Source organism: Chroicocephalus ridibundus, chromosome 3, assembly GCF_963924245.1.
Source record: "Chroicocephalus ridibundus chromosome 3, bChrRid1.1, whole genome shotgun sequence".
Lineage (NCBI taxonomy): Eukaryota > Metazoa > Chordata > Aves > Charadriiformes > Laridae > Chroicocephalus > Chroicocephalus ridibundus.
The window spans coordinates 119,122,891-119,194,979 of NC_086286.1; the positions used below are offsets into that span (position 1 = coordinate 119,122,891).

The 72,089-nt window shown below is 38.6% G+C and overlaps 1 protein-coding gene across 1 annotated transcript; it reads right to left on the minus strand.

Annotated features, from left to right (window-relative positions):
• Positions 1-18,516: 18,516 nt before the first annotated feature.
• Positions 18,517-56,590, minus strand: APOB (apolipoprotein B). Its single transcript, XM_063330555.1, has 29 exons — positions 56,455-56,590; positions 54,768-54,806; positions 51,985-52,100; positions 50,964-51,109; positions 49,790-49,943; positions 49,449-49,604; positions 48,315-48,439; positions 48,042-48,127; positions 47,045-47,264; positions 45,792-46,019; positions 45,485-45,602; positions 45,216-45,362; positions 43,931-44,142; positions 43,342-43,579; positions 42,618-42,794; positions 42,129-42,320; positions 41,191-41,358; positions 39,783-39,994; positions 39,057-39,239; positions 38,711-38,832; positions 37,887-38,097; positions 36,432-36,607; positions 36,110-36,297; positions 35,699-35,844; positions 32,950-33,326; positions 24,429-32,009; positions 23,509-23,623; positions 22,497-22,680; positions 18,517-21,385 (listed from the first exon to the last, which is right to left on the minus strand). Exons 1-29 carry the CDS (start codon positions 56,510-56,512, stop codon positions 19,559-19,561), a joined length of 13,902 nt encoding a protein of 4,633 aa, XP_063186625.1. The 5' UTR covers positions 56,513-56,590; the 3' UTR covers positions 18,517-19,558.
• Between the last annotated feature and the right edge of the window lie 15,499 nt (positions 56,591-72,089).

Here is a 72,089-nt window from a genome sequence, read left to right on the forward strand (position 1 = left end):
GAATATGTTAACGAGGAGGTTTAAAGATCTTGCTTGTAAAACCAACATATTTCTCCTCTATATAAACTCTGAGGAAGGGAGTCACTAGTAAATAGAGCTGCAAATCCCTCTCACTGTTTTTGAATTAAAATTTTAGTTCTACTAATGTAGCAACTTCTCTAGCTTATCTCTTCAAAAAATATGGCAGTACTACAAAAAATAAGATGATTTTTCTTTATTAAAAAAAATCCATTGATTTTTTTCACATATTTGGTTTACCTTTTAAAAAAAAAAGATTATGAATAATACTCTCAGAACTTTCTTGTTTTCAATTTTTCAATGGAAAATGTGTTTTCATGCAAAAATGTTGGCCAACTATAATAACGCAATTTTTGAAAAGTACCTTTTTTAAAAAGGCAATGCCAGCGGAGGTGATAAAACAGTCTCTGATATTCCAGGCTGCTCCTTGGTTTGCAGTGAGTGGCACAGGAAAGTGAACTATTAAAATTCAGCTGGTATTCTAGAACAACTCCTGTGTCTAATCCCTAAGGGCTATAGAAAAGGAGAGCTTTGTTACTGCTAAGAGACATTTAGCTTGAATTGCATCAAGCTAGGTAACTTCAGGAATTAAAAAATAAATCTCTTAGGCTCTGCTGAAATGTTTTTTTTTCCTCCAATTTCCTCCACAAAAGACAGGACAAAATAGAGTGGAGTGGGGAATTTTAGCCATGCACAAGTTCAGTGAAAAGATACTTTTTAGCTATAAAAACCAGCTTGTTGCCAATTTCCGTCAAAATAATTCCCCAGGTTAAATCCTGGTCCTATTGAAGTCATTGTCCAAATGCTCATTGGCTGCGAGGGGAGATCAGGATTTGTCCCGTTCAATTCATTAGCGATGGTATGAACCCCAAGTAGTATTACGCTTCCTTTAAAGAAAGAGAAGCTCCTACTTACTGTTTATATACTAACGTTATTTCTCACACGTTTATTGTGTTACTCTCCTTAATTTGGTGCCATGCTGGGTCCCTGTGGGATGCCACTCAAACATTATGTCAATGATCTCAAAATTGAACTCCAGTGCTTTATTTTACAAATGGCTTCTAGCAGATGTGTGGCACACTTTATTAACTTAAGTACCCATTAGTTGAAAATTTCATTAGTTTGGGGGAAAGGGATCAGTTTCGTCAATAGATCTGGTATGGGTGGACCCTTTGTGTCAACCTGACCCATATCAAAATGGATTATTGTTGTAAGTGAGACAAGTGACCTAATGTTCTGCCTATTATGCACACATGATCTATAACCTTTTAAAATACTAGTGTGGGAAAGGAGCACACTTCACTGCATCCCCAAACCACGGATTCTTAACAGGTGGCAGTCCCTCTCTTAGCAACGTTTGCCATGGGCTGTCTGTGCGAGCGTATGAATTATCAGGGGGTACAGTTTCCAACCAGGTAACCAGGGGAAAACCGGGATGGAGAATGAAACCAGAATAATGAACGGCCGAGCAGACGGTTTAATGAGCGCAGAAGGCAGCCGGTGGAGCCGGGTCTGTAGTGCCATCGTCTGACTGACCAGCGCATTTCGGCCAAGGCGTTTCGCGTGCTGCCTGGATCTTCTGGGCTAATAAAGCCGCAGAGGTAAAGCTGGATGTGGTTACAGCAGTAACATATGGTACATTTTACTCCACAGTTTTAATGTTTTGATGCTGTTTGCTCCTTGAATGATGGCAGCAGTAGTTTCCAATGCGTTCACTTGACCTTGTTTTGGAAACCATGTTAGGGCCAACTTGAAGGCCCCATGCAAAAGTATTTGGTGGGACCACCCACTAAAAGGTGCACTATGTAACCTTTTGGCTGTTTTGTGCAGCAGCTCTCACACCTGCCCTAAACTTCTTGACCTTCTGAAGAAGGAAAAGTAAATCCGTCTGGAAGTGATGAATCATTTTACACAGCAAAGGACAGTCCTTATTATTAAGTTATTACTTCACGTTTCTCCTCGCCTTGTATTCCACGCTGGAACACTGGGATATAAGCAATAATATTACAGTAGCATAGCAACTTGTTTCTGGAGAGCAACCACTAACCATGATGCATCCTGCAGCCTACTGAGGGCTCTGCCAATACACAGGCAGAAGTTCTCTGCTCACTGCGGGCTGCATAAACTGTGGCCAGCAGGTTGAGGGAGATGATTCTGCCCCTCTACTCTGCTCTCATGAGACCCCACCTGGAGTACTGTGTCCAGCTCTGGAGTTCCCAACATAAGAAGGACATGGACCTGTTGGAGCGGGTTCAGGGGAGCGCCACAAAGATGATCCGAGGGCTGGAACACCTCTGCTATGACAGGCTGAGAGAGTTGGGGTTGTTCGGCCTGGAGAAGAGAAGGCTCCAGGGAGACCTTATAGCAGCCTGCCAGTACCTAAAAGGGGCCTACAGGGGAGATGGGGAGGGACTGTTTGCAAGGGCATGTAGTGATAGGACAAGGGGCAATGGTTTTGAACTAGAGCAGGGTAGGTTTAGATTAGACATTAGGAAGAAGTTCTTTACAATGAGGGTGGTGAGACACTGGAACAGGTTGCCCAGGGAGGTGGTGGAGGCCCCATCCCTGGAGACATCCAAGGCCAGGCTTCACAAGGTTCTGAGAAATCTTATCTAGTTGAAGATGTCCCTGCTTACTGCAGGGGGGTTGGACTAGATGGGCTTTAGAGGTCCCTTCCAACCCAACACATTCTATGATTCTGTGAGGATGAGCACATGAAAGAAATCTCAGATAGTCCAATAAGCAGAATGGTAGCAAATGCTGTTGAAAGAACAAGAGGGAAAAGGACAACCCTCCAGACACTGCAGAAGAGCTTCAATGCTGCAGGGCACTGGTGCCCAAGCATCTGGTTCTGGTGGCTGAGTGACTTCTCTGGAGGTGCTTGGACACAATCTATTTCCATTCCTCCATCATCATGCAGTGGGCATGTCTGCGGTAACGCTGATCTGAGTTTGTGCCCTTAACCCAGCCTAAAGGGGACATATCATTCTTCATGCATAGGAACTGTAAAGCACATGCGCCTTCCTGCTGTAGAAACCTCCGGCAGTGCCTGGGAAATCCCTGAGAGCAGGATGCTGTTGCAGGGAAGATCGTACAGCTCACCTCTCCTGAGCTCTGCAGGCTGTGGGGTGGGAAGCGGGGTTAGGTTGGGAGAACTGCTCCGTCTGGGGCAGCCCACTTCAGCTGCCATCCTCGGGGGACTTCTCAGCCCTTTCCCTGCCATATATTGGACACCAGCACATTGGTGATGTGATACGAGGTGTGAGATAGCCAGGAAGATACCAGCTGGGATGAACCGATCCTGCCAGACCTGATTGGCAGCCAATTCTGTGCAGCAGCGTCGGGGCAGCCCACAGACAGGACGGGCCAGATGGGACTGACAGAGAAAAAAGGCTAGTTTTCAATGCTGTGAGTTTGGGAGGCAAAGGGAGGGTGTGTTGTGCTTAGTGTTTGTGGAGAGAGAATCAGTTGTGGAGGAACCTGTTCCTCTTCAGTAACAGACAGATGTTTTCCTGGAACAAGACACTTCTCTATGCTGTTAAATTTAATAAAGTAAAAGCAAAGGCAAAACACAGAATCAGGAAACTCCAAAATCGACCAAATCAAGATGGGCAAACTAGATTTCCTAGTTTAGTGAAGGGTTTCCTTCCTCCTCCTGCCAGCTTTGACTGATTCACAGAGGTAAGTTTGTTTTTTCGGTAGAGTCAACTGAGCAGAGACAGGTTGTCTAGGTTCCTTCAGGACCACTGATTCCTCTAAGAGATACAGAAAAAAATGGCTCAGGAAATAAAAAGGATATAGTATGTGCCTTGGCCCACACAGTCCCAGTTGGATTTCTGGGCTTCTAAGTAGTTGTAGGACACTCAGTTCACTTTTAGTTTCTTGTGCCTGTTTCCTTTCTCTAAAATTAAAGTCTGTCTGACTCCTGCAGAAAGTGTTTTCAGGTAAACTGAAGAAAACTTTGTGAGATAATAAAGTATGTCGATTCTTGTTATACAGTGTCACATCGTCATAAATCGTCGTGTGAAGCAACACCACATTCATGTTATTACACTTAATCTTCTCTCTAGCGCTGAACAAAAAACTTAGGGAGATTTAATTCTAGTCATTGCTTCTGCCGACAAGCTGAGGACCTCCCTCTCTCAGGTCAGTAGGGAAACATGCACTCCAGTTTCTTCTTCAGCTCAGGTTCATTGCAGTAATTTCAGTATATTTTGCTGGAAAGTGCTTTCTCACAGCCAGGTCTCCCATGATACCAATATGGAGTGTACACTATATTCTTTCCCTGTTTCCTCCAGAGCCAAATATATCCTTTGCAGCACCTTCAGCTTGAAATGAAGTGTATGACCTAAAGTCTATAGAATAACATGAATCACCAGACAATAATTTATAGGGGCACCTCATAATTACTATTGAGTATAACATGACCCTGTTTATTGGAACATATACAGGAGAAAGGATATTTTTGAATTTTTTCCTGTTTATTCAAGCCAACTTTGCTCCAAATCTGAATGGATTTATTGACACCACGTTAAAAATAATCATTGTCAAAACAACCGGGAAAAAACTTTTAAAAATGGTAGAATCTTCCTGCTCCTGAAACTTCCTTGCACGGAGGTGGGGAGTGGTCTGCAGCTCATGGCTTTTCTGCAAAAGGTGATTTTTTTCGTGTAAAAAGACTGAGACCTGCTTAGGGATCTGTAGTAAGAATGAACTAACTAAACAATAACAAAGCATCTTGCGTGTTAATGTTCCAAAAAACCATGTTGTATTTGGAAGGAAAGCAGGTTAAAGCAAAGAAGAAGCCAACAACTTAAAGGGGGAAAGTTATGTTTTGGGCTTGTTTTGCAGATTCTCAGGTTTCTGCACTTACTGCCCCTAAGTTTTAACCCCCCATGCTCTTCTCTATGGGAAAGGTAGAAGCAGTGAGGGGTAGAGCAGGCGTAGAGGGTAGAGCAGTGGGGGTAGAGCAGCTCAAACCAGTGGTGGTTTTGGTATGAAACACAAACATCTTTGGGCAAAACAATTCTGTGTTATTTTGATTATCTGGAAAACTTTGAGAGCCTGAGGATGAATTTTCTTTTTCCGTGATCTTTTATGATTTTCAGGGCCACAAAGAGCCCCCTTGAGTCCTGAAAAGGCTTAATCCTGATGGTATACCCTCCCTTGGTACTTCTGGTGTTGAGGTGAGGAAGGAAGAATTTTGATAATCACGACTTTATCTGTGTTCAGGACCCTCCCCACCCTACGAGCCAAACTCTCCCCGCTCTCCAGGCTGAGACAGGGAACATGAGAAACATTCTGGGGGTGGAGAGGATGTGGAAACCCGTTGCCTTTTTTTGCTTGGACAACAGCTGCAGTTACAGGAGGGACGGTGGTGTGCATATATATACATATATATATGACTTTGTGTGCTTCTAAAGAGCTGTGGTAGGAGGCTGAAATATCTGATTGGTGTCTGAGTAGGTCTGCGCATATGCAACCTGCTTGGCCGTACATTTTCAGAGATTTCTAAGAATGGTTTTACATTTTGGGTGGTTGAAGGAAAGACCTGGCTTATCTAGGAGAGCTCTTGTACAAGAAATCTACCTTTGGCATATGCTTGTGGAACAAGAACCAGAGACCTTACTGAATTCTACCAAGATTTGATGGGTTAAAAGCACCAAGACACTTCACACCAGACCAGTGACCGTAGAGGCCTGACAACCAGAGAAAGTCAAAGCCTGTGCAAGAAATATAGTAAATGCAGTGCTCCAGAAGCCCAATATGTTGCTCTTCTGGCATTCAGGATCCCTTAACACCATTGCACATTCCAGATGTGCATTCCAGACTGCTCCAGTTCTGAAAGTATGCTTGGCTTGACCAAACACGGGGGGTTTTATTCCAAGTAGAGATGTATTCATTTGCAGTCATCAAAAAATGTATATTTATGGAGGAAAGCTTGGGTGCAGCACGCCAACACACCGATTATGAGTGTGTAGAGTAAAGAGGTACTGTCAGGCTGCATATGTGTTAAATATCTAAATTCAGAGACCAAAATACGTAGGGACAGCAGATGGATTAGTGACACATTTGGAAAACTATGGGTACACGTATTCTGGTAAACTAAACAGTGTCAAGGCATGGATACAGGCACTGGAACTTACTCATCCATGCTATTCAATTGTTAGAACAGTCCTTGGCGTGGTTTTGGCTCAGATCAACTAACAATTTCCCAAACAATTCCTAGGTATGGTTTGTGAGTTAGTACAGGCCAGGGACCATTGCCAGTAGGCAACACGCAGGCGGCTGTCCTGTTCTAGAAGTTAAGAGAGTTTAATATTATGGATGCGATCAGATTGTTCCAGATGGCTTGATGGTCCTGACACTGTTTAGTTTACTAATATAGATGTAACCTTTAGGTTTTTATACTCATCCACTTGGACCTGTGACTCACATATGCCAAACGTGCAGCTGTGGTGATTTAAGATGTTATTGCACCTGAGCACTTTGTTACTGGCTCTTGCAGGAGGTTGCTGACCCTGTTGTAGAGCTGCCAAAAGTAATGTACTTCAAGTGTTTTAGACCAGTGAAGGTCAAGCCACGATGTGAGGTCTGTGCATGTACTGAATACAGGGAAAAGTCCGGTCTAAGAAAAATTCTTCCTCCTCCCATTACATCCATGTGTTTATAAGGTGTTAGCTAAGGCCAGAGCTCTCACTGGAGCTGTTGTTGTCTCATTCTTTAGCACAGGATGCCCTTAATCACGAGTGACCTTTCGGATAATACCCCTTTCTTGAAGCTACTATTTGGCTTCCATGGGCTGCATTGCTTTTCGTGATTCTGTGCTTTTCTGACTGGTATTGCACAAGAGATTTGCACCCTAAAATCTATATAGCGATGACATTTTCTGCAATTGGAATCACGCTTACTTTTAGAGAGAAATTAACCTTTAAGGTTAATTAACAGCTTAAAAACAGCTTAATGTCTGTTCAGTTGTGCCAGGCAGATTTATTGTGAATAGAGCTTCTAGCTGCTGGTTGGCCTATGGTGAGGTACAGAGATGGTAGGTGGTGCGATGTTCCCTTTTTCCATGGCTGTGAGAAACCTCCAGCTGTTGGTAGGACTATGATGTGGTACTAACTGGGAGTCTCTCTGTTTCCTTATATCTTAGATCATTGCCCTTTTAGAAAGTTGCAACACTCTTCAGCTGAGTGGCAAAGGCTGTGGTCTGGTTCCCGTATCCAGAGCTGTGGCTGTCAAAGGACAGGAGAATCAGCAACCTGAGCAGCCACCCTGCATCTCTATGGAGAGCCCTTGCCTCTCTTCCTGGTGTTCTCCCAGCCTTATGCCAAGGCTGTCCATCCCACATTCCCCTGATGGCCAGGAGATACCTCTCCTAGGCCACCCATGCCACTCACACCACTGTGACATGGGCCACCCTCAGTGTTGTGACAAGGCCATTTCATCACCAGGGATGGTGCCAGGAGATCATGTGGGGCCCAGCCGGCTTTTGGCTATCCAGGATAAAAGGGTGGCAAGCTCCCTCTGCCGATGGCTCTGGAGAGCTTCTAGCTCCCTGCAAGACTGTGATGGGGTACTTCTCTGTCCTTCAGTTGGACACTGGAACAAAATACCTAAGTTAGGTCTTATCTCCTTGGTCCACTGCAAAAGTGTTGCATCCTCTTTAACTGACAGGACCAGAGGCAATGGGCACAACTGAAACACTCTCTGAACATCAGGAAACACTCTTTTATTGTGGGAGGTGACTGACCATTGGAACAGGTTGCCCAGGGAGACTGTGGAAACTCCATCCTTGGAGATGTTCAAAAGCCATCTGGATACGGTACTGGGCAACTGGCTCTCAGTGGCCCTGCTTGAGCAGGGCGGTTGGACAAGATGACCTCCACGGGTCCCTTTCAACTTCAACCGTTCTGTGATTCTGACTCTGTGAAAGTATTTAAGAACAGGGGCATGGTCTGACAATCGCTCACTGCGCCTTTTGCAACCAGAACAGTGGCTTAAACAGAGGGTAGAACATGGAGAAATCCCCCATGGCTTTCTAACAGACGCTTCTAGGGAAATACCTGAAGGGATATAAAAAAGACATAAACAACTTTTAATACAAGGGATTGGAGCAATTACAGCCCTCTGAAGAAGGTTCCCGAACTCTGGTGTGCAGATTGCAGTTGGTGTACATATTGCAATGCTACAGACACTCCTAGAAAGATGTGCGTGAATGGTCTTTTTTGTGTGATTTTTTTTTTTTTTTCCAGAGGACACTATCCCAAACAAACTATGCGTCACAACCTGGTCTTAGAAGACAACCTCAGAGATAAAATTAATTGGGCATAGGCTGCTTGTCTTGCTCAGGGTCTTCTTGTTTTCTCACAGTGCATCTTCGGTTGGAGAAACACAGAGCAGTAAATGTAATTTAAAAGGCATCCTCAACATTTCTGACATCCTTAGTATCATAGCACATGCCATTCTTGTCCTCCAAAATATGTGGGGAAAGTGTGATCATCTCACACAGTGCAAAAGGACAGCTGCTGGTTAATGGTTCCTCTAATCACAACTGCATTCTAATAACAAACAAACTCTACTAATTCTTATTTTAAGCCAAGTTTATGTGCTTATTTTAAGAACAAAGGCCCAATTGCATAAAGTACCAGTGTTGCTCTAGCCAAAAAAATTGTAGACATCCCACCCTTCCCTTCCCCAAAAGAAAAAAAGAAGCCTTATCTGGTTGACTGCAAGAGCAACATTCTTAGGTTAATCTCAAAAAGGCATCTAATGAGTAAGAGGAATGTGTTACGTCAAAACAAAAGATCATATTTATTGGCCTATCTTTTCCCGAAAACAGTTTCTACATGTGTTGAAGATAAACAACAGCAGCACAGCAGGGAGTCTATGACCATAAAATGTCATCAAAAGCAATTTTCTGTGGCTTCCAATGTGAGTGGGAAATGTGAACTTCCTCCACTTACATTATACTAAATAGTTTTGGGAGCACCAGAAGAGCTGAAATCAGGTTTAATACATGCTTGTGTTGCATGGTTGATCATGAGTTTCACTGGAATATTTTCCCGTGGCCGGGACGTTCATAAATAAGCTTTGCTTTGAGGAATCTCTGCCATTAAATTGGTGTGAACTCACAGCCTTTCACTTTTTTTGGGGTGCTTACAGGTTTTAGGTCTTGCCATTAAATCAAATCATTCAGGGTAGAAGGTACCTCTGGAGATCTTCTGATCCAACACCCGACACAAATAGGGCTAACTTTGAAGTTATATTGAACTTTGAAGTCAGATGAAGTTTCTCAGGACTGTGCCCATCTGAGTTCTGCACAACTCCAGAGAAGAGATTCCACAACCTCTCTGGGACCCTGTGCTGGTGTTTGACCACTCACAGGGTGACTTTTTTTTTCTCTTCATATGACTTTTTCTATTGTTTTTTCCCTTTCCACTCTGAGAAGAGCCTGACTCTGTGTTCTCTATAACCATGCAACAGGACACGGAAGACAGCAATAATTTCTTCCCTTAGTCTTTTCCTCTGAAGAGAAAACAAACCCATCTCCCTCTCGTTCACATGCTGTGTGCTCCATTCCCCTGACCAGGTTGCTGGCCACCGCTGGACTCTCTCTGGTACGTCCATGGCTCTCTTTCACTGGGGATCCCCAAACCAGACGCAGTAATCCAGATGTGGTCTCACAAATGCCAAATAAAGAAGGCTCTCTTCCCTGACCTGCTAGCTACAACTGTTCAGTGTGCCATTGGCCTTCTCAGGCTAAAGACCGTACTGCTGTCTCCCGTTCAACTTCTTGTTTGCAAGGAAAACACAGATGGGTAGATATAACATGTAAATATATGTATTATACATTGCATGTTACATATTACATCTATATATATCCTAAACTTTATCCTCCCCAATGGAAACAAGTGTGCTTAAAAAAGTTCTGTTGCAACCTTATCCACAGCGGAACAAATGGGCTATCTGCTAACTGCATTACGGTGGATATCAGTAATCACTAAGGGAGTACTCGACTTCAGAAACAGAGACTGGCTGCACACCAGATACAGAGCAGGAGTGGAGACGGGGTGAAGAAGCAGCTGAGCTTAGCATCAGACTTTCCAGTATGTGCTGACTTTTCGGTATCAATCTTTGCAGGCTATGCTTTTCTACTTTAAACACTTTTTTTTTTTTTTTGTTGCGATTATTTGGTTTTTTAATGGAAAAAAAAGTAATGTAATTTTATTAAATAAATCATCTTCTCCCTGTAATATCGACTAGTTTGCATGCCTTGCTAAACATTAAACCAGATGAAATGGGGCTTGGTTACATATGCTTAAGTGGCATGCTTTTTGTGAACGGTAAATGAGATAACTATTTGTTATTTTTAAACAAATGTTCACCCGTATAAAGAAACATCTCTATTAGACAGAAAAGTGACTTCACAAAGGTGCATTATGTGGCAGCCAAAAATTGAAACGGGTGGCAGATTATTTCCAAAGTTAAAAGTTTATGGTGAAACCACGATATAAATTAACTGCTAGCAGCCGTTGAGTCCATTCCTCGGATCATTTATCTGTATGAGAGTGTTATATGTTTGATGCCTGGTATGTGTGATGGTTTTGGGGTGGATTAGAGTGTTTCTGAGTGATTTAGCACATGAAATCAACTCCAAGTTTCTAAAACAATAAACATGGTGATGGGAGAGAAAAGTCAATACATGTATCTTGATTTCTTGTTCCCATTACAGCGTGTCTATCTACTTCATGGTCTTCTAACTAATAGAGTTATTAGACTATCTCCAAGTCATGAATTAGTTCTGACAACTCCATTGAAAAGTAGAGAAGTATAATTCCCATTTTACTGCTGGGGAATGAATATATGAGAAAACAAGGTGACCGAATCATGCAGTGGATCCAAAACCGGCCCCCAGGAACTGAAGCCCAGTCCAGAACATGAGCAATTAAAACTAGATCCTGTCTCTGTAATGGGTAATAAGTTGTAAGTGTAATCAGACATGGGGTATATATTAAGAAGGTTTGTAAAGAACAGAAAGATAGTGACACTGAGTGGAAATCTTAAGAGGGAAGAAATGGCAGTCCAGATGACACACACATACACATGGCCACAAAGAAGTCACTGGCTTGTCACAGGGCTAGCAAAATATCAACAAACTTTTTTAAAACAAAAGTGTGTTTCTAAAAGGACTGGGAAATTTCAGTTCAAATCTTTTGAAGGAAGAACTGGCCAATGTTGAATAAGATCAACCGTATCACTTCACAAAATTGTACATAAAATTCATCAGTGTGTTTCAGCTAGAAGGAGAACAAAATGAAGCCAAAATGCCTGGCTGCAACATTTGAAAAATATGACTTTCTGATTTTGTGTTTAAACAAAAATTCAACCTTTAGATGATGAACTTGGTGGAACACCGTTGGTGAAGCTGCTGAATTAATGGGACTGGAGTGGGAAGAGTTACGTTAGCTCATTGCTGACAGGCATGTTGGGAGGACTTGGCTGGCTCGATGTGCTGAAATGAAGGGGATGACCTAGGGATTAAGGATTAGCTTTAGGCTTTTAACTCGGCAGTAACATACATTGTATGTGTGGTGTGTGTGCATGGATGTGCGTACACATAGGCAGATGTGCCTGAGGGAGACGAGGTGGGGTTCGTCCTGCTGTAATGTGTTTGACTTCACAGCTTTGCGTATATGGACTATGTGTGAGGGATGTGTGTTCCTTCAAATTTGGCTGCTTTTCTGTTCTGCAGCTTTAAAATGAAATGCTTTTGCATAACTTTCCGTATTGTTTGTAAGTAGATGTAAGCCAGTCATTACCATAGAGAAAAACAAAAGCTTATTAAAGAAACAAATATAATTACAACTGAGAAAGAATGTCAGGGAGAGACAAACAGCCTGCTAACAATGTGGAATATCTGTCTGAAGTGTCCCACAAGACAAAGGTAGTAGGTGTTTGTGAGACCTTTTTTTATTAATGTCAGTTTGACATTAATAAGTTTATTAATGTTTCATTTAGATGACTAAGGGGAGATCTTATCAACACTTAAAGGGTGGGTGTCAGGAGGATGGGGCCAGGGTCTTTTCAGTGGTGCCCAGCAACAGGACAAGGGGTAACGGGCACAGACTTGAGCATAGGAAGTTACACCTAAACATGAGGAGGAACTTCTTTCCTGTGAGGGTGGCAGAGCCCTGGCACAGGCTGCCCAGAGAGGTGGTGGAGTCTCCGTCTCTGGAGACATTCCAAACCCGCCTGGACGCGTTCCTGTGCCACCTGCTCTGGGTGACCCTGCTCTGGCAGGGGGTTGGACTAGATGATCTCCAGAGGTCCCTTCCGACCCTATCATTCTGTGATTCTGTGATTCTGTGATTCAAAGGTAGTAATCTTGAAATAAATTAACAGCTGTGATGAACTTCAGAGAGAGTGATACCACCTCTCCACTTTTCTTCCTTTTTTTGCAGCATAATGTGATGCAGACTCAGCGGGAGCGTGAAGTGTGAGGGAGTGAGAAATGGGAAATGGGGATTTTCTGGCTAAATGCAGAAGCTTGAAGGCAATAGAGCCTTAACATGGGGGTCTAACTGCGTCTTGTTACTGGCTTTGAATCTTAACTGCCTGTCAGGCTGGCCACTCATTAAAAACCAAGAATACTAAAGGCTTTAGAAGGAAAAGGAGAAATGACATTTCAGAGTCACTGGTAGGTGCCATGTGAGGATGTCTAATAGATTGGTGACAGAACAGTAAATGGAGTGATTTCTGGGGATTCTATCACAAAAACCTTCCATACATGGAACCTACCAATAGAGCTATAATTACCAATGCTTTCAGAGCAGTGGTAGAGTTGAATACAAAGGCATCCATAAAACACTTTCTACAGAAAGCAGTTCTGAATAAAAACACTATCAAGTTTTTAGAAATAAAGTCCTGTAACCATAGTAAATATCAGAAAAGTTACTACTGCAAAATAATGAGTGGGTGTATGTTCACTTTTTTCCTCTACTTGGCAACGATATTGGAATACATCTCAACTGTGGCAGAGGTAGTGCTAGCAGGGGAAATGTGTGGGGAAAGAAAAGTATGTTGTGGAGGCTAACTGTTTGCTTTCCATCCTTAGCCAAAGCTGTGCACAAACCAGAGCAGAATATTACCTCTGTAAGAACAACCAGGTTGCCCAGAAATCCGGGAGTCCCCAGCCTCTTTCAGTATAACTTCCGCAGAGTAATTCTAGAAGTGGCAGGCAGCACTCAAAGAGTTGCAGGTCTGTTACTTTTCCCCATGCATCTCCTTGATTAAGGCCATCTTTACTCACCCCGGTGGCTTCCTCTAAGTATCTAACCATGCCATTTGTAGGGTGGATGTAGTGAGCATTTTAGTTCTGTACATTCTCTCTGCTGTCCCTATGGCTCACTCCTTGCTTCAGACTAAGTCTCAGGTCCCCCAGACATCTATACTGCATATGGCTTTTGGCTCCAGTCAGAAACAGCCAAAATTTCCCTCTTTAAGGAAAATTGGACTCTGAATAGAGAGTTGTTCCAAGTCCCGTTTCCTACAGGCTATATAACTTTTGAGCTAGTTCATATCACTTGTTCAGAGACCAGAACTTGCTCCTTGAGTCCCAAAGGCAGTATATATTTATCTATAAATCCAAGACTGTTTCTAGCGTGTCTTCTTGAAATAATTTGCTGGGAAATCAAAACATGGTTATAACTTGTGGTGGGTCTCTACTTACAGCAAACACCTGTCAAATTCTTCACAACAGAAGCGTGGTGTAAGCATCTCGCATGACTTAGTTCCGTAAGTGGGTGGTGGTACTGCTGCTCAGTGTGCTCCATCCTCTCACTCTGCCAATGCCCAGACTAGCAGATGACCCTTCTCCAGCCATTCTGAGAAGATCTAATGTTGCTGTTTATTCTCCTAAAAGCTACCAAAATTAATATAAATTATAAGAATCATAACATGCTTTTGTGGTCTGTTCCTGCATGCTGGGAAAGCGTTCGTGGTTTGGTAAGGCAGAGGGGTATTTCTGTCTAAATTGACATGAATAACACAGAAGAGGAAAGACACAAAACTGGCTGAGAAGATTTCAATTGCTGGAATGCTTCAGGGGAATTTAGGATGCTTGCAAAGCAAGTATGGACCAGATAAAGAGTACAAGATATGGTTGTGGGCAGCGACAGCATTAGCCATGAAGAATTTGTCCTACACTGTTAACTGTTATACCCACTTGATTTTGCAACCTTGTACTCATGGATGTACGTACCCAGTACAATAGGACTGACTGGCTGGTTGTGAACACAATTACATATCCAAATGCACGGCATGATCACAGAGAAAAAGTGCTTTAAGGAAGGTAAAGGCAAGGGCAGGCCTTGACACATCCCAGCTGCAGGGACATACTCATCAGTAAGAAAAAGAGTGAGGTGTGTGCTTAGGGACATGGTTTGGTGGTGGTTTTGGCACTGTTGGGTTGCTGGTTGGACTTGATGATCTGAAAGGTCCCTTCCAACCTAGATGATTCTATGATTCTAAGAGTAGCTGAAAGGTTTCCAACACCATAGGTTAAAACAGGTTTGAAATCCCCTGGACTCACAAATTCTGGTGGGCCTGGAACCCTGAAATATTAAAGAGAAATTAAGGAAGATTTCTGCAGAAGATTGTCCAGGTTGATACAAGCGAATATCACAGGCATTGTGGGTCAAAGGAAATTATGTATTATACCAAAGAATAATATCAGACAGCTGGCAGGTAATACCCTGGGAACCGTGCATTTTGCTAGGGGGTTTTGCATGTTTTATGTATGATTCAGGATGAAGCTATTTCCTGGAGAGAAGACAGCTGGAATAGAAACATGGTGGAAGAGCTGTTGTAATATCTTTCTGTCAATCTAAAGGCAGAAGTTCAAGCCTCCTAGCAAACTTGCTATGACACCTGCTTCCCCTTAGTTCATCCAAGACTGGTTATCAGGTTGCTTGAACGGGAGATAAAAGATGGATGGACGTGATCTAGTTTCCCTTGATCACAATAATTAAATTCCCTATTGAAACGTGCCTTCATCATGCCACTTCAATAGCAGTCAGACCTTCTGGCAGTCCTCTAACTGGACTGCTTAATGGTGGATATATAGGTTTTGTCAGAAATATACTGGTATGTACCTGTGTGGTGTTTGATGCTGCCACAGCAGTGGTAGGCTAGTGACAGAAACTATTCAAATTGGTGGTTGCATCTGAGTTCGGTTTTGGGGCCTATGGCCCATGGTGGCAATCAGAACGCAGGCGTACCATAAAACTTCTCTGTCTTTGCATAATCGTAGAATGATAGAATGTTTAGAGTTGGAACAGACCTTGAAGATCATCTAGTTCCAACCCTCCTGCTCTTGGCAGGGACATCTTAACTAGACCAGGTTGCTCAAAGCCTCGTCCAACCTAGCACTGAACACTTCCAGGGATAGGAATGATATATTAGAATGATGATGAAGCCAATTGCTCATAAACCACTTACGAAAGGGTAAGTACGGTGTTAAGGATGGTAACCTAAAGCTATATCAGTTTAGTCACGGAGAATCAGAGTAACTCAGGCTGTAAGGGACCTTGGGAGGTCGGTGTCTAGTGCAACCTCCTGCTCAGAGCTGGGGCAACCTTCAACTCAGACTGTGTTGCTCAAGACTTTGCCCAGTCGGGTCTTGCAAACCTCCAACATACGTTTTTGTTCTGCGAGGTCCCAGTTTCCCTTAATGCCTTGAAATGAGGAAAAGGGTGATGAGAGGTATATGGATATTTCCATGTTTAAGGCACAGGACCAGAATCCAGGATTCTTGGCCCTGGCAGACTTTCTCTGTGATACTAGGTAAAACTGGGTAAAAATATAAAAAGAGGCTCTGGTTAGTGTTGCATAGGCAACCTTCATTCTGACCTGTCTTGAATTTGTTAGTGATTAATTTTGCTGTCTGCATGGTTTTTTCAAAGATATTTTTGTGTAAATTTTTATAGATAATAATATAGCCTTTGTCCTACAGGATCCCAAAGTGCTTCTCAAGTTATACACCTAACTGGCCAAAGCCTACTCCTGCTGAGGCCAATAGACTTTTTGCCATCGATTTCATTTGGGCCAGGATTTGGCTGTGTAGAAATGGAATACAAGCAATTCCGTATGTCCGTATGGCCTTTAATAAATTCTGGTTTCCCACTTGAGCAATAAATCTGCCAGCAGAAGAGTAGTACAAAATTTGGTGTCACTTACTGAACAACTAAATGTTTCAATATAAGCTTTGTAAGGTATCAGTAGGCCATAATGACAGTTGTTCTAAAAGTATCAATAGCATAATTTCGAGACAGAGGGGGATGATGCATGGTATGGTGCATGTAGATGTGGATGCGTGTGTAGAATCTCTGTATACGCAGCAAATGTATTTTCAAATCACTTAATAAAAGATCAGCTGTAGTTAGTTGCATAATCTAAAATTCTGGAACATTTTTGCTGTCCTACGTCTGCAAAAGTTTTCATTTAGGAACACACACGTTTCTTGTCAATGTTATTTCTACAATCACTTAGTTAGAGCAGGGCATATTGTTCTCTGAGTTTCTTGTTAAAATGTTTCACTTAATTAAACTTTTACAACCAGTTCTGCTCTATGTCTGATACTTGCTGTAAATTATAAAGAAAAGCCCCTCTGGCATTTATGAGAATTCAGATGATGAAGACTACAGGAAAGAAAAAAAAGAAACAGTGTCACTGAGCCCCAGATAGTTGCTGATTCCCAGTTATCTGCCACACAATTCAATTTAATGAAATATAGTATTTCTTATTGTATGAACTGGGCTGAAAAAGAAGCCAAAATAGAATTAATAATATTTCAAATGATTATATTGCAAACGTTTCATAAGTAGAGTGATTTGCAGCATTATTTGAAAAACTGTGGTTTTGTCTATATTTCCGTAACATATTGCATGGAAAATAAGGCTAAAATTTGCTTGAACCCGAAAGAAAAAGAAACCAACAAACAAACAACAGGAAAAGACAGGGAAATTGAAGTTACAACTGGTTGTATGTGCTTGTGGGGCGCACCTATGCACAGTTGCAAACACACACATCCCTTCCTGTGTCAAAACATTGCCAGAGTTTCAAAGGGGTGCTTGAGATGACCTCTCCGGTGTGGGGATTTAACAACAGCTAAATTCCAGCGAGATCTCGTTTTTGAGAGCAACGTTCTGCTTCCAGGCCCTCCCAAAACCAACTGTGGGATGACTGCAAGATGGCTGTCACATCGAATACAGTACTGAGAGCTTTAATCCAATTGGCGGCAACGCTGCTATGAGACTTGGAAATCTCCTCTAACCTCTAACCACAGTTTAGTGCGCAAACTATTGTGTTTGCTCTTGGGAAGCTTCGCTCTTGCCAAAGAGAGCCAGTATTTATGCTATTTGGCATATTTATTATTCAGTTAACCCATTCCTTATAAGTAAATGCTTTTTTAGAATTTATAACTGTCCCAAGAACTATGGGTGATGGATAGAAATAAATAGCCATGAGGGGGAAAACAAAAGAAAACAAAACTTTAAATCTCTCTTCTCCCATAACTTTTATAATTTCTTCTATTGTCCTTTGTTTCACAGGGCTATTTGTCATGATGAAGGGAAGCAAGAATCAGACAGTGTCTGAGAAATCTGGTTGTGCTTAAACATTTGTGAAATTCAGGGAAACGGGTTGTGCAATCTGACATCAAATAAAGATCAGATGACCCATAGGCTTCAGTTTCCTCGTGTATGAAGGTAAACGGGCCCTGCAGCCAACATCTTTATTTACTGGGATACTCAGTAGGGCACATCAACAGGGATTTTTATACCTCTGGTTCCCCTGGGCAGGGTGACGTACGCAGATTAGTTCTATTCGGAATGAAAACTCCTTATTTTGCAGTTCACAGGGAACTACGCCATCTCTTTAGAGAATTATTGCTATATTTGTGATGGTTGAAAGCTCTAAAAGGAAAATGGATTTACCTTACTTTCTAAGAGATGCCCACTCTGTTGAAGCTAGATAGGGGCGTGTATACTACTGTGCTTGTCAGATTCTGATCTTAGGGTTAATGTAGCTCATCTGAGAAAAATCATTACTGGCAGACTTACTTGGGTAATAATATTATCTGGCAATAGGGATGTGAAAGTCATATAACCCGACTTGCTCTGAGACCTGGCTAGACTGGTGTGGACCAGCTGTGGAAGTGGGACCATTATTCCTGCATAAACCCAACACGGGCTCTCCCGTTTCCAGGATCTGACCTAACATCTTTGCCTGGTCCTGCTCTGTGCTGTAAAAACGTATCTGCTGCCACAAAACTGATCCGGGTATTTGTAAATCGGTGCTCCGTTGCTTCGTGTATGTAACCAACCATGCCATGGGATGAAACCAGACCCTCTGTTTTCCCATTAATGAACAAGCAACAACCATATTACAGAGGGAAATGATTGTATCAAAAGAGACATGTACACAAGATTTCTAGTGTCGTTTGTGAAAGAGTTTATTCTCAAAGAGGCAATATTATTTCAGCCTGAGCATGCCTGTCTCAAGGACTATCTATATAGTATTGCAACAGCTGAAAACAAACCGTAACAGGTTCACGCATTTTCCACTCAAAAATAGCCCTATTTTGTGAGTGAATTCTTCAACATTATTTAAATTCATCTTTAAATTGCGAAGAATAGGCTTCAGGCTAGGGGACAAAGGGGAAAACTTTTTGACTCCCATCATATTCAGTGATGTCAGTGAAACTTTGACAGTTAACTAAACTCGCAACAAGTAAAAGTTAGACAATTTGATGTGAAAAACCAGAAATATCATGGGGAAACAGGTAAGAAAACCCTGTATTTCTGATTCATAAATTAGCCAGTAGAAAGAAAACTCATCTACAATTCTTGGCACAGTTTTCTGAAAACTGATACATGCATAAATTTATTTTTCTTAACAGAACATTGGTATTATTATCTGCAGTTTTCCAAGAGTCAGATTTCTATTCTGTTTATATTTCCATGTTCTTTTTCACTTTTTTTGATGTTATTTCCAGAATTCATTTACTTTTTTCTTCGTTTTTTTTTTTTTTTTTGTACATGCTCTTTTCTACGCTGGGAAAGAGATGTGTTTCCAAGTCATTCTTCAACTGGCTTATGAATGTGACCTTTATCTTAAAACCTGTTTATTCTATGTATTCCATAGCTTTTGTGACTATTTACAATATGTATTGCACATTATTGGCTTGATCCAACATACAGTGAAATCAAAGCAAAGACTTCCCGTTGACCTTGACAATTGTTGGATTAAGCCCTATGGTCCAAGTAAAAGCAGCTGTAATGAATGACACAAAAATGTAATAAAGAACTCATTTATTGGCTTATTAAGCTTATTAAAATAACCTAGTGTAGATTATTCAGTTTTCATTTACAAATTCAAATTCAAACAGTATCTACCTGAAGCTCCAGTATGCTGATTGCTGTTATTTTTAAATACATTGTGGTACAAACTTTTTACTTCTCCTCTTCTGCGTGTCCACTCAGCTCTTCATGCGCTGCTGTATATTTTCCATTATCTGCTGAAGACTCAGTTGCTCGGTGGCAAGCTGTTCATCAATGAATCTTTGCATTTCTTCCCATTTCCTGGAGCCTTGCTCAATGCCTTGCTGAATCAGTGTGCGTGTTAGTTCCACTTTGTTTCTGAGTGCCTCTCTGCTTTTTTGGGGCATTTGGTAAACGGACTGCCAGTCAAATGGCTTGGGCACGTCTATTCTAAGCTCTCCTTGACGAACAGCGATATACGGCTTTATGCTCTCAGCTGCTATTTGCTCAAACCAACGAAGAAGCTCTGAGATATACTGTAGGAATGCAGAGTAATTTTCTATAGTTAGATCAATTAACCTTTTGGCCTCGCTGATTAGCTTTTCTTGGGAATGACTAAGCTGCCCATAGATCTCCTGGAGTTTTTCTTTGACTTGCTTGTTATGTTCATCGATTTTCCTCTTAGCAGCTGCAGACCAATATCGGATTTTTTCCTGAGCAGCAGATGAGAGCTCCATCACCTTCTGTTTTCCTTTTCCTTCAACATCAGTTATAAGGTCATAATATTCCTGGCTGTAGTTTTCCACCAATTCTCTTACTTGGTCCGTCAGGCGTGTAACTGATTCAGCAAGATTTCCAACATAATTCTTCTGCCAAACCACTAGTGTATCTATTAGATTCTTCAGCCATTGCAGTACCTTGTCTTCCACCTCATAGTATTTCACTGACCATCCAAGTGTAGTCGGATCAAAATACTCCTCCCGCAATGCCTTTACATAGAGGAGAAGCTGCTGCAGCTTTTCTGAAAGGTCCTGGAACGTCTTCTGGCTAAGATTTTTAAAGTGAGAAACATATTTTTTAACATCTTCTGCCAAGGATCTCAGTTTCTGTGCATAGTCTGAAGCCATTGCATCTTTGTACAGCTGCTGCGCTTGGACTTTGATGTCCTCAAAATTTTTGGATTGCAAGCTTCTAACCATTTCTTCTACCTTCTGAAAAACTTGTTGCACTACTTGTTTCAGTTGCTTCAGCCTTCCTGCGAAGTCGGCTTCCTGGAGAGTAGCAAATGTCTGCCTGATTTTTTCCTGCAAATGTTTCAGCATTTCTCTAATTTGATCAAGTACATTACGACCTCTAAGAATTGTTTCAGAAGCCGGAACTCTGACTTCCAGCTCATTGATAGCTGCAATCAAGGCATCAAAGTACTCCTGAAGTTTTGAAAGGCATAAATCAGCATATTTTGCTACCTTCTCTGTAGTCTTAAGGTATATTTCTTCACCAGTGTACTTTTCGGACAGCCCAGGGACCTGGAATTTTGTGGTCTTCAGGAATTCAATGGCTGAGTCAATTAGGTGCTTTATTCTCTTGTGATACTCTTCTATTATGTCAATTGTAGCATCCAAAAGCTTTGCTTTTATTCTTTGATAGTCAAATTGTTCAGCTTGATCCGCTGCTTCTTGATATAGCTGTTTAGCTTTGACCTTCATCTCCTGATATTTGCCAGAGGCTTCATTGGCAGCTGTGCGAAGCTGAGCATCTATTTGATCTATTTGTTTTACAGCTAATGTGTATGCTTTGTCAGCATTATACTGCATGATATTCTTCATCTTTAAGGCAGCAGCACTAATTTCCAGTCCCATATGCTCCTTATGATACCGATTAACGTACCTATAGGCTGCATTTGTCATTTTAGGTACTTTTTCTTTTAGACCCAACAGCAAGTCTTTGGCAGCATCCTCTTTCCAGTTTAATTTCATTTGAATCAGGTCAGGTTTCTTGAGGGATATCTCACTTTTTAGTATTTCAATGTCCTTCTGAGGAGCAGACTGAAATATAGAACAGGATAAGAAAAAGGTAGCTTGTATATAAAACAAATCAGGTATTATTTATGAGTGTACTTCAATATTCTCATCTTTGCATCTTTAATTTTATTATACAGTAGGACAAATAAACTACATTTTTTTGTCTACTGTATGTTTGCTCTCATATTGAAAAGTTATTTTGGAAGAAATTATATTGTATCAAGCTACTTTGTGCCTCTTCAAACAGTAGGACCAGCACATAGCTTAGTCTGGTCTTTTTAAAAATTTGACTGCAAATAAGATTTTTCCTTCCTTTGTATCAAGTACCTATCATGTCTCATAAGGCACGCAAATTACTTGAGAAAACGGACCTTCTACTCATTCTTGAAATCATTTAAAGTGAATTCAAAAGGCATTTTCTTCATATGAAAATATTAGAGGATTTCATTTTGTAATCATTTAAATCAAAGAGACAATTTACAGAGTTACTCAGAGTAATTAAAAGCCCTTGAATGAGCATCTATTTACATAAACAAATTTTCTAGTTTTCAGTAGTAAATTATTGTCAAGTTAGTGAATTATGTGTTGCTTGTGATTCCTAAATTAGTATTTCATTCTGGAAGGTAAGATATTAAGTTTGAAATTGTTGTAGTATGCCAATAATAATACCATGTTTTGTTAGCAAATCTAGTAAGGTTTTTAATTCTCATAACATATTGTGACATATTAATGGATTAAAAAGATGGTCTGACCTCTTCCAGTGCCCTGGTTCCTATAATGGCCACTTTTGTAATAATTACAAGTAGCCTGATGGGTATATGTTAAACCTGATGGGTGGCTTATCTAAAACTGGATTTGTACTTTCTTCATTTTCAGGGTGTGTGTCTTCCTGACCATAGGAGAGGGCAAAATTAACTGCATGGAGGAGTTGAAACAGCCTCTTCACACAGATGCTACTTTTAGTATTGGAAAGGCCAGCGTAGGAAACAAAAACTTTAATTACTGATAATATACTTTTCTTAGAACAAAGAGTGGTTAATTTGCGTCTTTACATAAACATACACAAACTTTAAAAGGGAACTTCTCCTCTGATGGCCTAACCTTTTTTGCTTTTTATTGTTCATATCAAACTTACCCGAGTTCGGTAGTAAACTTTCGCCGTGAGAACGTCAGTGTCCATTTCAATGACGTAGCCCAAGGTCCCAGCAGAGGGTGAAGATACTGAGCCGGACAAGCTGCTGTCAGTCTCTTGATAACGCATATGAACGTCTGTAAAAGTTGGGCTGATGATGTCTAGTGATGCAGTGTTGTCCATGACTCTACAACAGTGAATACACAGCTATGAAGGAATGCGCAAAGCACGAGACCAATGCTGTATGTCTAAATACAATACCACCTATTATTTTTTATATATATATATATATGTAAACAATGCCTTTGTCATCAAAAAAAAATGTAGGGTTTTACTATCCACGTTTCTTAGGATTTAGCCTAACACATTCAAAACTTCACATCACTCCAATTTTCCTGTTTTAGATAAAACTATATTGAGTTCCGTTGAGAATGTTCATTAAATTAGGGCAGCAAAACAAAATCTGTAGCTGTACCACTGTCAGCTTTCTACAGACTTCTACAAGGTGACTGCAATTTCTTCCGCCAGCACAAGTATAGGCAGCATTGTTTATCTGCATTTGTACTTGCTTTCACAGGCTCTGTCCCTTGGATATATCAACACAACACTTGCGGATCATAACAGGCAGTTAGAAGGCCAGCTCTGTAATCCCTAGTACTGGTAGCTGTGAAGAAAAATTACTCTTTAATGGCTTGTGGTGTCAGAGGGATCCAGTCAAAAAAACACAACCTATGCTGATGGTCAGACCTAGAATTGCTCTGATTATAAAATACTGTGTTTATATCTCAGCAGTTTTTTGAAATGGGGCTGCTGAGAAAGCTATTCTAGAAATGCTGAGAGGGAACAGCTTTCCTGCTACCTTGAGAGGGAAAAAGGCACAGCCGATAATGACGGGGTAGCTACATTGGTTCATATTAATTACAGCAAAGCACTCTGGGGCAATAGAGATCAAAGCAACAGTACATCGTTGGCAATGTTGTCTATTATAAATTATATCATTAGAACAAGTCTTTACCTAATTCCTGAAACAGTAAGATCTTCCTTGTAGTTTGCGCTCATGTCACGATGTGAAAAGCTGCCAGTTGTCTTCATAACAAAGATGCCTTCTTCATATTTGTAGTTTGACACAACTGTGAAAAAGATTTCAAATGTGTGTATTTCCAGAACTTACCAACAAACAACACAAAATACATGTCCATTTGTATGTTAGATGGACAATTGTGGGGTGTTTCAGTAATATGTAAAATTATGTATCGAGAAACTGACTGCCCATAATTCCCCAAATAAAAAGATATGAAAATATTTGTTCAACTGGAGTATTTTAAAATTCAATGTTTCTCTATATTTAGAACAACATGGATATAACATTTTGTATTCATGCAGATCATAAATGGTGATTCTAATTTCTTGAGAGTTTAGAATTCTATTCTGATGCATATTTTTAGTACTATTGTAAAGTATAGAATTCAGTGATATATAGGACTCCAGACTTTTCCGAGTTGAAATAATTTTTGAAATCAAATATGCTTAGTTCCTGAGGAAAAAGATAGGTATTCCTTCATCTGAACTGAATCAGATAAAAAAGTCACCTGCCTTCTCTCCTTTACATGTATTATCATAAATAATGGAGGAATGTTATGTTGTTCACAATGTAAAGTAAGAAACTGCTACACAGAAAAGAGATCTTTTCCATTTTTTTTCACGCTATGCCATTAGTTATCTTATATCTAGTCATTAGCCTTCAGGGTGACTGACAGAGACTCTGATACTAATTTATTAAAAAATGCTGCTGTTGATAAAAGAAGTATAATCTAATGTCAATGCTAACTAGACAGCAACACCTTCATATACAAAGTCCTGGAAAAAAAAATCTGTAATAACCCAGTATACAGTATTTCCCCCCACATTGTAGCGTATAGAATTTCAGTGTCTTACCATTCAAGTCATATTCCAGGAACTGCAATGTTGAGCTGCAGGTAGAGTCAATGGACTGTTCGAAAGAGTCCTTTTTGTTTGTTAAGTCTGTTCTCCAGGTGACATTGTACAAAGGGGAAGCAACTTTGAAAGATCCGGTCAAGGCACCAAATGATGGGATGTAAATTCCAGCAGGCAAGGATATTTTGAGAGGGGGGATCTCAATTTTCTGCTCAGGAATTGTAATTGTAGGCAGATCAAAATCTGCAATCTTATTGGCTACTTCATCTAGATCTACATGGTAACTGCCAAGAGAAATACTCTTTGGAAGAGTGAATTGAGACATGGTTATTTGGTATTCAGGTATTGTCACCTCAAAATATGGTATTTTATATTCTTCTAATGTAATATAGTTGGCTCCTACACCCACTTTGGGGAATCTTAGTTTTGGCAGTGTGGGTAAATTAACATCAAATGGCATTGTGTTTAGTGTCTGTGGAATTTTTATGTTGCGCAAGTCAATGGTGTATGCTGGGACCTGGAGAGTGGTGAAAGGAACTCTGAACTCTGGAGTGCTGAGAACAGGGCTTGGAATCTTCAGGTGTAACTCAGGAATACTGAAAGTAAAGCCATCAGTCAGCTTATTCACAGGTATGGGGAAAAAGTAGCCATCATCACTCTTTGTGTACACGAGGGATGCTGAACCATTTAAGTACTGTTTTCTGTCAGCACTGGTAGTGACGTCCAACTTCAAGATATCCCATAAGCTCTTCTCAGAAATAGGACACTTTATGTTTTGGAGGAAGTCCATGTATCCTTCCACAGACCCAGAAATATCAAACTTTGCCTTTGATTTTTCATTTGATAACTGCATATCATGACTGAGAGATATTGACTGAATTTGGCCTTCACCCTTCCAGCCAACTTTCTGGTTCGCAGTATTGATTTTCACTACAACAACTTGTTTAACTGAGGCTGTTTCCAGGAAGAAATTTGGCTGAGTGGCTTGAATCTGAAGATCTGCTGATATACCCCAAGGAGCAAGCTCTAAGGTTGCTTTGCATCTCTGAGCCCCTGTTGTTGTGAAAAGAGGTGTATACCGTGCATAGTTTTTCCCATTGTGCTCCCAGACTGCATAAACACGACGTGTAGATGCTTCAACTGCAAGTACTTCTTTCATTTCACTGTTCCAGAGTCCATCTGCTTTGGAGTGGGCCTCAAGCTTGAGAGATGATCGAGCTCCATTAGCATTCAGATAGGTGTGTGCCTCATGGTCTAGACTTCCAGAAAATGCATTTCCGGTGTAAAATACTCCATCAATGTCCCCATTTGTAGAAGTTTCTACTGATATGTAAGATGTAAGACTTTCTAAAGCAAGTTTGTGAGCAATTCCTCCCTTAGCACTGGTGCCATATTTAGGAGTATTAAAATCATACGTTAATTTTAGCATTGAGGAAATTGTGGGTTTAGACTTAGTATTTCCAGAAAGTTCTTGGCTGAAATTCATTTTTAAAACTGGTGTGTTGATTTCTGCATTTGTTGCCACTGAAGCTTCCAAGTTCCTTTTTGTGAGACTAATAGCGCTGTCATGATTTCCTCCTAGAAATTTGTTATTAGTAAGGGACAATGCTGTGGCCAGCTTCAGCCCCCTTTTTCTTGTCAAACTTGTTGAACCATCCAGCTTAAATTGCAGTGCATCAATGACAGAAGAGGATGAGACACTGAGCTGCCCAGCAATATCTGACTGATTGAACAGCCCAGCACTTGCAGCTAAAGTGATCACACTGGATTTAAATGAGAAGTCGTAAGTAATGTTACCCATGGCAGGAATTAAGATGTGGTTTGATGGGCTGTTGATTCTGAATCTAGGAAGCTTTAGAGTGCGTAGATCCTGTGGGACATGAAGGACTGGAAGCTCCAGAGAAGGTAAGACGAGTGTGTAAGACGGTACTGAAAAGCCAATAAATGGGATTGTGAATCCTGTTGTGCTTATTTCTTTTGGGAGCATGTAACCAAAGGCTGGCATCTCAGCAGTAAAAGGAGAAACCTCAATATTCACAAGTGGAATGGTGTATCCTGGAATCCTGAAGGTCCTTGGTAGTTTGTTCAGTGATGTCTGTATTTTGTATTTGTCAAATTTTGTTTTGGCTTCATTGTATGACTTTGTGAGAAAATCTAAAGCGGTGTTTCTTCCTCTCTCAAAATGCTTGTTGAAGGAAATGATGTATTTATTAAGTACTTCATGCACTGTTGCTAAAGGAAGTGGGATTACATGCATGTCTTTGTTTTTGTCATACTGAGCATTCAAATTTAAATTAAAGGCTTGTCTTGTGGTCTTCAATAAATCCTTCAGGCCTACCTGTTCCCACAGTGAATAATCTTTTACCTGAGGAGTTTTGATTCCAGTGTAGGGAACCTGAAGCTGAGGAATGCTTAAAGGTATATTTAGGAAGTCCAGGTTGGCATCTCCATTCATTTCAACATGAGCTTCAATTCTGTCATCGTTGTTGCCAGCAGACATATTATGGGAATATCTGTACTGATTGAACCTGCCGGTAGCTTGCCAGCTGACCTGCTGAACAGAGGAACTGAGTGCAAAACCATAGTTATTCAGGAAGTCAATTTTGCCAGTCAGTTTCATGGGGAAGCTGATTTTCACATTTCCATCATTGTTTGTTAATAGACGAATTTCAAAAGGCTGTGCCAAGAAGGAAACCTCATTATTTACAGTTCCAGTAATCCTTCCATTAAGACGAGCATTGTGAGAGCCTGTTAATTCTACTTTCATTCCTCCGAGCTGTCCTGTGCCTTTTACATTCAGTACACTACGTCCCACGCGTTGCGACTCAATTTCAGACTGAATCTGAAGTGTTGCATAATTTAGGAAACCACATTCATATCTCATGGCTTGGTTGACTTTCAGGTACTTGTCGTTTATTCTGTTGTTGGCAGAGAACGTAATAATTGGGCCCTCAACCCTGAAAGTGGCATGTGAATCATGAGTGCCTTCATCGGAGAAATTAGGAGAAGCCCATTTCCAGTTTCCTTTGCCAGTGGAGGTAAATGATATGTGTCCTGCTTCTACCTCTGTTGTCATATTATTGATTAGATCAGCTTGGCTGGAGAAATCAGCTTGTGGAATATTCAGTCTGTGGGAATATGCCGTTCCACTCTGCATCCAAATTTTTCTTTGCAGCTTGACCATTAAATTGTTCTGTAGTTCTATTGAATTTTTCATTGTATATAAGTTTGCTCTAGTTTCAGCTTCACCTTCTACTGAAGTCCCTAAAAATACCACTTCATTGGTGTGATCAACTTTGAGGAACCTGTGGTTGACCTTCATGGAATTTTTAAGATTCAGCTGCTTCATCTCAGGGGCCAAGAGACGAGAATCTGCAACAACACTAAAAACCAGGAAATCTAACGCAGAGGTTGTTTGAGCTGAAAGGGAGGTCACAAATTCTGGACTGTTTGCAGATGATGTAGTATTATGAACCTCAGCTTGTGTAGACAGTGTAAAGAATGGAGAAGTGACTCTGAAAGCACCAGACAATTTGCCAAATGTAGGGACAGTCACAGTATGTGGGATACGTGGAAGCTGAAACTCTGGTATCTTCATGTTAGGAATCTGGAGCTCATTTAGATTTAGCTTTGGAAGCAATAATTCTGGTATTTGAAACTGAGGCATTTGTATCTCTGGGAAAGAAATGTCGGAAAAAGGCATATCTCTCATCTTCAGATCATTAAAATACAAATCAATTGCTGGTAACTGAAATTCACCAGACATGAGTTTGTCGATTGTTTTCACAATCTGAAGTTTAATCTCATTCAAGTCAATTGTATAGGAAGGAACTTCAAAGGTATTTAGAACTCTAAACCCTGGGGTAGTAAATTTCTTTGGGATTTTCATGTCCTTTAGTTTCCTAATATTTATCTCATAGGAGGGGATATGCAGATCAGTCAGTGGAACAATGAAGTCCGGTGTTCGAAATGTTGCTTCCCGAAGACTTCGGAGACTAACCTCAAAGGCAGGTATAGTGACTATAACAGTTCTGATTTCAGGGACTTTAAATCCTGTTTCAACAAACTGGTTTAAATTTTCAGCCCAGTTTTTTAGATCGTACTTTTCAGCCAAAGCAACAATTTTCTTAAAAGCTATGTTCCACTGGTCAGAAATGTACATGACAACAGAATTATAGAGTTGGCTTATCTTCTGAAGAAACCACTGGAATTCCTGGGAAATATCCATTTCAGAAATCCTCTCTCGCAGGTCTTCCAGATGTTCATTTACCTTGGCTTTCAGATTAGCAAATGTTGTTGAGTTTATGAGCTCCTTGAACCAGTTAATTATTGCAGCAAGCTTCGTGTCCCTTAGTTGTTCCATGTATTTTGAAATCACAGCTCTAAAATCTCTCATATACTGTTTCAGTGCTTCTGCTTTCTGTGGAAGTTCTAGATTTCTGAGTTCCTCATTTATTTTCTGTGTCACTTCTCGGATTTTGTTGTTTGTGTCATCAACAAACTGGTTATAGTCAAAAGACTTGAGCTTTTTAATAAGCATGTCAAGGAATTTGTTGACTTCCTTTATCATCATTTCATAATCAAAGGTTTGCACTTTCTTGACAGCATCATCAATAAAAGCAACAACTTTATCAAAGCATGACTTCACATCGATATTTTTCAGGTAAATGGTCAGTTTCTGGACAGTTTCTTTTATTCTGTACTGGTTAAGCAGTTCTATCATTCTGTCCATTAAAAAATACACCTGCTTATCAATTTCATATTTTACAATCAGTTTGTGCACATGACCTCTGAAAGCGCTGATCTTCTCAGATACTTCGTATTCCTCCATCCAATTTAGAATAAAGTCTTTGATTTGTTCAAGAACTTCATTAATTTTTTCAATTGGTAATGAAAGCTTTAATTTTTCCAAAACTTCTTTAGCATCAAACATTTTAATCTGTTGTTTCAAATTTTCTGCAATGCGTCTGACATCAATATTCTGAATCTGAATCTTGAGTTGTTCTAGTTTTTCCTGTATTTTAGCGGTAATTTTGTACTCATCATCTACATTTTTCATCCAAGCCAAAGTACTACTTCCAATTTTGCTAGGATAATACTGGCGAAAAAAAAATTGCAATTTTTGAATAGTGTCAACTACAGTCATTCTTATATTATATTTGTTATCTAGAGCTGTCATTGTTTCAACTATTTGGTCAAGAATCTGTGCAATAAGCGCTTTAATGTCATACTGCTCATAATGATCTTTGATATATTGCTCTATTTGTATCAGATAGACCTGCAGCTGAGACAGTATTTCTTGAAGATTGTCCATGGCTTTTTCCAGCATTATCTGCAGATCATCAGATGTTATTCTGTAGTCCTTTGTGAAAGCAACTAAATTATTTTTCATGCTGCTTACTCTGCCTTTCATATCTAATTTGTCCATGTAATCATTAATGTGCTGTGGGAGTTTATCCAAAGTTGCCTTGTATTTCCTCATATGCTGCTCTATGTTAATGTTCTTCAGGTAACTTTGTATGGCCTGCAGTGTGGATAGAATGGTGCCTCTGATTCGTTCAAAGTAAACTGGGAGATGTTCCAAGAATGGCAGGTTAATAACATGCATATCTTTATTTTTATCATACTTCACAAAGCCAGAGATGCTGAATTCTTGAAGCTCTGACACACTACCCCTGAGGCCCAATACATCAATTAAATTAACTTCTTCAGATGTGAATGGTAGTATGACTGATGTATCCATCACAGAGAGATCTGCTAAAGCTCTCCCACTAAGTTCCACGCTGGTCTTTTCTGCATCATTGGAAGCACTGAGATCTTGTGAATACACATTATTGTTTAGCTGACTTTTCAATTTCCAAGCACTTGACTGCTCTGATGGAGTAAAAAGCACATGAACTTTGTTATCAAGCAGGGTAGTGTATCTTCCTCTAGACTTCAAGCTATGGCTGGTAGATCCTCTGTAATCATGGGAGAAAGTGAAAGCAAGAGGCTCTGCTTTAAACAGGAATTTGCTGTAAAGGTCCCCTGTGTGTTCACCCATGGCAATCAGCTTTCCGTTACCGTTGGTATGTATGTCAGCAGTGATAGAAAATGGGGCCATAGTGGAACGCACGGCATTGCTGAAACGGAGAGATTTGGAGTCACAGTTTGTGTTCATTGTAACTGAGGAAGCAAGTCCCGCCACATTCAGATTAACTCTGTGACTCACTGCTGCGCCTTGAACATTTGCGACTGTATCTGTTTTGAAGTTTGCAGCTAGCTCAGCGTACGCAATGGTGTAGGTATGCCTTATTTCATCTGCTCCATAGGCTCCCCTGACATTGCCACCCAAGTTCAGCTTCAGAGGCTCGAGAAGGAGTTCTGCTTTGTTGGAAACTTCTACTTTAGTGTATTTAATATTATTGCTCAGTTTAGCTGTAAGTGAGGTAGGCTGCAGTTGTAGGTCAAAAACATGCTTGTGGAATTTGTCAAAGCTGAAGCTGTTGTCTAACTTCGAAGCAAATGTTAAGGATAAGCCAGGAATATTCAAGTCATTTGTGTACTCCAGCTTAATCTCTTTGAATGATCCTTGCAAATTATTTGAAAACTTGAGTCCTTCTCTGTTAACTCTGAAGTTTAAAATGTGTTTGTTGTCCATACCCAGAATGGTACTCTGATATTCACTTCCCAGTGTTATTTCCGCTAGGCTCACTCTTCCACCGAGGTTGAATTTTGCATTGTTTTTACCATAGCGCCCAGAAGAGGAGAGTGACATGGACCCTCCAGCAGTATCAAGTTTGGCATTCATTTCACTCTGCATTGTCAACGGACTAAACTGCACATTTGTGGTTGCGCTGCTGGCTAGACCGTACTGATTTACATTGAGGGATGACTTATGTGCAGCTCGATTCTTTTGATCGGTCATAGAGATATCAGTGTTGAAAACAAGATCCTGGGAATTGAGAGAACCTGCAAACAAGGCATAGTACTGGGTTTGCCTGTAAGTGGCTTGGTACTCAGATCGAAGTGCTGCCATCTTCTTTGACAAAATTAATTCAAGTTTATTGACACCTGCAACATGTCGATACCTCCCATTTGTTTCAGATGTCATTTTCAGCTGGCTGTTTTCATACTTCAGTGAGGCTGTGTTCTTTAACAGTCCACTTTGTACATCAGAAACTGAAGTAATGGAAAATAAATCATCACTGTATCTGCCGGATATCTGATTGGTAGCCTGAAGGTAAGAAGAATCCAACTTCAGATTTGATTTGCCTTCTAAAACCCGTCTCTTTTCATTGTATGAGCTTGACAGAGTGTAAATGCTTCTTGCAAAGACAGAACCCACTTCCAGCTGCCCTTCCATCTTAACGTTATTGATATTCGCGTTATTTGTCTTTTCAGAAACAATATCACCAGAGAATGAAAGCTGAGGACCCAGAGTACTGGATGCCATAAGTGACATGGTGTAGTTTGCAACTGGACTAGGTTCATAACTCTTTGTTCTGGCCACCTTAAAAGCTGATGTTAACAGTCTGTGCTTCAGGTGATTTTCATATGCACAGGTAAATCCATTTCTGCTATATGATGCTTCTCCAGAACCTGAAATAGGAAAAAGACAAAAGGTAATGGTGTAATTTATACCTTTTTGACTTTAAGATTTTGTCTGATGCCACTAAGCTTTTATGTTACGCTTGAATTGCAATTACTGTTATATCATTTTGCTTAAAAGGCCAAAATGTTTTGGTGAATCGTGAATATTCCTGTAAAAATTATTATTTTGATACTTGGGGCTAAAGTTTTGAACTATGAATAAATTAAATCTCTACACTACTCTACTAAATACAATTATATGAAACAACATGAAGTTATGTCATTATTTCAACTTAAATTAAGAAGATGGACTCTCAAGAATAACCCATATGCAACATCCCTGTTTTTAATATTTTCTTTATCATGCTTCATTATGGTGGGGAGTTTAGAAAAGACTGAAGCTAGCGTGTCTTTTTGCAATTTGAGAACACAAACTGCAATTTTAGATGAATTAACTTAAAAATACCAGTCTTAAGACCTATCCAGTCTGAGTCCGGGATAACTGCTATGTAGTTATGGCAGTATAGGGATATATAAAAATGATAAAAAAATATACATCTATATAATATATAAAAACAGAGCGACAAATAGACTGTGGGCATACCTACACATGCACCTGCACACCTGATTTTGAAAACATTTGACATGTCAGATACACAAGTGCTTGTAGAATCACGCCTTCAGTCTTGAAGGGCTTTTTCTTGAGTAGGAAATATCTAGGAAAATTTGAACCTCAAAAGTCTTTATTGAATTAAACTGACTTCACCTTTAGTGCCTGAATAAAGAGACTCACATAATAACTTTAAAAACAAAGAGTAAATGATCTGAGATTATACAACACCGCTCTTTAAATAAGCGACAGGAAAATGAATGTACTGTACCTGATACATGGAAAATAAAATCATTGAAATAATTTTTCCAGCATTGCAGTACTAGCACACATTCTTACCTTTCACACTGTAGGAAAGTAGCTCAAAAACTGAATCAGCGTTCGTGGTATAAGTAGTCCTTATGCCAGATGCTTTCTCTGTGGTGCTATTAGCCAAAGTGTATGCTGCTGACCAGTTGTAATAGTTGCTGTACACATTAGCGGAGACCTCTAAAGTGCCAAGTAAAGGCACGCGAAGAGGATAGGATTCTGGAATAGTAAATGTCGGGATTCTGTATTCCTGAGACGGCACACTTATTCCCATTGACTCCATTACCAGAGGAGGTGTTTTAACAGTCTGTGGCACCCTTATGTCATGGGATGATCTTCCACCAAATGGCAATGGGATATTAATTAGAAAACTGTTTTTATTTAAGTTGTATCTGATCCGGCCTTCACTAGAAAATAAAAGTGACTCTATTAGAAATTGTAAGTCCATGAAGCATATACAGAAATTTCCATGATTCCTACTATTCCCATAATACTGAGCTTATTCACATGCTTGTATCAATGTCCCGACTTTAGGTTTAGACAGGATGTAATGATCATCTGTTATTATCAGCATTTTTTAAGCACTCATCTATCAGAATTTACCGACAGCACTTTCGATATCAGTGAATTCTGCCAATTTTTTTTTCCCCCTTATTTCATAGTCAAGGAGACTCATAGGTCAAGTAGTCCAGAAACACATTCTTTCCGTAAGACCTTGCATAGAATTCAAAGGTTCCTGATTCTTTGTTCAGAGCTTAACGAACTAACTAACTTTAGGTCCCAGGTGGAGAGTGTCATTCAAGGGGCTAAGTACTCTACTTTTATAAATCTTGCATTTGATTTTCTACTCTAAGAATTCAAATCTGCTTTATGAGCACTAATGAAAACATGTACTGGCATGAAAATGATTCTCAAAATGAAGGAATTTGAATGAAAACAGCTGACATAAAGAAAAAAAAAAATCCTCCAAAAAAATCTGCCCCATTTGTGCAATATGGCATGCTGAGGACCAGAAAAAGGTGATTATATTCTTCTTTAAAAAAGCGATGTATTCTTATAGAAATACGTGAAAAGTCTTGTTAGCATTAGAAGTTCTAAGAACCTAAATTCTAAAGAATTTCTCTTCCTGATGATAAGCATTTCTAAAGTTTCATCCAAATATTCGGCATTTATTTTATTCTGAATAAAGATAAATAAAAATCCAACCATCTGACCAGGAGCTAGGAGTGGAAAAAATGGATCGTCAGCTGAAAAGCTTGTGGGCAAGAAGTGTAATTATGAAAAGGCAAAACAGGAGGAAATTTGGCCTTAATTTGTGCATGAACAATAAGCTGGCAGAGATGTTTTTATTGTTTGCCTAAATGGTCTTTTGTATTACAAAATCTTCTTTTTTACACTTAGAGCTACATCCTAAGATGAAAATTAAGGAAACACTTTTGAAATTTGTTCCATTATATCAAATGGTTAAAAAAGCAATATCACAGGGCATCAAAAATCCTATTATTACTATTATATTGTGCACTGCTGATAAGAATATAGGAGAAAAAACAGTTTTTTCCTTGCTTATGCTTAGCTTAGGAACACAATGGAAGCAATAGAGATGTGTGTCATTAACATACAGTTTCCTATTACCACAGTGAAAGATAATATGTGGAAAAACAGCGCTGAGAGAGATAAAATGCAGGACTCTTCTCCATCTGCTTTTGTAACCCAATCTTATACTAGCTTCTGTTACCCTTTACATTCATTTCAGCCATCAATATTTCCCTAGTTCATGGGAAAATTATACAGCTATGTTTCTATTCCTTACAGTGGCAGCTGTGGGTGTATTCTGAAGATACTACCAAGCAACGCTGTTCCTTGAATCCTTATGCACAGGCAGAGCAGCAATGTGATAGAACACTAACTGGTAAGAGCAATATGTGCTAGGAACTGTAATGAGAGCAAATCCTGGCAGGTGCATGAGCATTTTAAAAATCTATATCCACTTTGGCTGACTTATAGTCTAATTTCCTAGAAACAGAAGAAATACACTATTTATCTGCCTTCCAGTCTCTCTTTTTGTTTGTCAAACCCTGTGTTCTGGAAATTTTTAACTTATTGGATGACTTCTATCATATTTGACAGAAGGGTAAAAGCCTGAAGGGTAATTACATTCATGCAAGTTCTGTGAAACTCTCTATTAGGTGGAGGAGATGGGCCCAAACTAGTGCAAGCCTCCAGTCCATACGTGTACATCCATGGCATGTGTTGCCTCTGAGGAATTGACAGATGGAGTCAGACATGGGAAGAGTTCAGGGTACTATATTGGTAGAGGTCAACCAGTATGTCTAGGGGAATGGGAAGAACCGTCCAGTAGGACTGCACAGGTAAAAGGAGAGATATTAAGGTTACGGCCAAAGACAAAAAGGTCTGTAGGGATGCAGGACACAAACCTATAGGAAACCTGGCTTCATCAGTTCTGTGGCTTAGAGTAAAGATTGTTCAACACTGTATTTTTCTTCATTTCTCACTACTAGATAACACAATACTTCAGGATATATCCATGTGCTTCAGGAGTGACCGCTGAGTCAAATCTGTATTAAACACATGCATAATTTCCTCCATGTAACTTCATCTCTCTGATCTTAAAATTCTTTGATATGATTCCAATTTTATGCTAATGTTTACAGCATTTCCACGCTGTTTTATAAAACAAAGTAAACCAAAATGACAAAAAATATATGAACAAATATCTATTTTCAGTTTCCTGGGTGACTGTCCTAGTTTCTCTCCCTACCTTTTCAGGAAAAGTTCTTCAGGAATGGTGATAACAGGCAGGCTAATTTTCTGAATGCTCAGTTCCTGCAGTCCACTTAGTTTGTCTTGCAGAGTTTGGGCATAGGGGACATCTTTTGATGCCTTTTGCAGCCAGGTGTTGGTTGCCTACAAAGAAGAGACAAGTTTTTCAAAGTAAATAACAAGTTTTAGAACTTCCCAGTAAGTTATCTGAAAGCCATTGTAACTATCCGTATACTGAGTCCTAGGCATCTGATAAAGTGACTGGCTCGATCAAAGTTGGAAATATACATCTTATTCAATACGATGAGTGCTTTTACAAGAAGTTCCCATTTTGGCTTCCACAGGGGAGGCAAGAATTCACCAAGGCTATGTGGTCAAGCTGTAATATCTACTGTAACTTGAAACATACCACGATAAATTGTGACACAATATGTCGCAGTGTCATATCTGTATGAGCCACTTTCCGATCCAGCAGTTCATTGGCATGCTTCTCGAAAGTTTTTGGGTAGTCTGAAAAGTCAACTGGGAAGCCAGAAGACATTTTCTTCACAGCAGCACTGGCGCCTGAATTCCACTCTAGCTCAACTTTCTCAGAATCTGAAAATCATGAATTTAAAAGAAAAAGGTTAAATGAGTAATATTCTTATTCTATGTAGGGATATACTATAAACTAATGTAACAAGATGCTTAAATTTATAGGTTGTACACATGGATCATGTTTTTGCCCCTACCGTATCTGAGAAGTACTCTTTCTGAAACTGAGTTTCCATGAGTTGTTGCAGCTGCGTTCATCTGAAGATATCCTTTGGTTGGTGAATAATTAACCAGTGCTTCAGTTCTAAATTCAGTTTGCAGGCGAGGAATAGAAACGGTGCCTCCTAACATTGCCTCTTCCATTCCAGCATACCTGTGAAAGCAAAAAGTAAATGTGAATATAAAAAATTTCACTCTAATTGTTCACTTATGTTTCAGGAGCAATTTCAGCATCTAAATCTATAGTAAAGGTATAGTAGGTGTTAAAAAAAATAGATTGAATCAAACTTGTAAACTCTGTTCCAATTCAATGAATGTTTTCAGCTTCTGCTAGTTACTTTGGGAAATCTACAGTAAATTATTATATTGCTACTGTGCAGATACACACAATAATAATTCTGTATTAATTCCGTAATACTGAAATGGATGGAAATATGTACCTGTCTTGGTAAAGTTGTACCTGAACCAAATTCTGAACTCCTTACTCAAGCTGAATTTACTACTAAAGGATACAGACTGTGGCCATGAATCACATAGGAACAAAACACTTGACAAAATATATTATGCCACAGGGCTTCATTTTCCTTTATTCACATTTATTTTATATCTCTGTAACTTTGTTGACTTGAGCAAACTTCTAATATTATGTTAGTGCAAATGAAAGGGAATTGAGGTCCCTGACATCTGTCCAAAGCTCCCACTGATATCAGAGGCAATTCTGCATGAACAGCAAAGACAAAGACTCCCTGGGGCACCATCAAGATCACAGAATTCCATGGAAGATTGAGGTTTATTAAAGAATGTGATCAGCTCATTGCACTATGAGCTTGTGAGGCAGACAGTTTTAGAAACCCTGGCAGGCTGAACATTTTTGTTAGCTCCCCTGTAGGTGTTCCCGGAAATATTCTCATCATGAAGCGTGGGAATTTTTACAGGAAGCTCTCAGTTATTTTTGGTTTTGTTGCTTATTGAGTGCCATTAGATTTCTTCATGGGGAGATGTAATAACTTTTTTTTAGAGCTGAACATAACCAGTAAATGATAATACCTCTCTGAACAAATCTTGCCTTGTTTATATCCTTGGATTATCACACCTGCAATAACACTAGTACAATGTCATTCTTGTAGTCATGTGTGTGCAAAACATGGAAGAATTAGCCCAAGGAAGTTGTAATACAAATTATATATATATACATATAATAGGAAAGATCAGTTGGTGGACTAGATGTATTTATTTGATGTATACGTGATGGATCACAACTAAAATACTTCAAGAGCTTTTAAAGAGGGTTTGAATGACAAGTTTATATGTCTCTCTATATAAGGAATTTCTCCAAAATGGGATAAAATTTCCCAAAATTCTCTACCTTCAATAAAACCTTTGCTATCTTATGCAAAGGTATCTGTAAAAGCCTAAGTGGTTTTCTGAGTTACCTTATCTGGCCAGTAAGAGTAACTTCAGAAATCTTCTTGTTATTGAAGTCTAAGACAAAAGTATATGCTTTCTTCCCAGAAATGGATTCATCAGTAATTCTGAAGTTTGTACCAAAGTCAACATCAATATCTGGAATGTGGACGTCACTGGTCAAAATCTTTCTGTCTCTGTTGTACCTGAAGGTCAATGTGGCCTCATGCTGCTCTACACCTGGAAAACATAATGTATTTTGGTTATTCGCAACTATGGAATCTTTTTGGACTTTTCTTAAAAGGAGAATAAAAAAGTATCGACTGGAAATTATATCACCCTGAAGATCTAACACAACCTTTGATGGGTCTGAATTAGAAAGTGGATCATCTTTTTTTCTCCTCATCTTCTAAAGCCATCATGGGCTGATCCACTAATCCTGTCACTACTTTTGTTAGGTAAACTTGCTATCCCACAGATTCTGCCTTTGAAAAATTTTCTGTTTATGTAGTTCTTCTCAATTTCTATGCTTTACTTCCATATTTCATCAGAAATGGTATTTTTCTCTTGCTTACATAGAACTCATTAACAACTTCTCTTCCTTGCTTCAATTCTCCAACATCACACTTTTATTTAAATCATGGGGAAATATTTTGGGGATAAAATAATCAGGCTCTGATCATGAAAATTTTGCACTGGGATTGCATATATGAAATTAAATGAGAATTAAAGGGTGAAAATAGTATTCCATTTTATACTGTAAAGATTTTTTTAATGATTTATTCCTACAAATATTTTTCACATTAAATGACAGTCAACTGAGCTAAACCAAATTTCTTTTTCAGACTCTTACCTTCTGCCTGGACAGCAAACTTTAAGGTGTCTATCAGGTCATTGTCCTCTCTCTGCAGGCCATAATTTGCACTTGCAGAGTATTCCTTCACTTCACCTGTGGACACTATTTCAACTTCAAATCTAAAGAAAGAATAAACATATGTCTTGTAAATAACTATTTTGTTCATGACCACAAATAGAAGAAATCATACAGTTCCTGCTAGTTTGTTTTTAAACCTCCTGCTTGTTTGTTTTTAAAGATTTTTAAAGGTAAGCTTTATGTGAGAGGGCAGTGTAGATACTAAGCCCTAAGAGGAAAGGTTAGTTAACCCAAAATAAACACAGTTAAAGCTGATATGACTTACCTGGATTCTCCAGTCAAGGGATAATATGGAGCTGCCTCTGTGGCACTGGCATTAGAGTACAATAATTTGCTGCAGAGATTTAGACCAGTAATGAAAGGCTTGCAAGAAGTCCAGGTTTCTCGGTTCTCAATCAGAGGTGGAATCTCTTCAGTTTTGGCTGGAGACACCAAATGTAGCGTGTTGCTGGAATGGAAAAGTGAGCCGTTCACTCCCAGGACAGGTGTTCAGATATTGTTCTATTAAGAAGCTTACTTTCTGACTAAAAATCACCTATTAAGGTAGGTGTTAATGAAATAACATATGGTGGTTAAATGATCAAGTGGTTTATTATTGTAAGTAATATTATTGATAATTATAATTCTGTGTATTGAGCCATTTACCCTCTCTAAAATTAATATAAGTAGTTCATTTAAATTCAACCTAAAAATAGGCATTGCTATTATAATAAATTTTTTATGAAAGAAAACAAAATAATAGAAATGTTCAGTGTCTTGTTGAAAATTTCAGAAAATAGTGACAAATTAAATAATCTGTAAGCCTTGACTCCCAGTCGCCACTTATCTGGGCTATTTGCTTATCTTACAAAAGAAGTTATCACACTTTTACAATGTCTGGGATTTTTCTGAACTGAAAATTTCTCCATGTGTGCCCCAGCCTCTCAGTTCCATCACAATAAGAGAGAAGGGAAGAACATAGCCTCGAAAGTTCTCATTCAGTTCTCATTACCTGATACTGAGGAGCTTTGTTGGAGTCTTCGGAGCAGGAATGCTGAATTTCAGTTGCCCAGCTTTCATACTAACATGTGCTTCAATTCCAGACTCATGGAATATATTAGAATTCACCTCCACGCCACTTCTAGCAAATTCAGGCATGTTTATTCCCAGGTGCGTTACAAACTCAATTGCTACTGAAGGTTTCGCAATAAGTTCTGCTTGCATCTATTTAATAAAAACAAAATGGTATATTTATTTGCCCAATTCGCTTCTTCCTGGATCTATAAAACAAATGTAATATGCTTGATAATCTAGAGGTAGGGTTTATAGAATTGATTTTGCTATTCAAAGAATTGTATTCCCAAGTCACATAAGCAGAGGGACCACATAAGTGGTAACTGTGATGTAACAAATACAGCAGGATGATAACACCAAGGAGCCTTACCTACTTCAATGCAAAAATACCAATGCTCCAGAAAGGTTTTGTACATGCAGTTACTTGAATGTATTTTTAAATCTGAAGACAAGAGCCAGTTTTCCATTGTAAAAACAAAATAGCAATTTTCAGAAACAATGAGTAAACTATTCGACAAAAAAGAAATTAATCCAAGATTTGAATTTCTCTAAACAGAAAACAGCTTATTTTCAAGCTTTTGGTTTTGCCATTACAAAAAGGGACAGAATGCAAAATTCTGGAAAAGATTCCAAAGGTAACTAAAAGGCAACCAGTACTAAATTTGAGGACATATTTTTTTATTTTTACTTAAATAGTGTATATGGTGGAAAATTAAAAGTTTAAGTGAACTGAAACTATTGAGAAACTTATATATAATATTGACTGAATTGGAGAAAAATAGTTATTAAAACTGGCAAAAAGAATGGAAATATTTAATTTTTTATTTTTTTTTAATTTTAACTGGATAATTAATTTCATGTAATATGCTCTTTAATTGTTATAATTTTAAAATGTTTCCTTTCAGATCATTTAACTCAGTTTTCAATATTTCTTCTAATTGAAAATCAAAATTTTCACTTTGAATGGGCTACATCAAAATTTTTTATTAACTGTTTGGTTTGAACACCAAATTCACATGCTGTAGCTTTTGTACTAGTCTCATTTGAGAGCCCGAAGAGAGAAATAAACAGAGATTAAAAAGATTATTTTTGAAAGGGTGATTAAAATACTTTAAATTCATAAATTTTATTATGTCTCATGCTTAATGTATTATATGTATTACTTCTTACTTCAATGTAAATGTCATTCACAAATTAACTGGAGACCTCTAATAAGTAAGCTGGTTTTTTCATTTAAAGAGTATTCTGTAGTCTTTAAAATTCTTCTGGTGTTACAGTTTTATCCCTAAATGAGACTGTAGATTATCAGGAGGAGACAAAATAAAGCAAGGTGTTTTGATGCTTACGCTTTTTTGATGAAGCTTCACAGCTACTTTGGCCCCAGGTGTCGCTATTCCAGACAAGGCAAACTTCAGCTGCAAACCTGCTCCAGTTGGAAGCTCAAACTCATTGTCCATGAACATGTAGTGGACAAATAAATCCCTGTCCACACCTTTTGAGATGGCTTGTGCAATCTGTGAATCAAACAAGGAAATGAACACTAAGAAATCTACACTTTGGAATACGTCCATTTCGTACTTTAAAAATTGATCATTGAATGATTGCAACCGTACAATCCAGAAATTAATTTAATATACAGTACAGAAACTAATTTCTACAGATTCCATGCTTCAAAAAATATACTAAAGACTGTTTATCAAAATCTTAGCTTTAAATGAATACTAGATTTTATCACCTCCCTTGATACACACGGATCACCTACCTTGACATACACATACAAAGGTAAATTCATTTAGATAACACGTAACATTCTGGCTTCCCCAAAGTCAATGGCAAAGCTTTTTTTTACTTCAATGAAAGAAGGGTTTTACCAAATATTCCTAAACTGTACTACATCTTGCTTTCTTTTAAACATGGCGAATTATTGCTTAATATGAATATACATTTTAGCAATCAGAAATTTAGTAGTATAATAAAATGGCCAGCACTAAGATTTTGGGGATTGTTCCAATAGGTATCTCAATCATACAATAAGATCTGAACCTTCCTTCTTTCCTTCCCCTCACCCATCTTCCAGAAGGACTCCAGTTGGTTATTCAGGAGTCTTCATGGGTTTCTCATTGTGCTTCAGACTAATCTGCATATTTTATTTTACATAATTTTATTTTCATGCTAGTATCAAGTATCCATTCTTTACATCATAGATAAACACAATCAAAATCTTAAAAAAATCTTGTACAAACCCCCCAAATTAGTAATACACATTGGTGCATCAGAAACATACCATTTCTGGAACAGTCTGAAGAATTTTAACGCTCTTTAAAATCATGCTTCCCAGCAATTTGAAATCATTGAGTTTCATGTACCCAAGTTCTTCTCCCAGGATTCTCAGATATGCTTTTCCTTCGGGAGCCTCCTTGTTGCCCAATTCTTTTATCAATTTTTCAAGGTTAAGCATTATTCCTTTCATGAGATCCTGAAAATTTGGTCAGAAAGTAGTAAAACAGATTTATGAGAAATCTGTAAGATCATATATCTAAACCAGTTACTTACTGAATGCCAGCTAATCTGCACATGCATTTCTTACAGATTTGCCTCCAGAAAAAGGCCCCTCCCACATACAATTAAGAAAAAAACATTGCTAAATAGTATTAAGCATTTCTATTTTAGCTTACCAGAAGAGAAGGCTTGTATACAATAGAGAGGGAAGTGCTGTAATTATTGTGTAAAGATAGGAATGCCGTGCTGCACAGAGAATGTTTTCAAGCTGTACCTGATCCTGCTTGTCATCCTGGGAGTAACCAAAGTAGTCAAAAAGTGCCTTGGAAACCTGCGCTGGCACTCTGCCGTCAACCCAGTACAAGGCCTTGCTTGCAGTGTCTGGGAAAAACCCCTTCTCTCCAAACAAAGCTTCCAGTGTTGGTTCAAACCCCTTTCCATCCAAGCCAAGCTGGAATGAACAGGACAATGCAATAACTGAGACAATTTCCCCACATCTTTGGAGCTTTGCAACAAATAGACTTCTTGGGGAACAAACAATACATTTAAACTTTATCCTACAAGTCTATGATTCTTAAGGGAAGAGACAGAATACTAGGTCTTACAATGAGTTTTATCTCTGTGGTGAGGTCCAACAAAAAACCTACACACAGGCTGTATCTCCCTTAAAATCTACTATGACTACTTCAGTGTGCCAGTAATAATTCATTAGCTTGAAGTCAATTTGTTACAGATGGGTTCATTTTACCCTAGCTGAGGCCTTTAATAACTCCAACAGGGTCGTCCATCCAGTCAGTGGCAAGTGACATCACATAACGGTTGGCTTGCTCTAACGCCCATTGAGATCAAATGAAAGTCCCCTTGTAAGCATAGTGATCTTTAGATTTCTCCCAAAGCTTGTAAAAACAATACGTTATTCAGAGGAAGTTGTTATAAGCAAACAGAAATGAGAAAGAAAACAGCTGAATACTAGCAAAAGTTTTTGATAATTGTTGTACCTCAAAGATATCGCTTGGGGCAAATCCATACACATTCAGGGTGGTTTTCAGCATAGTCTCTTTAGGAATGTAGCTGTTTGGATCAAACACCACATTTCCCTCTAGTTTGGCAGAGATGGGATCAACTCCAGGTACAGAAACTCTTTTGGAAATCTGATAATTTTGTGAGAATTTTCTGAAATCTTTGGCTGTTGGAACCTGGTTTCCTTTCAAAGCTTCTTCAACTCGGCTTTTTAGACTAGGAAAGAGGACAGCAATACAAATACGATTAGTATAAATTCCAGAAACACATTTAGTCTTAGTTGAGGTATTGTTTGTGTTACTTGCAGACATTCTTACAGCTGAGGTGAATATAAATTGCTAGCTCTCTGCACATATTAACAGTAAAAATAAGACTTAAGGGGAAGATCGTAAGCTGGCTCTGCTCTGTCAAAGCCATAGATTTACTCAGCTGATGTGCCTGCTCAAAGAAAACAAACAAGCAAACAAAAAACCAAGCAGAAAATGCATTGCTAAATAACTACCACTGCAATTATGGTCAGAACTTTGTTCTTCCTAGGAGACCAGTATATAACTAAATTTTACTTACTCTTCAATGCCTACTTCTTCGGAGTCTAGGATGTTGGCAATGTGTGAGGCAATAAAGCTTTTCACTTGCTCGTTCTTCTCCTTTGTGAGGACTCTCAAAATCTTTGCAAGATCAGTTGGGGAAGGATCTTTCATCAGAATGAGATACGCCGCTAGACGTTTGTCTGTAGGTGCTTCTCCTTCTTGGAAAGCTTTCAGAAGTGCTGAACGATCCTATATAAATAGAGAAAGGTTTGCACTGATGAGCTGGCAGTAGATGATACTGTTAAACTCTTTTGGGAATATATAGGGTGAAATAATTTCCAGGATGTAATTTTTTCAGGATTGAGTAACTATATCTATACCTTATTTCTATAACTGACGAAAAATTTTTAATTGAAGCTATTCTGATAAAGTTTCTTTTGATAGAAAATGCCATAGAAATTATGATTTTATTAAAAATGATTTTCTTATCCTGTATCTGACAGGTTACTTTTTTGTTTAGAATACTGAGGTTTGATTGTTGGGAATCATAAGTGTTCTGGTTTGCAGAAAAAATCTCAAATTTTGGCTGAAAGACCATTCAGTTTAGGAAAGGGTGGTGATAAGACTCTTCTGCTGCAGGAAAATAAACATAGTTTGAAAATAAATAATAATAAAAAAAAATTAAATGCTTTAAATTAAATCGCATCTAAGGACATGAGCACCAGCTGTTTCCAGGCTCCCAGAGTCATTAAGTCTTGTCTGGAAACAAGAGCATGTCTCTTAGATTAGAAACTTATAGATATTGAAACTTTCACTACACTAAGATGAAGATGCTGTGTATAATGACACCCATTCTGTAGGAGGTGCTTTAATGTCTCTGGATGTAAACGTAAATCTAACCAGTACTATTAATAACAACAACAACAAAATGCCTGTATAAAATAGGGACCTGGCTTTTTCTTAGTTAAATCCATTTAAATCTGCAGTAATTCATCAGTTAAAGCGACGTTTAAATAAGTAGAACTCCATTTAAGACACTCTAACAGGAACAGATCCAAACTTCCCATTTAAGCAGAGGCCATCTATACAGAGCAACTGCATCTCAAAGGAGCAACTCGCATTATGTCAGAAACCTGGAGAACTTCTCAGGTACGTGGGTGGAAACTAAACTAACTAAAGGAATTCTAAAAAAGCTGGAGACGGCTAAAAGGGAGATGGCAAAACTATGAAATAATGGGAATGCTTTCGCATATTCAATAACTTCTGTGAACAGTCAAGGTGAGCCGAAGACAGTTTATGCTAGTTCTTGTGACCCAGTTTACCTCCTCAGTAATGGTCATTTTCCTGAATGCCTGGATGGCTGCTTTCTGAACTGAAAGCGATGCAGCTTCACTTCTGATACATGTCTTAAGAAAAGATTTCAGGTTGGGTTTAGCTTTCTCCATTACTGCACCCATGTTTCCAATAGCCTGTCAGCGATGAAAACACAGAAAGATAACAAACATTTATTCTCCACCAAGAGCAGTAGAGTAATATATGTGCTACAATTTAAAATAATAGCCTGCATAAGGAAAGAAGAAAATAAAAATACCCGAAGTGTGAGGTATGTGAGTTCATCTTCCCCAGAGCAATCAGTGCCCAGCAGTGACACCATGAAGTCTGCAACATCTGTTACTTCCTCTGTCACAACCATCTTCTCGTTGTAGAACCTAAAGAGAGAAACACACCAGAAAAAAAAGTAAAAAATAGGAAATGTCTATTTTCTTTATTCTCAAAGAGCAAATTCATGAAATTAACAAAAAAAAATCCTCAAAAAGTGACTACTCTTAGGTTTTACTCTAAGCATTGTAACGTTTTCTTGAGGTTATTTTGTACAATTACATGCTATCGTTACTTACTTAGTAACAGCGTGGCTCAAGCCGTAAAAAGAAGCTCTACTTGGCTGATACTGGGCCATGTTAAGAATTTCCCGTATTCTTTTTGGTGTTGGAGAAGGCAATAGTCCCAGGGTGTATGTGATCAGGTCTACCACGAGTGGATTCGCGTTTCCAGTTCTCAGTATTTGAAGGACTGCACCATAGCACTCTGGAGTCCCGCACTGGGTCAGGGCCTGAACTGTGATGGAACTGAAAAGAAAAGAGATAACTTTGATTGATTAATTCCCTGTTTGCAGTTATCGCTGCACGTTGCATGTTTGAAATAAACATTTGACAGGTTTATTAAGTTGTTTTAATGTAAATTATGTATGCTTATGTGTAACTGGAAGCAAATCACACAATCGCTTATCAAAAAGAAGCTTCTTAGTTTTACAAGTTATGCTAATAACATGATTAGCTCTGAAAAACAAGAAAGTATTAACAACACTATAATTACACAGACATATCTTTTTTTCTCCACAACAGACTTTCCCACAACTTTAAGTGTTATAATATAATATATTGAACCACTCTGAGGCACTAGCCCCTCTACAGACTGAGGACATAAACTATGTGTAAATTGACTCAAGTCCAGCTAGGACAGAAGAGTAAGGGTGGGGAGTGGAGAGCAGGGTCAGACCAAAGAATCGTGCCCTGCCATGTCTCTCAAAATCTCACTTTCAGAACTGTGTTCTTTGCAATAAGTCAGACTTGGGAGTCTGCAATTACAGTCATTGTCCTTGAGCAAAACGGCACGAAAGATATTTGGCTATAACAACAGATCCACAGGATTGTGCCTGGCATACACACTTGTGACGGTGTCAGGGAGAAAAACCCTGTGAGGGGCTGTTATACTCTAATTCATAGTTCAGCTTCTCCAATAAATTTGGAAGCTTTGATGGAGGAATGATCAAAATGACATTAGTTCTTCATAGAAGCCTAGGAGTTTCAGATCTATTTGAATTCTTATACTGTTGTCAAATATTTAATGTACAAGTTCCAATTAATTACCAACACAGCATTTCTGATGGAAAAACGTGAAATCCACAGGTTTTACTCTCTCTTCCTTCTTTCTCTCTCTAGATAATACTGATGATACTTATTTTTCCGAAAGACACTCTTTACATCTAATTAACCTCTAATTTAACACTGTTTGCAGCAAATCGTCAACTTTAGAATGGATTTGCTCTGGCATTGACACGTGGTGTACTTACACAACGAACTGTGTAACGTACCTTGAAGTTTCCATCATCTTTGGTACAAGAGAGCCAAGAGTGGTGTTATGTAAACTTCTAAGTCCGGTAACAAATTTGTAAAAGAGTCTTGCTCTCTGCTGGTTCTGCTGGGAGGCTGTAAGTTTCTGCAGTTCCTGAAGGATTTTCAGAACAGCATCCCCCTGCCTAGGAAATTTGGCATCTGTACTTTCCAATGCAAGTCCTTTCTCTTCCAGTTCATCTAGAAATTAAAAAAAAAAATTGCATTCTTTATGTCATCATCAAGGAGCTATGTTAATTTTTAACTTCTGCATAAATATAAAACCTGTAGGTTGTTTTATATGAAAATTGTTGAAGTTTAGCAGCTGAACAGTTTCTAAAAAATAATGGAATGGAATGGAATTTAAATGTAATTCTCCCCAAAATTAATAATAATAATACTTATTCATATAAATTCTTTTAAATTTTTATGAAGATGATTCCTTACTACCTTTTATATTAGCACAGTTTGCTTTTTCAACTTTTAATGAATATATCTTGGGAGAAATACGTTATGACTAGGAATAACAAATTGCAAGGCATCTCAAAGTAGTGTGTTTTAGAACCAAATGTATAGTAATCATGGACTGTTTACATTTGGTAGCTGAAGCTAAAAGTTGCATAAGAAATTATGGTTAGCTAAAAAGGGATCATTAAACTCATTTACAATAAGATTAAAATTACTTCCCAAGTAAATTATAACTTTTTAATAATAAATAATAATAATTTCAAAATTAAAATGAAAAGAGAAAGATTATTTAAAATTATAGCGTGATTTTCAACTTTTCAGGCTTTTCCATTTTATACGCCAAACTTTTTACTGACTAAATTGATCAAATTTCATTAAAAATTAGGAATTGTTTTGGTCATTAACTGCATAGTTAATGAATTCCGGGTTTAAAAAAAGTTGTTGTCCCTGTATTTGACATGTATTTATATTTTCTCCCTGTATGTGTATTATTGAGAATTTCAGCTATACCTCCATCGAAATTTCTGTTATTGATCTTTGGGGTATCTTCAAGCTTCAGTGTCTGGTTGACCTCTGTCATCACACCATAGCGATTTCTGGCAAACAAAGAAAAATCGAGCACTTTAGTTGAGTTTAAGTGCCTTTGAGGCATCTTTCTATGCTTTGTCCCTCCTTGAGAACAAAATGCGTATTTAGGGATGAAGTCAGGGCAGAATGTGATACATCATCATTCAAAATGAATATTTATAAAGAAAGGGTATTGAGAAACAGCGAGCAACCTACTTGTATGAGGAAGGCAGAAACAGGTGTTTTTCACTGCAGACAGCATCTCTTATATGCCTTTTCTTTGCATCAATATTGTAATGACAGAATTGAGTGCTTCTTAGAAGGGTAGATAACGGGATATTCTGTAAAATGAATAGTTTGGCAGTCATTTTACTGAATAGTATAGGAAACAAACATAGTTTTAAAGGCTGCCACAGTTTTCCTGTAATATTAACAGTTACAGCATATTGGAAACAAAGGTGCATAACTGGAATCATTCTCACACAAAGACAAAATTGTGCCAGCATCAATCTTTGGTCTTAAGTCTCTTCTCAGGCGAAAAAGCCCACTGAAATTTTCCCTCAGGCCTTACTAACGTGTTTGGCTTAGCAGTTACTTCATGATGGATCCCCTGCTGCCTACCACAAAGGACTCCTTCATAGAAACCAGTTTGTGATTTTTAGAGTAGTTCAGGCTCCTCATAATAGCTGATGGACTTTTTAATTTCACTCTTATTATGCACATTTTTAAGATTTATACAGTAAGCTGTAAAAGTGGAAGAAATTGTAAAATGTGCTTTTTTTAGCATGGTATGAAATCTTGATTTATTTAATTTTATTTGAGGGAAAACACTCAAAAGTACAGATGCCATGACACCAGGAAGAAATCTGCCAATATTCACGCAAGCAACTGCACTTGATCATTGTGGATTCACAACTAGCCTCAACAGCATGTCAAACCATTTACTTTGGGGCATTTAAAACCCTCTTCTCCTGCACATTGCATACACATCAGCAGGGGTTTGGTGGCGTTTTTTACATGAAATGGGAATGTTGAAAGTTTTGACCCACAAAATTAAAAATTTGGATGTGATCTGATAGGTTAACGTGCAATCAATAACGCTAACTCCATCTATGAAAAGGTCTCCTTTAAAAATTCTTGAGAAGAATATGAAAGAAAGTAATTATCCTCTTTCCCTGAATCTGTTTTTTGTCTATTGACTGCCAACAAAACCACAGTCTGATATAATGCAAGGGGGCAGAAAACCCATTTAAGTTTTAGAAGATAATTACAAAATTTACTTATTGTAGTAGTTGTTTAAATGATTTAGTGAAGAATGTTATATCATAGAATTTTTGATAGTATACTTACTAGTCCCTTCACAATGGCAATAGGGCTGACATAATCTCTGATAGGACTGAAGTTGTCACAGGCTTTCAGGTCCCTGTTAATTGAAATATCTTCTGCTACATTTCCTTTTCTAGATTTGAATTCAACTTCACTGTCACACTTTCCATATACAGTATCCTGGAAAGAAGAAATAAGTCAGTGTCTTTGTTTATGCTGTCACACATTTTCTGATCTAGCTGAAAGGCACCCTTTCTCATCTGAATTTCCAGGTCTTTCGAAAATTGTGTTCAGGAGTAACTCCACTAGGTGAGATTTCTTCCATTTGTTAAGGAAATAAGGTGAATGCTTTTCAAAATACCTACCATGGGAATTGTTTTTACGTTTTCTACTGTTTCTGTTGGCACAAGTAGAGCTGAGATGATCCCTCTCTTGAGATTCAGTACATTCAGAGGTTCGTCCTTCTCTGGATACAGCTTGACTTTTGTTCCATCCTGAATGCTGAATTTTAGCTCATGTCTGTCCAAAAAAACCCCCAACGTTAGTATGAAATCATGTTAAAGCCGCCCACATGTTATCAATAAACTTCTGGGCTATAGCTAAAGCATTGTGTTTATCTTGGTCTACCATTATTTACTATTCACGGTTGTTCCTATTACAGAGTACTACTATTAAAGCAGAAAAATTTTAGCCAAGGACATTCTGATATCACCAGACTACGTCATCTAAGGACAAGCAAATATCAGGAGCAATGGCTGGAAGTTGGAATTGCACAAATTCAGAGAGGAGATAAGTAAATTTTTAAAATGAGGTAATTATTAACCACTGCAATAGGCTACAAAATGATGGGAAGGATTCTCTACTAGTTGCAGTCTTTAAATAAAACCTTGATTGTTTTTCAAAAAACGTATTTTAACACTGTCTGAAGCCGTTTGGAGATCTATGGCTTGTCAAACAAGATGGACTGGATACTGAGGCATTGAAATAAGCATGAAGGTGCACAAGTAAAACACGCACTGACAGGCACTGGGTGAAGTGAGTAGCAATAAGTTACGAAAGCAGATAAGTAAGGAAAAGATAAGTGCATAGGTCATTAAAGACCATGATAGGAAACCTGGACTTCAGTCTCAAATGCCCTTCTATTGCACAGTCTTAGTACCATGTCAGCAAAGGAAAATTATCTTAAAATGGCTGCAGATAGCCATTTGAGAATTTGCTTACAAGAAGGAACATTCCACTTGCAATAACCTTTTCAGGGACTACCCAACATTTTCCTGATGTAGATGATATAAATGACAAACACAGGCCAGGTGAAAATTCCGGATGGAAAAAACCCTACCCCACTAGCAATTGAGAACTGTGCCAAGATAGCCCTAAATTATATCAGGGAGAGTTTTGCTGTGGAACCAGCTTATAAGTCTACCATGTTATCATGAAACGTGTTCCATGCCTGGAAAAAACATAGTCAGGGTGGACTGTAACACTGAAGCCTGTTCCATGTCAAGGCTACAGGTACTGATGATAATTGATATTTCTTACTTGGACATGGCATTTGCAAAGTCCTCAGAGTTCTTCGACTTTTTCAGCATGGCCCTTCCCTCAGTGTCAACACCAAAAGTCTCCCTCAGGGAGCAATGCATTGTCCTCAGGATGAAGTGGCACAGCTGTGGTACCTCCAGTTCAACCTGAAAGCACAAATATGATGTGTTTATCCTTTTTTCATTATCACGTTTCCAGGTTCATCCGGTTGCAGTTTTGAAAATAAGGTATTCCTTGGGTTTTGTAAGGTGGCAGAATCACCCTGCTAGCAGGTGTTTGGAAAGATTCCAAAGTACTTCAAATAGCTTAAGGGAACATGGGAGAAGATACGAAAGCAGGTATTTGCTTGGCTAATGGCATGGAGTATGCTGCATACACAGTAAACAAGTAACTTAGGTTCTGAAAATTTATAGTACTAGAAGGACTGTATGACAACTTCAGTCATTACACTGATCAATGTTTAGATTCGGTCAGAACAGTGTGTGCTACATAAAAAAATATTTTCCCTAGTTACTCCATTTCAGAAAAAAAAAAAAAAAAGATGGGAAAGTTTTGGGCAAGGTGGAGGGACATTGGGTAGTTTAATGGTCTACAGGACCTTTTACTCCTACAGCCCTGATCCTGGCTTGAGCATTACCATCAACAGGCTATCAAGCAGTCATGGCATCAATGAGCTGTTTTGGTTCAACTTCTAGAATTGTTTGGTGGACATTGATAGACTCAGCCTGGTAGCACAGGAAAACTGAACTACCAGGTCCTCCCCCTCTCTCGTGTAAAAGTACAGCCCAATCAGGATGGAAATGCACAGGCACAGCAGTATGAACCACCTCTGCCTCTGAGGAGGTCTGCCATCCTCAGCACCTGTCTAGGACAGGGAGGGCTTAGTCCTTAGGACTCTCAACATGTGCCTTTAAAAGAATGATCTTTTTTGGCAAAACACTGAAGGATGCTCCCCGGCTGCCAGCTCCCATGTTATTCAGTATACAGTCCCAATCGATTGTACTTACTCCTCTTTCCCTACCTTGCAAGTGATCTTTGAACCGCTTCGAGAATCTGCTGTTCCCGTGATCCCATTTGATGTTTCTGCTTCATATGAGTAAACATATTTTCTGAGGTGTTTAAATCTGGTTGCATCTTCTGCAATTGGGAAAAAGAGGGTGCTTTTATGACTTGGGTAGGATATGCGTATGACCGTACTTAAAATACACGCCTAGTGTTGTGTAACTAAAATGAATGCCACATATAAAGGAAACATGAGGACCCTCCCACTATTTCCTTTTACAGAATAGCTTTCAGACAAAGAAGCAATGCCTTCATGTCAGCTGGATACTTTCTGAAGCATAAGACAAAACTTGTGGGAAAGCATACGTTTTGGGGCCCACCGCTCTGTTTGATGAGATCCGAAAACATGACCCCATCTGGCCTTCAAATCATGCCCCATTAACATTAATGACAAAAACAGGAGAAAACCTAAGATATGGAACTGTTTTTAAAATGACGCTATTCCTTCTAAATTAAACCAATCAAATGGTAGTTTTCAAATTGGTCATAAAATGATTCCCTTCAGCTCAGATTTTTCCATAATAATTCAAATGCCAGGAGCTGCTTTATCTAAGTCACATGACTGAGACTGAAAGCAAATAAACACAGAAACAGATATAACACCAAAATTAGCATTCATCAATACCATTTCACCTGAATCTACAGAGTATCTTTTGGCCCCAGACCCTCCTGAAACATGATCTGCTCTAAGTCACATATTAGATCAGCAAATTTTACTAGAGTAGACTCTTTAATGGAGATAAACCTAAGTTATACGAAGAGCATCCAGAGCAAGACAAATGCACTAAGTTATGTGAAAGAATAAGGCAGGAGTAAGTGTTTCCAGAGCTGTTTCTCTTTTTATCAAAGGAACCCCCAAAACCTAATGGGCTTCCTCAAAGGGATGAATATCACCTGTGTTTAATCTGCTCCTGTTGCTTGCAGAGGCAATTCATCTGTAATTTTAAACTCTACAAGCAGGAACAAATGTGGTAATAGAGACATAAAGGAAAATTATATTTTGTCTCACTGTCATATACAGGGATATGAGATGATCTTTTGGTGTCTGGAATGTGTAATGTAGGCCAAACAATGTCCTCGATTACAATTCCCTCCCGTTATAACTGCAAACATCATTTTAAACTCAACATATGATGATCGGGCATTTTAAGTGACTGTGTTAGAGCAGTTACTGTCAGTGACTGCGTTAGAGAAGTTACTGTTCCCTCTCTTTAGACTGAGCAGCTCACTGGGACTGTGAGGTTGTTGTGATGCTGAGTGAAAAGCAATTCTCTAAATTGCTCCCCTCTGGTTATTTGCGACTGTCTGAACATATTAGAACCCTGATCTACTTTTACAGAAAAAAAAAAGGTAAAGTAATCTAAGTGTAAACCCACATGTCTGCCATCAAATCTGCTTGACTTTGCCTGCCTATATCTGCCATGACTGTAGCTTACTCTTCCTCTTTTATAAAATATTTTCATGTCAGAGGCCAGTGGCAATGTCATCTTGCCCTTCATGTTAGAGAATTGCATACTTAGAGAGGAGAACAGAATAGTACTATGAATCTCGTATTTACTCTTTGGACTATCGCTTTTTTTAGCTTTACATACTTCAGCAGTGTTTTAATTGAGATTACTTTCATATAATTGCTAAACAGAATTAATATCATCAATACTAGCTCTCACACAGCAATCAGCATCTTACAAACATTTCAAAACCGACTTAAATGACCCAATTAACCTTAAAATTAACTGCTTTAAAAAAATTCAACACTATCCCTGTCACTTTTGGCTATCCTGGACTATAACATTGCTTAACTGTACATTCTCAGAAATTTTCGCAACACCAGTATCCACTATGTTAAAGCCAAAAGGCTAATTATTGCTTCATTTCCCACTTTCAAACAGAAATAAATGGAAAAGGCATAAGGAAACGATCAGATTAGAAATGCAAATACCAAATAATTTATTGTAACAAAAATATTCAAGAAAGCGGCAATGAAGCCCAGACCTTTGAATTGGTTCAGGCAGCTGAAATAAACCCAATTGCCTGGAGATGGTGCTAAAGCATCCAACAAGGGGGAAAAAACAACCCTGAAGATCCAAAGGGACAAAGAACAAAACAACTCATTTGGTACTTTGACCCTGTGGTGGAACATTATGTATTTAACCAAGCAGTCAGGGCCAGGCCGAGTTCATTATAAAGATAGGGCATAAAATCAGCGTTTCCTGAGTCTTGACTTGTTTAAAGAAATTGCTGTCCTTGCTGAGAGAGTTGATGATTTATTCTACAGGTATTTAGTTAGATATGCAAGTGCGATTCTGTGGGTTTAGCAGTCACTGTGAAGGGTAAATGAGAACTGAGATTCAGCCTACGGTGAGGTGTACTGTACGTAACCTCGCCGCTAAAGCTTCACACCTGATAAACAGGGATTTCTAGATTAAGGAATTTGCACCTGACAATTAAGAAATCAACAAAACAATGGGAAGTATTTTCCTAATGGGAGCTTTTTAAAAGTTTAGAAACTCAACCTCAGCTTTTCCGATCTTAGGAAATTTTTGAAATTCTTGGAGCCAAGCCTTATGGATAATTAAATACCTAAAATAAATGGCAATAAAGACTTCAGAATATTGTCATCACTTTTGTTTCAGTTATTTCAGAGGAAGAGACTTATGGGATAGGAAAATTCAGGCTTTGAAAGATATATTCAGTTAATACAGTAACATAAAATAACAAAAGCAGATGCAGAAAATCAGTTACTTGAACATCCTGGATTTCCACTTTCAGGTGTTTCTTCTTCTGTAAAGAACAAAACCAAGAATTAAAAGCTGGGAAAGCAATTTATAGCTATAAAACAAGGACTACGGAAATAAACATACTACATTTTCATTGCAAGACATTTATAATTTATACCAGCTTTTGATGAAGTTTGGCACACCGATGTAAATACCAAAGCGCCTACTAAAATGGACAGTACAGAGACAAATCTAGAGTTGCCTTGATATTGTGAACTAAGACCTCAGAATTGGATCTTTAGGTCACTGAGTTAAATTACTTTGCTTTAAACTGAGAAGGATCAGCTTCTAGGCTAACAAGTATTTTCAAAGGCCCTATGTTATGCGAAAGAGAAAGTTTATAAACAATGGGCACAAAATGTAGAGGTAGACAGATGAAATGTACCATATAACACTGTTTATTTCAAAATTCTAGTCTATTTGAGCACACAAAAATACTGCATAATGGATGAATGGCTATATTCTTCTTTTTGTACGTTTAAAAAAGGACGACTGACAATTAATACTACAATTCTCTGCTATTAAATCTTTTCTGAATATTGAGAATTCATTCTTTGGAGGAAAAGAATATTGATTGGAAGCCTATTCAAGTTCAGTAGAATCATTTGCTCCAATCTGTCTTAGGTATGTCCCACATGACTCTATTTAAAATAAAGTAAAATATAATCTAGTAAATTTGCTAAATTTGCTGCATTCATTTGACGCTACGTCAGTCTTTGGGATATCACACATAAATGCCAGCACTTTTCACAATATTATCTGCAGACTTTCTAAATTTTCATTCTGGGAATTATAAGGTCAACCACTCTACAGAAATAGATTTTAATGCTAGTTACACTAATAGCAGTAGCAACAGTAATACTACTATTACTATTACAATAGTATTAACATTAATAATAACCATTAGAAACAAGGGCATCCTTTAAAGTTGTATGACATCAGTCAACAACAGAATGTTAGCTCAGCAAAGGTGTATTTATGATGAATTTGATCTGCATATAAAACCAGACCTGCGTAATTGGCCCCAGACTCACTTTCTTCCTTAAGGCTCCCGAAGTCTTAACACTACTATGTCGTATTCTAAAAAGCCACTTCTTGGGAAGCAAGGATAGCTCACAATACACAGCACTATATTGATGTAAGCTGTCATTTCTGATCTTAGGAAAAAAATCTCTATTGGCTTACTTCTTTTACTACTACTGCTGATGACTATGTCTCTTTAACACAAAATTGTATTTCAAATGTCAGTGTTGCTTGCCAAGCACATTTTGCTTTATTGCTCTCCGTCTTCATATTGTGTGCAAAATAGGTTAGCAACAGCTGGGATAAGTCTGTATGGTATCTCCAAGCTACAGTATCTCCACGGGGGTTTAAAAGGACAGAACAACAATTAGGCCAAAAAAAATTATGGGAATTCCTTACAAGTTCCAAATTACATTAAATCTGATCAAAAGACACCAGATGACATTTGTGAATTTTTCTAGGTTGGGATGCTCCTATGATTACACAGTTCTACAGAGGGAAGAGATGACATCTTTGCTTACGCTCTCTAATTTTATAAGCCATTGTCCTGTTGATTTCTGCATTGTTGTTTTTTTCATCAGTTCATAAATAAAGCGGCAAAAAGCACTAATATAAAAGGCAGTACTTACGTGTGAGAACACCACTGCTCAGCAGCAGCAAGAGCAGCAAGAGCTGCACAGGGCCCATGGTGAGCCCTGAACCCTCTTGCTGCTTTCTTTTCCTGTTTTTCCTTCCCTTCCCTCTTCACCTCTTCCCTACCGCCTCAGAGGGAGAATGAGCCTTCTGACTTGGACCTCCATTTATATAGTCCGTAGCAAGCAGCTGAGGCAAACGGTTTAGAAAGCTCAGAGCAAATTGCCAAAGGTCCAAAGGTGAGAGTCCCAGATCCCTACTGCACTCCAGGCAATGCTCTGCTTTGGTTGCTGGGAGTCCCTGAAGGCAGAAGACTGAGCATATACTGGAGATAAGTTACTCTTCCAGTTCATTGGGTTTTTTCTTTAACAGAGTTTTAAAAGCAAAACCCCTCAGCTACAGACTCAAACAATGTATTCAACTAAATTTCCCACGTCTACATAGGAACGATCACAATGCATAAATTATAGCTGGAAGAAATGATCACTGCAGCATGCTTTCAGTATAGACGCTGAGAGGCTTAAGGGTATGAGTTTTTGAGAAAATGAGAGTATTGTGCAATTTAGTCATCTTCCCTATACAGGCAGGAGAACAGAAGCTGAAGATTTTTTCCTTTGTTGTGCCAAAAATTTGTTATATACCTTTCTAAAAATAGTTTTACATTTACTTCCAATATTCTGGTAAATCAGGTTGTGTTCTTGTTGAAAGTAAGGTCTTTTGTTTCCTTAGATTCAATTTCTTTTTTTTTTTCCTAATAATAGCAAAAATATGAAAATAAGATGACAAAATTTATCTGAATGAAGAAGATAAACTTATGAAGAAGATAAACCTAATTAAAATATAAACAAATGAAAAACCTTTTAATGAATATGCATATTGGTAAAAAAGACTGATTTTATGTCATAAGAAATTCTAGTAGTTTGAATTCTCTCTCATATCTATCAAAGCTAATTGCAATAAAAAAATTGACTATGGAAATAGTTAAGAAAATTTTGTTCAGTAAATTTAATTTTTGTATATCTGATCAAATTGAAATGTTTTGACATTCCCAAATCAAAATATTTCCTCTTAGTTTGTTGAATCAAAAAAATCAAATTTTGGCTTAGCTAAGCGGTAATTTCTTTTCCCTTGAAATGTTACCATGTTACCATGCATCACAGCAGCTATCCCTAAAGTCTCTTATTTCTTCATACCCTTTCTCTCTTGGACTTCATAGTTAGGTTACATTTCCCAGGATGCACTAGGATCATGTAACTCCCAACATAAGTTCAACCGAACGTTAAGCGCTGATGTACGACAGGACATTCTTTCCAGTAAGGGAGGCATCTTCCTTGTAATTAGGACTTTAATGACATTAACAAGATCGTGTTGTTTCAGTGAGATTTCTTGCAGAAATTTATTTCCTGGATTCATCAGTATTGGAGGCATCAGAAAGAAAGCATTTCTTAGATTTTTCCATTTCGGTTTCCGTCCTTCACTTATACCAATCATAGACACAATGAAGATTATTATTTTTTACTTCCAAAAAGCAACATAAGTTTTAGGGTTTTGTTTACTTTTGTGTCCACAGCTGCCTCAATATGTGTTGTGATACGTAACAATGATTTTACTTTGCAGTGTAATTCTACCAGAGAGACTGCACAAAAATATCGTATTTTTGCCCCTAGCATTTGATCCCTTTCTGCATTGAAACATCAACAGGTTTTGGCTATTACTTAAAATCTATTTATTTGTTCACTTTGCCACTGCAGATAAATAGAGCTCTGGAGTGCCAGCATTCAGAGATCTGTTAGCTATTTCCCTATTTTGCCTAGTGTCTTCTCACTGCCTTCAGGTGGTTCTTCGGGCTCAAGCTGAAGTTGACTGATTGTATTAATATGACATCACATGGACATAAGCAGAAGTTATGACTCAGCCCATAAGCATGCAGGTAACAGGGATGCACCACTCTACTGTGACAGGTTTATATTGCTGTATTACCTCGTCAAGGGACAGCACTTTTTTTTTTCACAACAGGTGCCACAAAATGCCACACACTTTTATCTATTCAGTCATCAAGGAATCCCCGTGTTTTCAGCTCATTGGAAAAAGTCATTACTCCCATGGAGTTAGACAACATCAAGTTCTTATTTCAGCTATTTCTGTGAAATTGTGGGCTTTGACCTCAGAAAACAGTTTGTCTTCCAGACCAATCTGTTTTAACCCGTATTATTTAATTTCATTCTTTGTTTCTCAGTTCCTTTTGGCTAAGTCCCACTCTCCTCTGCGTGCATCTCTTGGAAGTGAAATGAAGATTTTAAAGATGGAACCCTTCTGAAGCCCGGTGACTGTATCACAGGTCGTACATCTTTGCATCTTTTGTACTCTGTATGACAAAGACAGGCAGAGGGTATTGGTGCAGACTGGAAAAAAAAAAGGATGACAGAAACATCAATATTTACTCCCTGATGTTCTACACTGGAAGTAGCTCGTTGGTATATGCTGTATATCTCTAATCTGCATAGATTTAGTCCTGATCTAAAAATGAAACACCTAAATAGAAGTTCTCCAACTGTCTTTGGACTGAGCCATCTCAGGTGAGTGCTGTGTTCCACATTTCTTTTCCCTTAAGATTTTTTTTTCCTTTAGTGCATTACTTGGCAACAGAGAGTTTGGGCCCTGGTGCTCACCACTGTAAGGTAGCATTGTTGAAGCAGTAGGTACTGCCAGAGACCATGACGTTTGTTCACCATTTCCTTCAAAAAACTTAAATATAAATATTAAATTATTAATATTAATATAATATTAAGTATCAATATTAAATTATATTTAGAAAGGAACTATTTGTGGACATTGCGCACCTTTTTTCTTAGGAAAAACCTAATAAGGGGAAAAATCCCTAAAGGAGACAAAAATGTCATCAGCATCTGGTAATTAACCATTACTGAAATGAAGTTTCATGGCTTATTGCAGAAAATGCAGCTCATTTATTAATGCTGATGAAATAAGACAGCTGGAGCTGTCATACATTTCCTGAATTTTGCCAATTATGTCTTCTTTCTTTCCTAAAAATCTTGCCATTGGTTTAGGATGTTCTGCATGTCCACACATTGGTACTACCTGAAAATGAAAAACATAGAACATGCACAGATCCAGAGTAAGTGCAGTTCATATATGTAAAGAAGGTTTGATAAACTGAAGGTGTCACATGTACATGGAAGGACTGAGTATTCACGAAGTCCACCATCTCATGTATTCAGCAGACCTGCTGTGTACAGACTGAATCAATGGTCTTATGAAATGTAGCAAGTATGACAATACTACCAATACGCTGAAATAATGTTGGACAGAGAGATAATTTGTGCATGGGTATTATGGATATGGGAAATCTCTTAGCAATTGTAGAATCGGAGAATAAACTTGGTTTGGAAGTGACCTCTAAAAGTCATCTGGTCCAACCCCACACTCAGGTCTAACTAGATCAGGATGCTATGAGCCTTGTTCAGTGGAGTCCAATCAAATGATGAAGGTGCAATTATTTGACATTCTGTCCTTCAGGGACTTTAGTCTAGCTGCACGCTACTGCTTCCTCACACGTACATGAAGAAGCTGTGTATTTGGGTGCATTAAAGGTACTTTAAATGAGTGAAACGGCTCCATTTCCATTGGAACTACAGCAATTGCTCGAGAAGTAGATGATCAAGTTTCCTGCTTTGTCATCATGAGAATGTCCTATGTATGGCTACATGTAATTCTGGTTGGGAGCAGCCTTCCTGATTAAATGGGGCTACTATGTAGCCATGATTTGAAGTTTGTAGAGCCAGAAAATTGAACAAGTAAATAATGAAACGACTCCTGTGCACGTGGAGACATGTATCTGGGAGTACGAAGTCCTAGCTTCCGCTATGTGTGGATTGCACATGTGGATTAAATGCAAACATAATACATGTAGCAGGGACCAGGGCTCAGGACTGAGTACATGTATGTACTAAGCTGCTTAGATTCCAAAGAATCCTCCTTCCATCCCTTTCTCCCTTCACTTTTTCTTCTTTCTGCCTTCCTTTCTCTCCTTTTTCTTCCTCCTTTCTTCTTTTCTTTTCTAAGAAATATACCCACTACACAGTGTTCACATTTTTTTTTGTTATTACTCATTTAGGTCAAGGCTCAGCACTTCAGGTTCTTTGGGAGCTCCTTGGAAACATTGGTCTTAGTCTTCTACTGTGTTTCCCAGATCACAGTGTCATCTGTTTAGGTCTTAGCATGTCCCTCACCAGAGAAAAATGGTTGTATTTTCTGGCGAAACACCTATGGTGCTAACTGTAACCCAATGGCAATTGGAGGAAACCTTGTCTCCCAAAGGAGGTGCTGGAGGCGCATAAACACACACTTTGTTTGTCTAAGAACCGCTGCCAGAAGCCTGCTGAGGCATCAAGAGTAGAAAAATATTTGGCATAAGCCATCTCCTCCAGAATTTCTCTCCTTGTAGGTAGTGGAAAATGTTTCCTTTTTACATATTTATTTAGTTCTTTTGAGTATATTCCTGGGCAAAAAGTCTGTCTTCTTTTTGCACTAACAAGAAAAAGTACCGATTCTGTTGAACCTCTTATTCACATTCTCCTTTCAAAGTATTAAACCTCCCCAATTCCTTCGTTTTGTTTTGTCCGTAGGCAAGAAATGTACTTTTGAACTGTGGTAGGTTGCGATCTCTAAATTCAGTTTTGAATTCTGCCAAGGGATTCCTACAAAGATGTCACAAACCTCTACTTTATTCTCTCTCACCAACAAGATGACATGGTGAAATGCTCCATGTATTTCTAAAAAAGCATTTTTTCCTTTTTTTTTATATTCTCTTCTAATTTCTTATTTACCTACACCTTCCATTCAAATGCTCCCTTCTAAGCTCACCACTGGAAAATTTATCTTTTACTGTCTCTTTTAGTACTAATAACTGTTTCTGTTACAGATGTGCAGTGCATCTGCGAAAAAGTCAAGACTGAGAAATAACCCACTAACTTTCACAATGACAATCCAGGGATTTCCTGTAGAAAAGTTACATGCTGCTGTTCCAGTAATGTCCATTGGAACAGTGGCATTTTCTTCACCCTTTTTGTCCAGGTTGTAATGTTCCCGTATTGCCAGCCCTTCCAAAATACCGTATTCCAGTGGAGTGTCATAACATCAGTGGTTCAGTGAACCATGTTTTTTGAGAACTCCAACTTGAAAATCTGCGCACCTTTTTGCTTCATCTCTCCCTTGGTTTCAACCCTCCATCATCTTCATACTGCTAGAGCTCATGCTGTCTCCACAGGCTTTCATGTACACAGGATGCCATCTGCGCCTGCAAAATTCCAACTGCTTTCCCAAAATTAATTCACATCACCACTGTGCTTTCTATGATGCTTTTCCTCATCTCATCTGGCCACTTCTGAGAGACTCAATTTGTTTTCCAGACTTACAAGTTGAGTTCATCAACATAGAAACAGTTTCTTTCCTTTATTTACTCTTTCTTTTTGAATATTTATCTGTCATATGTTAATTTTCTACGGAATACCATGTTCCTCAAATAGGCACACTGCAGTTAAATACTTAGCCTTCAATTAAATGGAAGCTTTGAATGTAAGAATTGTCATTTATAGAACTACTGCCTTGCTGTTTTTCTTTTTGCTGGCTTCTGCTGCTCACAAATACACTGAGGAGTAATGCTTAAATCTTTTCTAGTTGTTTTGGGAGTTCATTTTTCCACCACTCTGAGCAGTTCATTTTTCTTTCTGCTTTTGAGAGCTGTTCAATAATCACTCAAAGTCAAAGAGTCTGACAGGTCGCCTTCACTCACGATCTGAGCTGATCCATCAATTTGATAGTTTTAACCGATTGGTATGCTGCAACACAAATTTCTACGCAATTTTACATGGAATTTTACTAGATCATTCCTGAACCTTTTCAAGGCACTGTTCTCCTTAGGGAAAAAATTTCTGTCTTCACGTTAGCAATAGGGAACAGTCCGCAAACAGACTAGCTTGCCTTACACAGCATAGGAAACCCTCGCCACTAGCTTTCTCCTAATGTTAGATAATCAATACTGCAGAATATGCCCCCTGTGACATACCAGCTGCTTGAAGGCCACAGGAAAGGCTCTGTGGACTAAGCTCAGACATGATAGTTAAGGAAATAATTAGGTTTACCCAATGGCTCATCTGAGGAGGAGAAAGAGATTATTTTTTTTCTTTCATTTTACTAAGGCGCTGATGCTATACGAGGAAGAAAAAAAAAATGAGTCAGTACTTTTTGCATGACATTACCAGAAACGATAACGAAACATATGAAGCCACGAGAGTGATAGTAGATATGTCTGGCAGGTGGGGACTGAACTTTAATCTATATATGAACTAGGTTATAAATTTCCTTACTGGATGATGAACTGCACCTGTTAGGCCTGAGGCTCTGAAAAGTTAGAAAGGAAGGGGACATGTCATTCAGCTTATTGGTACTGACATCAAAGGCTTTGCACTTTCTGGTCACCTTCGTAAATATAGCCTTAACGAGCAGTGGGTTCAGTTTCCTTCCCAGGGTAAAAATGTTTTCAAAATTAGAAACACTATTGTAGTGGTTGTAATTTTAAATTCTAGCACAGGCCAAGAGTCACAGAGACTTGAGAAAAAACCTTGCCTTTTATCCCTAAAGAGGCTTTGCATTGTGTCACTGAAATATCTTCAGCTCACCCATACACCTGAGTATTTTGCTGATTAAACAGCACAATACTACTGATGATAACCAAAATTCTTGATTTTTAGAAAACTCCTTCGAGAAGAAAGGTCTTTTTACCCTCTGTCTGGGTTCCTTTCTAAACTCAATACAGCAGCTTTGATTAACATACAACTGATAGGAATCAAATTCATATTTTAAAGACAGATATTTGGGATATTTTAACATTAAACATTTATATCTTTACTCACCCAGGGCAACATTGTGGTGCTGCAAAATACTACCTACTTCCTCTTTGCAGGTACAACTCATCTAAAATGTGCTGTCAAATCTTAATCATTTTAATGTACTTTTTTAAGTAAAGCATTTGTCTGTACTTCACCAATTTTTTCATTTTACAGGCAAGTATCCTCTTTCCTGTTCTTCATTAAATTCTTATTACTCCTTTTCTGTCCAGCAAAATCTCAGTGACAAATATTATCTTCTTCATATATTGCATTTATTCCAGAAAGCCCTGTTTGAAATCACCTTATTGTCAGTTCTACTGTATTATCTTTTTAAGGACTTTATATTCCTATAGCATAATTCAAGCTTATATATGAGCTCTTACTTCTTTCTGAGTGCTCTTTCACTCCTTTCATTCAGCTAAGAATGCAACTTTTCAATACTAGATACCTCTGTACTTGATAAGCCACTAATAGATAATGGTAAAAATTTAGTATTAATAAGCAAAAGGGAGGAAAGGAGTGAAAAAAGGAAGAAGGGAGAGAGGAAGGGAAGAAGAAAGGAAGGGAGGAGGAGAAGGAGGGGAGGATGGAGGAAGGAAGGGAGGAAAGGGGGAAGGCTATTTTTGTCATCTGTACTTTCTGTTGTGGGTCTGTGGTGGGTCAGTGAAGTACATATACCTAAATGCACCCCTGCATGTGGCCGTAATCAAAAATGAATTCATTGTTCTCAGCAGAATGAGTTCAACAGCTTGCACTGGGTATATGGAATTTATCAATTTGGATTAAAAAAGAAAAACCTAGCTGTATTCTAACTAGGATGAGACTTTGTTGTCGTTGTTTTTATTGTATTGCTGAAGAAGGAAATGTATCTCCTAAAACCCACATTAATAAGAGTTACATGTTTGCAACTGAAATTCAGTTTTGGTGGAATATGACCTCAATGGAATATAAATCAGCATGAGAGAAGTGTATTTATCCGGAATACTAACTTGTCCCTATTATTTTACATGGTAAATGGGAGTTCTACTGTGAACATCTTGCCCATGGAATGGTTATTTCCTTGCTTGTCTATAAATACACACTTCCACGCACTGATTAATATGGACTTCTGCCAAAATCAAGGTGTTTCCAAATCTGGAGTTTAGGTTAAAACTTATTTTCAATATTAGTACATTTTTATTAGTAAAATTATGTTATTTTTGTTAACTCCACCATAGGCAGAAAGAATGGCACTGGAAACTAGCATGCTACCCCTGATTGGTACTGCCTACATATTTGATGATGTCCCAGGGGCTAGAGTGACATTTTATCTTGATTCTATATGATGATTCCAATTTTAAGTACCAAATTATGTGGTCAGATTATCACTGAATTATTGGGCACTGAATTCCTTCTGTATACAGCTTCTGTTTTGGGGTCTGAGGGATAATCAGTCCATGACATCCTTGAAAAATGCGTCTCTCTGGATAATAATGGGTTGCAAACACTTGCCACTTAGGCTAAAACTCCTTTACGTAAAGGGTTCAGTGAAGATGAAGCACTTTGTTTTATGTTTGTGTATGACTGTCCAATTGTCTCTGCTACCGACAATGCAGTGATTCATTATGCTGATCACTCAAATGAAACCAAACCCCATTTAACACTAAGATAAAGCATAAACTGCAAAAACAGGTTAAAGTTCATCTTTCAATAGCAGCTGGGGCTCAGAAAAAAGGGAACATCCTGTTGTTAGATGTTATTTAGTTCAGATGTTATTTAGTAACAGAAGGAAAACTTCCAGCAGTTAATTTTTTTTTAAGTTATTTGAAAACATGCTTAATCAAGTTAAATAAAACTTCTAAATATTTATTTAGTTGGCAAGAATGAAGATTTCTGAATTATACTTTTTGGCATAAAACCCCAACATATCAACACACCAGTTATGAGACAGTTTAATGAAAAAGGACAGGTTTCTAAGAGAAATGTAATGCTAAGAGTCACTTTATGTGCATGAATGAACTGGTTGACAATGATGGAGTTATGTTACTCTACCTGATATGAGGATTTGGCTTAATTCTGAAGCTGCCTCTTTGTTCTTATTTGACGCTCTCAGCAGCAACTTCTCTGCTGACTGCTCCACCATTTGCCTTTCTATTCCTTGACCTTTCACCATCTTTCCCCTTGTATCCAGTATCTGTTCTATTTTTCATTGCCACAATTGCACTTTAAGATATTTATTTTCTAGTGTTATTCTTTTTTCTTCCTACTTCCTCTGTTTCAGCACGTCATCTATACCCCACACTACCCCAGTGCTACATTTATCTTCTTCCTCATAGTTAGCATCTTGCTAAGTCTTGCTTTGCATTAGACTGCTGAAATCTTCTCTTTATCTTCTTGTTCACTAAGCCCTTGTAATCTGCTATCCTATCCAGAATTCCTCTGCGAGAACAACCTGGCAGATTCTCATCACACAGCACTTCAGCTCCTTAAAATGGCCACTTCTGTTGCATCAAACCACACATAACCTCAGAGTGCTCTACTGTGTGCCTTCCTGAAATAACCCTCTGCCCATTTCCTAAGCTCATGAGGCAACGCTTGTGCACTGTTTCCTACTCTAGTGTAGACTTCAGGCCTACAATGTTCAGAGGGTAAGTTTAGATAAGATGTATTCCACTGTAATGGTAAGGATTTGGTGGGCAGAGAATGTGCACATAGTTGTGAGCAATTCAGAATTGTGGTCAATGTGTAGAGGTGGGCAAAAAAGCAAAGCAGTAACATAGTGAAGGAAGAGAATGGAGAACAGTGTCAAAATTATAACAGTATTACAGTAATGCAAACAATGGTACGTTCTGAACAGGAACAATAACAATAACAGAAGCAATAGGGCTATTATTCAGTTCCTGTGGTTCCAGTGGTTCCAGTACAAAGAACATATGGTGAAAACTGAGAAGGATCAGAGATAGGCAGGTCAGAGCCACAGAAAATATTCCAATCTGAGAGAGACTGAAGAGACTGTAACTGTTTGCTTTGAAGAGGAGATAAGAAGAGATAAGATAAAGGCACAGAAACCAATTACAAATATAGAGAAAGATGAAAAGCACTGAGAGTCTCCTTTTCTTCCAGTACTAGAAGACACTTGGGGAATGCTTGTGTGTGGAATCAGTTCCTGAAATACAACCATCCAATTTTATTTTCAACTCTTTGGGTATCAAGGACATCTGTGCTGTGTTTGGAGATAAGACATGGATCTTACATGAGATTTGCACCCTTCTCAGAGGGCAACTGAAGGTCAGAGAAGGTAATCCACTGAGTAAAAAATGATACTAGATGCCCAAGTCTATTTAATCTTGCTTTAGGTGAATTTCACAGTTGGCAATAAATCTGAATGTAAAAACTAAACACAGTAAATAAAAATAAGTATCCAACAGGTAGCTTTGGAGACCTCCGCTTTAAGTCTATTCATTTATGTACCTCTCAGTTTAGCTTATCTGCTGGACGTCCTATTATAGAATCATAGAATCGTTAGGATTGGACGGGACCTTAAAGATCATCTAGTTCAACCCCCCTGCCATGGGCAGGGACGTCTCCCACTAGATCAGGTTGCTCAGAGCCCCATCCAGCCTGGCCTTAAAAACTTCCAGGGATGGGGCTTCCACCACCTCTCTGGGCAACCTGTTCCAGTGTCTCACCACCCTCATGGTGAAGAACTTCTTCCTAACGTCCAGTCTGAGTTGACCCATCTCTAGTTTTAATCCATTCCCTCTAGTCCTACCATTACCCGACATCCCAAAAAGTCCCTCAGCAGCTTTCTTGTAGGCCCCCTTAAGATACTGGTAGGCCACTCTAAGGTCTCCTTGGTGCCTTCTTTTCTCCAGACTGAACAACCCCAACTCTCTCAGTCTGTCCTCACAGGAGAGGTGCTCCAGCCCTCTGATCATCCTCGTGGCCCTTCTCTGGACATGTTCCAGCACGTCCATATCTCTCTCGTAGTAGGGGCTCCAGAATTGGACGCAGTACTCCAGGTGGGGTCTCACGAGAGTGGAGTAGAGGGGGAGAATCACTTACCTTAACCTGCTGGCCACGTTTCTCCTGACGCAGCCTAGGATACGATTTGCTTTCTGGGCTGCTAGTGCACACTGACGGCTCATGTTGAGCCTCTTGTCCACCAGCACCCCTAAGTTCTTTTCTTCAGGGCTGCTCTCAAGCCAGTCACTGACCAGCCTATATCGGTGCTTAGCTAGCTAGACTGGGACCTTATCACAGTAGTGGTTTACAAAGACAAAAAAGAATATTTCTTTCCTTGACTGAGCTGATACAAACAAAAGAGACTGAAACAGACAGATACAATAATACAAGGATACAGTAAGAATATACATTACATATTTGCCAAAACTTGGACATCTTAAGTCATCTCATATACTAGAGTACCTTGCCTGTTTTCTGCTGCCTCTTCAAAAGAGTAAGAAGCTCCTGTAGATACTGTATCATAACTGTCATTACTTCAGTAACATAAGGAAACTCAAATAGCAGCAGACACTCATGATTAGTCATCTGATTAAACACGTAGATCTTCACTGATTGTCATGGAAACTTAGACATTTAGATTACCTGCAGACACCTACATCACAGACAACTTAGTTTTGAAATGATCCAAATTTTCATGCTTAAGTATGTGAGCTAAGAATTTTCCTTCAGAGGAACGTAATTCTATAACTCATCCTGAGAGCTTCCAGCATATCTCTGTGAACCACCTGACATTGCTGGGAAAAGAGTGTAGCTGTTTCTGTATGTCTACTTTATATTCTATAAAAATCCATCTTTTAGTCTTAATACTAATTCATGAGGCGTGATTACAGTGGGGCTAGAAATAAATTTCAGAGATTCAATTATGTTCTCAGATAAAATTTGCTCTCAACAGACTTACATCGATAGACATGTGTTTTCTTATATCTTAAGCGAAATAATTCCTGAAGCACCCAAGTAAGAGTGTAGAATGTAGATTAAGGAAGAATGTAGAATGTAGAATGAGGTTCCTTGGTGATGGATGGTAGGGTTTGAAATTATTAAAGCAGAGAATGTACAACTCCAATTCTTTGAAATAGCAGTTGTGCTTGGAAATTCAGATGTTAGCATTTTGATTTTTGAATTTCAGTTATCCGAGATTTATGTTGGGAAAGTGTTTGAAATTTTCCCATGACTTTACACTTTGGTAAAAAATTATTCTGAAATGAAATTACACATGGACTTAATGTTTCCATGTCAGATTTCCAAGTGATGTGGAAGGACAACATGTCTGTGCTGGAAGCTTTCTGCCTTTAATCACTGCTGAGGGACACCCAACTCAGCCACGGCACAGAAGCAGGATTAGACTGAAAGACCAAATGGTGAGCAGTTAAATAGACCACAAACAGGCTACTTTGCTTGAGAATTTTTCCCTATTTCTTTAAAGTTAGGGTCCAGAGAGAGAAGATGATGATAGGAGAGAGTAGGTCAGAAAGCTAGAATATATATTATCTTTGGATGGGGGCCTGAATGAAGCTATGTATTTTAAGAAATAGAATACAAGGGAAAAGATGTCTGAGGGGGTGAAAAGGTGGTGTTCAAATAAGGATGCAACAGAGAAGTTCCAAAGTGAATGGGCTGCTCAAATATTTACACACCTAAAGATGTCCAGAACTATAGTGATTTCATGAAGAGAAATTAAGACACCCCTTACTACAAAAAGACTGATCTGAAAAACAGATTTGCTGTAGTGGACAATAAGAAAGAGATACAAATAGAAAATATCTGGCAAAGAAGAACAGAAACGAAACTAGTTCCAGGGGAAAAGGGTGATGAGGACAATCGGGTTTGTTTGTACTAAAAAATTAAATGGGCCAAAGATCACTTTCTGGCTCCGAGGCTAAGGGTCGTGGTACAGTCCATGTCCATCAAGTTAAATTCTCTCATGTCACCAAACAAGGTGCTTACATGCAATATGTGTATTGGGAATGGTTCCTGACTTGAGATAAGTTTGAAGTGGTGCCTGGGCATTATTTGGGAAAGTGCTTGTTGGGATGGGCTAAAAACATGCTGTTGACTGTGCTATTTAGCTGTGAGAAAAAGTAAGGCCCAATTGCCATAGTTCTGTTTTGTTTACTAGTGTAGGTGTAGCCTGGGAGAGTAGAGTCCAAGGAGACATGAGGATAATATACAAAGAACTGCGAGATTAAATAGAATGCCATGACCTGAGGACCGAAGAAAAGCAGGGAGGAAAAATGCTGGGATTCCTCTCAACTCCAGGAGGTGTCAGGTCTAAAAACCTGGGAAGCATCTTACCAAGAAATATTTAATAAGCCATCAAAGCCATTATATTTTGTCATCAAAGTGTATCCAGCGAACAAAGGTATGCAATGTTTGCCAAAAGTAAGGATATGAAATATGAATCTGAGGAAGTCTGAAAAACACTCTATTCATTTTTACGTATGCTGGAAAGCATTGATTCTACTGGTTTCATACTGGAACAGGTCTAGATTATGTCAGTTTAGGGAAAACATTCAAGAAAGTGGTGTTATTTCCAGTGATTCTTCTAGTGGAATTTCAGAGATTTTTTTCTTACAAAGGAGGAGGATAAAGATTTGATAAAGGAAGGAAAATAGAAGATTATACTATTAGTATTCCTACAAAACTGAGAAATGTTCATCCACTGACAAGAATTTATGAAAAGAGAACTACTCTCAGAGAAAAAATTCAAACCAAAAGCATGATCTTAAGTATGTGGAAGAAGAATGTAACTTCTTTACTGCAATACCACTTTGGAATTTCCATATTAAACAAGGGAAAGAAACTTAAAAGGAAGAACTCTAAGCTTAACTGAATAAATAACCTTGTCAGAAAATACTATTAAAATAAGCAGAACATTAACAATGAATAAGAAAAAGGAGCAGATCAGCAAAAAAGTTAGATCTTGGAAGGGTTAAGGGAGAACTGCCAAAACTCCAGAGGGAAAGTATGAGTTGAGTACTGTAAAAAAAAGAAAGCCAAGGAAGGACAGGAGGAAAGGAGCTGATAGAAAAATACTGTTAAGCTTGGTCTGAAAATTAAATTGACATCAACCTCAATTCTCACTATCAAAGCTTGGGGCACATGTAGGAACAGAACTGCTTTGGAACTTTCTGGTGATACAGAGAGGTACTCGGCAATAACAGTGCCCTTAGAGATAGTGAGCTACTCAGCAAAAGCAGCAAACCTGAAAATTTGACTGAATCCTATGACATCTTTCCATGGATCTAGCCTATAGTCAACACAGAAGAGACTAGAAGGTTACCCAGGAAGGAACTAAATGATCTTAAGAACTAGAACATTAGGAATATCATGGATTCCAGTAGTACAAAGGGAAAGGTCATTCATTTAAGAACAGATAGAAGGAACTTCTGCTTTAAGCTAGAAACCTGTATATTGGGAAAAAAAAGAGAGGAAGGGAATTATTTATATATATCATTTGTGGGCAGGATAACTGTGAATTATAACTGAGCTGTGGTGTAAGTGGAGAGCAGCTGCCATCTTAGGCTCTACTGGTGAAAATATTTGTACCAATGATAGGGATGCATTACCTATTACTCATTAGAATATGACAGTAATTATTGATTATTTTCCCTGGTACTTTGGAAACCTCATGTAGAACATTCTAAGCACTTCTTGTTACCCATATTCAGCAAATGTGAATTCAACCTAGATGGAATGGAAAGACTATTATGATCAATATGGAAAAAAGAAGTGTGTTTTCAAGAGAAGACAAAGCAGCCTGACGCGTCTGTCCTAGAAAGGTCTGAGAGGGCTATGACTGATCCCTGTAAATCCACAGGAAGAGAGAAGAGCCATGCAGGCTTAAGGATGAAGTTGTTACAGGCCCAAAGTAAAGCAGTCAAAGGTACATCAAGGCTAAAGACTGGAAATTATGCATCAGCCTCTGTAGAGGAATGGTGGTATCTAAAGGGACAAAACCACACATCTTAGAGCCCAGTTTAATACATTTATGACTAGCATAAGAAAACACAGTTTCTTGTGATGGCATGTAGGACTCTGATCCTAAGGATTTCAATTGCCCTTTCCAGTTTTATGCTTTAGAAATGCTGCAGAACTTTGCTAAGCAGAAATTAAGAGAACGATGAAAATGCACAGTGGTTACTTCCTTGACAAGATCAGTAGACTAAATTCACAGAGTTCTTGCAGAAAAACTTTTCTGTTTGCTTACATTTATACCGAAGGTTAAACATTACCCTGAAAGGTGAAGCTCCTCATTGCAACATCGGATGGTATTTTTCCTCAAACACTAATGGATTTTTAAAAAACAAAAAGGCAAAAAATCCCGCTAAAAACCTACACCAAAGATTTCAGGAATGTTGTTTCTAAAATAAGAACTGTGTTTAGTGTCAACAGCTGACAAGTATGCAGAAAAACACAGATTGTTAAACTGTTATGACATTGAAATACTCAGGCCCAGTATTGCACTTTTTATGTTTTCTTATTAGATGCATGATTATGTCAGGGAATACATAAACAGAGAGGAAGACAAAAAGCAAGATTTTTAAAGGCACCAAGAACAGTTTGTCAATGGGAATTAGGTGCCTAAGGGGTATTACCGCTTTGCATATAGATTCCATAATCTTTGCAATTAACGATGTACATTGGGCTATCAGTATAGGCAGAAATGCATGCAATCATAGTAATAAATCCTGGAGTTCTGCCAGTGCAACTGCTTTACA

Excerpts from the sequence above, each read along its gene's own strand:
- APOB (XM_063330555.1), bottom strand. The coding sequence starts at position 56,512 with ATGGGCCCTGTGCAGCTCTTGCTGCTCTTGCTGCTGCTGAGCAGTGGT. Across the intron at positions 48,128-48,314 it reads TTTCTGCCTTCCTCATACAA|AAATCGCTATGGTGTGATGA; the intron begins GTAGGTTGCTCG and ends TTTGTTTGCCAG. Across the intron at positions 45,363-45,484 it reads TCACATACCTCACACTTCGG|GCTATTGGAAACATGGGTGC; the intron begins GTATTTTTATTT and ends CATCGCTGACAG.